The 72,089-nt window shown below is 36.9% G+C and overlaps 2 long non-coding RNA genes across 3 annotated transcripts; one reads left to right on the top strand and one right to left on the bottom strand.

The window, feature by feature from the left end:
• Positions 1–13,228: 13,228 nt before the first annotated feature.
• LOC136320435 (uncharacterized) lies at positions 13,229–43,499 on the top strand. 2 transcript variants are annotated; one of them, XR_010728338.1, is made up of 4 exons: positions 13,229–13,352; positions 30,224–30,326; positions 39,497–39,806; positions 43,383–43,499. It is a non-coding gene; the product is annotated as an uncharacterized lncRNA (long non-coding RNA). The 2 variants fall into 2 exon arrangements; XR_010728339.1 differs by lacking the exon at positions 13,229–13,352 and adding an exon at positions 13,410–13,492.
• On the bottom strand, positions 25,039–65,383 carry LOC136320434 (uncharacterized). The gene is made up of 5 exons (XR_010728337.1): positions 65,226–65,383; positions 52,969–53,050; positions 31,043–31,151; positions 30,803–30,902; positions 25,039–25,659 (listed from the first exon to the last, which is right to left on the bottom strand). It is a non-coding gene; the product is annotated as an uncharacterized lncRNA (long non-coding RNA).
• Between the last annotated feature and the right edge of the window lie 6,706 nt (positions 65,384–72,089).

Genomic DNA, 72,089 nt, shown 5'->3' with positions numbered 1-72,089 from the left:
AAAATTGAATTTCCTTGAGAAAACATTAATATAAAGTAGAGGAAAAACATAAGTACCCTAAGGCTTTTACAGCCAGTGGTCAAATAACAAGATTATTTGAACTGAAAGGCAATACAGTTTTTGTGGTACAGTGATTGAAAAGATACCCTCCCTACCATTATCATTAGAATTGGAGAAGAGACAAACGTCATTTTGGTAAAGTCTCCTCTAATTTTTAACTTTAAAATTTAGTTAAATATACTCAGGAAGTGAGCTTAGGATAATATCAACACCTTCAGTTAATTTGGGAAATTCAAGGAGAAAAAAGATTAATCAAACCATAATTGACTTTTAACCTTTTCCATTCTGTGCATGGGTTTTATAATAGTACTTAGGTTTAGAATTACTTGCAGCTATTGGTAATTCATTGCCTTTTTTCCCAAGTAGGACTCATTATTGACTCCAGGACTTGAATTGTATGGAACAATGTACAAATATTAATTATTCTTACTTGAGAAGAATGACAAATGTTACAGAAACAGATGAACAATTATAGATGATAACAATTGTTCTTTATTTTATAATAAAAAACATAACAATAGTAACTTATAGGAGTACTACATATGAATAATAACAGATTTGGGTTGAATACAATTTAGTACTATTTGTGTATTACAGTTTTTGTAAATTTGTAAATTTCTCTCCCCCCCCCCCAGTAAGCATGTGTCTGGTTTTTAAACATCAGACAAATTGTTTCTAATTTTTAAATAAAAAGCATTTGACTTGGTATGCCATATAAACTATATTGGTTTTTTTTTTTTAAATCTTATATATTCTAGGAGGTACAATTATTCAGTTACCTACATTGTGCTTTATACTACATAAGTGTGCTTAAACAAGGGATGGAGTAGATGAGAAGGGGACAAGAGGAGGGTATCCCAAAGGGATGTTTTCATTTATACAATGAAATAGAAAACTTATGGCATTACTATCACAAAAAGAAGAATAAATGATGAAACAGTAGCATGAAGATGGACACCATCTGGGAGCTTGCTGAAAAGGCAGAATCTCAGATACCACCACCGCAGACCTAATGAATCAGAATGATTCTTATGTATATTTAAGTTTGAGTAGCTCTAGTTGAGTTACGCCTTTTCTACATTGTTTACCAGCGCTTTCTACATCTATGAAATCATGTTAGTTTAAAGCCTAATAGCCTAGTATTTGATAAAGGGCTTTTTTTAATACTATAAAAACACAGGATGGGCCTGACCTGTGATGGTGCAGTGGATAAAGCGTCGACCTGGAAATGCTGAGGTCGCCGGTTCGAAACCCTGGGCTTGCCTGATCAAGGCACATATGGGAATTGATGCTTCCAGCTCCTCCCCCACTTCTCTCTCTGTGTCTCTCCTCTCTCTCTCTCTCTGTCTCTCCCTCTCCTCTCTAAAAAATGAATAAAAAAAACACAGGATGTTTATGCAATTTAAGCAATTTTTGGATAAAAGAGAAAGATGTATGTAGCACCAGCGCCTCTATTTCCCCTAAAATTGAACCATAGGGGTGGTCCACATGTACATAAGCCAATGTCTTCAGTTACACAGAACAAAGAAATTTAAATTTGTTGGATCTTGGATTTAGTAGCTTGTTACAGGTTATGGGCATAAAAGTCATCATACAATTTTGAATGGATCTTAGGGGGGAATGCCAGTTTTGATTGACATTTGTCTCCCAAGAATGAATACACTTCTCTGTCAGTGGGAAAGGGCATACCCCTGAAATCTGGCAGCTTTGGCCGAAAAAAATTTGTGTAGCAAGATTGTTTGTTGAGACTGCATAAGGTTACTCTGCTAGTAATTTGTTATAAACCCATGATAGAAAAGACAAGCTTTAAAGTAAACCTTTAAATTATGCTTCTATAAGTTTGAGAATTATGCATTTTATTACCATTGCCTGAGGACACTTGAAGAACTGTTGATATGTTTAAAAGGTATAATAGTCACTAAATGCAGTAACACAGAGAATGTATTAACCTAAATATTCTAGACGCATTAGCAGATTGAATTTATGTCAGTGTGAATTAGGCAGCTAACAAGTTGAAATTTATTGATGTAATTTGTGATTACATCAAATAGTTTTAATTAATTAAATGACAAATTTATCCTCCCAAATCCCATCTCATTGGTAGTGTGTGTGATGTGAATAAAGAATAGGAGACAAATGCAAGTATCAGGGTGTTGGTCTTAGTAGTGCAATTGGAGCAATTTTCTCAAAAATCTGGTTTAATTCTCTTCAAAGGAATATCTATTCTCTTTTACAACCTTTCCACCTGCCTAATATTCTAAACTTAATGAAATAAAATGGCAGTAATTTTTGCAAACAGTATTTTCTAATACAAATACTTCCCAGCCAAAACTCATCTTTAACTAAACTACTTGGTTTTATTACTTGACACAGTGAGAAAAAATGCACACCATGGAATCATGGGACATCTCAGTAAGAAGGTTGTTATGGACTGAATGTGCTGCACTCTTAAATTCATATGTTGAAGTCCTAATTCCCAATGTTATGGTAATTGGAGGTAGAACCTTTTGGGAAGTAATTAGGGTAAGGCAATGTCATGAAAGTGGGATCTTTATGAAATTATTGCCTTTATAAGAAGAGATACCAGAGAGCTGCTTTCTGCTCTATACTATCTTAAGACATAGTAAGAAGACAGCCAACTGCAAGTCAAGAAGAGGGTCCTCACCAGAAATTGATCCTAATCTTACACTTTTATCCTCTAGAACAAGGGTAGTCAACCTTTTCATACCTACTGCCCACTTTTGTATCTCTGTCAGTAGTAAAATTTTCTGACCGCCCACCGGTTCCACCGTAATGGTGATTTATAAAGTAGGGAAGTAACTTTACTTTATAAAATTTAAAAAGCAGAGTTATAGCAAGTTAAAGCATATAATAATAATTACCAACTTTATGTTGGATTTTTGCTAAGTTTGACAGAATAAATCTTTGTAAAACAACTTACTATAGTTAAATTTATCTTTCTATTTATACTTTGGTTGCTCCGCTACCGCCCACCATGAAAGCTGGAATGCCCACTAGTGGGCGGTAGGGACCAGGTTGACTACCACTGCTCTAGAACCATAAAACATAAAAAAATAACTTTCTTCTGTTTAAGTCACCCCGTCTATGATATTTTGTTATGGCAGCCTGAGCAGAATAGGGTATTGGGAATAATCTGTTACAGCATTTGGTTGGGTGATTTGAGGGAAGATCTAAAAATACAGGCATTCGCTCTAAACAGAAAGTAGAGACAACCCCATAATTGAATATCTTAATAAGTAGGTAAGGCAGACAAGAGAATAAATAAAGCTTTAATTGGTAAAGAAACATTAATCATTCATATTAGCCAGGAAAGAAGGATGTTAGGTATTCTGTGGGTGGCCCAGTGACCTTGATTGTGTTTATGCTTAGATAAAATTATAAAATGACCTTGTTTGGTCTCACATGGTCATGGTCTGAGACTGGCCTAATCTGATGTTGGTATTGTGTGAGATTATTTATGTCCAACAGGGGAACACATGACTGAGCTGTGAGCACAAGGCCAGCTTCTTTACAGCAGTGACGCCCGGCTGGAGGTGCCAGATCAGTTCCCTGATTCTCATTCCTGGTTTCTTCTTTTTTACTAACTAGAAAGATATTTTGGAAGAATGCCTTCTTCCAATAATAATAATAAAAAATTATTGTAATAAAAGATTTTTGATTTATAGTCTTTAATTCATTCAATAAACAAACATTAAATGGGTAATAAGAACATATTTATAGAATTTTAAAGAAAGCTTAATTAGCACCTAAATCTGTGACTCATTGGGTACTGGCATCCTCTCTGGCATCCTTGCCTAGGAGTTGCCCAGCCTAATCTGGAATAATTCCAATTGAAAAGAACAACAACACTTACCTACCCAAGACAGTTCATTTTGTATGTCAATCAATTGAGCTTACTATCTGATTCCTTGTATCTTGTATCCATTGGCTGTTCTTGTATGCCTTGAAGCAATAGAGAACAAAACTAATATTCGTAAGAAAGGTATTCTAATCAAAGAAAAAAAAACTCATACAAATTAGTTCAAAGAAAAAAAAAAAGAAATGTGAAAGGCTCCAAGAAGCCATCTCAAAGACATAGTGAAAAGAAAATCTCCATCACACTGAGGCAAGTTATGCCTCTTTCTTACATTTTCAGAGTCATATCATCCCTCTTTTCTATTTCTCTGACATCTTTTCTGTTTCTTCCTTGCCCACCATCTTTCTCTGTTTCTCCCTTTACCAAGAACTTCAACCAGCAGAACATGTTGGTTTATCATGGTACCAGCTCCAGAAAAAACTGATATCCTATATTCATAAGATGTTTTATTTTAAGGGCTTATGAACATGGAAGTGACACAGTCGTGGACTAATTCAAATTTTGAGGGGAGGAAATCTGCTTGGATGAGTTCAGCCTATTACTTTCCTTCTGCTAGGTCAGATGTTCAATCTCATGGAATTATTCTATTCCTTACATACTTGTAGTCAAGAGCCAACATTGTATTTATTATAGAATCTTGATCCAGGCAAAATAGTTATTTGAAAATATACCAGATCAGGAGAAAGTCTATAAAAATACAATTCATGGAAAAGGAAATGTAAACAATTCTTAGACATAGGAAAGAACTTACTCATTATATATATATTATATATATACTCATTATATAGATATTATATATACTCATTATATATATATGATATATACTCATTATATATATTACTCATTTTATATATGTATGTTACAAGTATTTTATATACAAGTATATATAATATATACATATATTTTTATATATAAGTCTATATGTCTATATAATACAAGTATTATATGTTTTATATAAGAATTAAATCATAAAAATTTTATATATAAATATATATTTGTATATAAAATGAGTAAGGTTTTTCATATATACATATACATATGGATGTGTGTGTGTGTATATATATAAATATATATCTACAATATAATGCCATTTTTCACCTGTAGGATTAAGAATTAAATGTTAGATATATCAGATAATACATTGTGTTAGTGAGTCTGTGAGGAAATGGACCTCTTTTTACATTTCTAGTGGGAATATTTATTAGTACATCGTCTATGGAGATTAATTTGGCAAAATGTATTCAATTTTTATCAATAAGTACTGAACCAATACATTAAGACACACTCATAGAATAATAAACTATGTAAAAATAATAAAGAAATACTTCATGTACTGAAATAAAAAATACATATATATGATGTATTGATAAATTTAAAAAATCCTACTGTGAAACAGTATGTATGGTATGCTACAATGTATATAAATATAAGGGGTGGACAAATAACTTTATCTATTACATCACAGTTTCTGGAAAGATATATAAGTACTAAATATTAGTAAAGAAAAAGATTAGGAGATAAGAATAAGCAGGAACCTTTTTACTTCTTTTGTACTTTTTCTATTTTGTACCATAAGAATACATCACCTATTCAAAAATTAAATGGAAATTAATTTTAGAATGGGATAAATCAAATTTCTTGTCACTATATATATTTACAGCTGTTCTAATCTGCATTTCCCCATATTCCTCCAATTATAATACAGAACAACAAAAGAACAGGACCACATTCTAAGCATAACAAGAAGACAAAAACATCCAAACTTCAAATTATATCTATAGTTTAAATTGTCTAGTGAGCTGTCTCTCATGCCCGCTTATAAGTCTGTGCTAATCAGTACAGTGAAAAGGGAGTAAAAGAGTGCTGGCAATGGGTTAAAACCACTACCACACAGAAAAAGTTTATTTCTAGGTTGAACATATGAGAAAAGTGTGCTGATTGAACAGAACACTGACTATAGGAGGAGATTTAAAAGTCACACAACTCCAGGTGGCAGTCTTTGAAAGACAGTGCTTCTGGGAAGAAGACAAAAAGGGAAAGAGAGGTACCTTTGAAGATTGTGTGATGAAGTATAAGAAAAGAAAGAAGAAAATACTACGGTTCGGCAATCCAAAAATAACTCAAAACTGGAAGACACTCAATCTCTCTTCTTACCTCAACCCTAACTCCCCACGTAATCCATTAAACAACCTAGTCTCTGCTACACTAACAGAAGAGGGCACTATTGAACTAAAAATTTTGTAAGCCACCACAATGCCACAAAATGAAAAGGACAAAAGTGAATAAATCTATACAAGGCTCATATAAAATAACAAAATCAAATAAAAATATCTCACTTGATGACAATTGTCACTAGAGAACCTCATGAAGCAGAAGAAAAATGTAATAAAAAACTCCAAATCAAGTTTAGAATTTTATTTTATTTTTTAAAGACTTTATTTATTCATTTTAGAGAGGAGGGAGGGGGAGAGAGAGAGAGAGAGAGAGAGAGAGAGAGAGAGAGAGAGAAGGGAGGAGCAGGAAGCATCAACTCCCATATGTGCCTTGACCAGGCAAGCCCAGGGTTTTGAACCAGCGACCTCAGCATAAGTTTAGAATTTTAAATAAACATTTGCAGATATGGAAATATTAAAAACAAATACAGACAAGAAATGGTAAAAATCAAGAGATTTACTAAACTCAAGAAAGAATGAAGAAAAAGAAAATAATAACTATGGCAACCAAATTACAAATACTCAAAAGAAAACAGACACAAGTAAAATATTATGATGCATTGACATGGGAAAATAGAAAAGATAATGTAAAGTGACACAAAGAAGTAAAAAGGACTGGAGAGAAAGTGGTTGAAATGGAAGACAGGCAAAGAAGAGAAAACATGCATTAATTGGAGTCCTTGAGGCAGAAAAAGAAAACAATGGGACAGAACTGATATTTAAAACTATAATCCAAGAACAGATTCCAGAATCAAATGAAGAGATTGAAAGCATTCTGGGGGTACCTGAGATAATGGTCCTAGAATGGCCAGCTTTGACACATATCCTAGTAAACTCTTTGATTTCAAGATCTAGAAAAAAATGTTCTCAAGGCCTCCCAGCAAAGATATCCAATGATATACAAGAGGAAAAAATGAACTAGAGTCAGACTTCTTCAAAACAACTTATAAAATAATAGAGCAATGAAGGACAATGTAAAAGCAAAACAAAACAAAAAACCAGGAAAATATTTTGTATCCAGCTCTTAAGACAATGGAAATGCATAATCTACTGGAGGATGGGTTTATCTAAATAAAGAGATGACTGAGAAAATTTCTACAATGTGGTTTATAGTAAACATTTAACATTTTTAAATGTGTCTTAAATTTTCTTTTTATTTCATGGATTTTAGAGAGAGAGAGTGGAAGGTGGAGAGAAAGAAACACTGACCAAGGATCAACCTTGTAACCTTGGCCTAACAAGGTTAGACTTTAACAAACTGACCTACCCAACCAGGGCCAAACATTTAATACATTCTATTGTAGATCTAAGACTAAAACAAATGTGGGTACAAAGGTGTATGTATAATTTAAAATATTACATGTTTTGACAATGTAAAAATTATGTGAATAAAAAAATAAAGGATAAAGAAGTAAAACTATATAAGGAAGAAGAATAAGCTCTTCATAGTATAGTCTGTAGGAGTTGAAGGAACCATTAAAAACTGACAGATCAGATGGTAACAGACAACTGAAAAACAGAAATAATATTTGCTCTATATAGAGAGATAAAGGGCTAATATCTCTAATAGATAAAGAATTCTTAAAAGCTGAGAGCAAAGAAACACCAAAGGCCTGATAGAAAAATAAAAGATATGAACCATTTGCAAAAAGAAAAAAAAATATGTAAAAATCACCCAAATGAGGTTGAAAAGTCATTCAACCTCATTTATAAAAGGTGAAATATAAATTGATATTGCACAGATAGACTATTTTCATCTTTTAGATGGCAAAATTAAAAAGTATGACAACACATTTGATAAGGAGGTTGTGTGCAACCTCCTACACATTGCTAGTGGGACAACCTCAAACATGAATATTGGTACAAGCTTTGGAGAAGGAAATTTGGCAGCATTTAACAAAAAGTACTTTTGCATTTACCTTTCAACCCCCCCAACACTTTCTAGTAATTTATCCTGAAGGTATACAAACAATTCTAAAATGTATATGCACAAGGTTATTCATGCCAGCATTCTCCGTAATGACAAAATATTGGAAACAATTTAATGCCCCTGCTCGGGAGAGAGATTGAACAGATTACGGTACTTCCATCCAATGGAGTTCTATGTGGCTATAAAAAAGAATGAGGGAGATCTTTAAACTGACATAGAATGATTTGGGTATACATGATTTTCAAAAAATCAGAACAGAAAAGAGTGTCTGGCATTTATTAACTTTTCTTTAAGAAAAATAAAAAGTAATAGAAATATAAAAATATTGCTTATTTGTGCAAAACAAAAGACAGGAAACATAAACATAAACCCCAAATTGAGAGAGTTACTACCAGAGGTGCTTGGGAGTGGTGCAGGAATAAAAGAGATACAGGAATGGGGTACGATGTGTGGGTTGGGGGTGAGACAGTTCTCTAATTAGACCAATTTATTTTCATTCTGAATTTTATACCGAGATGATTTATTTTCTAAAATTAATGAAAGAATAAAATCAGCAAGGTTGGGAGAAAACAAAAATGAAACCAACAGAAGCAAATGAGCCTATTTGTATTCCAAATGAATAACAACTACACTGAGTATGAGGGAGGTGAACTAATTTAAGGAACTTCTGAGCACTGTATTTTGATTATATACCTTCAGGTTACATACCCCCCCCAAAAAAATGTAAACAAATATTGACTATAGTTAGTAGGTTTGTTTTCCACAGGGGTGTAGCTTAGCAATTCTGAAATATACAGCTCACAAAAATTAAGGTGTTATTTCAAAATAAATATGAGTCAACAAAATATTCCCTAATTTTTGTGAGAAGTGTATTTGTTGTATATCCTCATACTGAGGAAATAAGAAAATATATTGTAGATTGTGAAAGCCAGTTTCCTATTTGTTAGAGAAGCAAGTTATAGATATGTTAAGGAAGAATGAAGATGAGTACGAAGCCTTTGATGTTACGCAAGAAGTGGAGGTGTCAGTATGAATTCGTGGCTTTAAAAATATAATAATAGATATTGAAATAAGTATAGATACATATGTATTTATATATTTCCCATCTCTGTTTGCTGAGATGACCTTGACTAATGCACTCTAACAAAAAGAAGCATCTCTAGCACCTGGATAATGTTTTCCAAATATCATTCTTAACTAAAAAGAACCAGGACTCCTCAGAAAAATGACTAATTCCAGAGCTAGTGTAGCAAAAGTTCAAGCTGAGATTAGAACATCCTTTTTGTGTGTGTGCCAGTAAGCAAGGAAGTGCCAAAATAGGGATGGAAACAGCAAAAAGGACCAGGAATTCATATGAAGGGTTCCCACTAGCCAAATCTTGGACAATTGAGCATCAAAAGAAGTGATAGATTGAAACCCATGAGTTTTTACTTATATAAATACATAAATGAATATATAAATGAAAGGGGAGTAAAGGAACAGTTGCCAACAGTAAAATATCAAATGGTACATTTAGAAGAATGATGGAATTGAAAAAAATTTGAATCATCACCATAGTAGTAAATCAATCTTTCTCCTTCCTTCCTTCCTTCCTTCCTTCCTTCCTTCCTTCCTTCCTTCCTTCCTTCCTTCCTTCCTTCCTCTTCCTTCCTTCCTTCTTTCCTTCCTTCCTTCCTTCCTTCCTTCCTTCCTCTCTCTCTCTCTCTCTCTCTCTCTCTCTCTCTCTCTCTTTCTTTCTTTTTTTCCTTTAATTAAGTGAGAGGCAGGAAGGAAGATAGACAGACTCTGCATATGCTTGGACCTGAATCCAACTGGCAAGCCCCCTACCAGGCAATACCAGTCTTGGCTGCTGCTCTGCTGCTCAGCAACTGAGCTATTTTAGCACCTGAGATGAAGCCATGGAGTCATTCTCAGTGTCAAGGGCCAACTATGCTCAAACTATTCAAGCCCATGGCTGCAGAAGGAAAAGGGGGGAGGGGTGAGAGGAGGGGTGGAGAAGCAGATAGTCACATCTCCTGTGTGACCAGAAATTGAACCCGGAACTTCCACACACCAGGCCGCTCTACAGTTGAGCCACTTGCCAGGGCCATAAATGTTTTAATTAAGAATCATCAATAAAAACAGTGGTCCAAAATATCCTAGTGAAAAATTTAATTTTTACATAATGTCAAAGTATTTCTCCAGAAAACATTTGTTAATTACAAAAAGAAAACTTAGCAACTTTATGAGGGACAAACCAGATACTTCCATAATCAAGTTAACATTGTCAGTAATGGGACAAATATCAGGTGCTTCCTGATATGATGTACCTAGAAGACACAACATCTCTTCTGTGTTATTCCTGCCAAAAAGAGAAAAGTGAATCTAATCTTGAAGAAATATCTGAGGAACGTAAATTGAGGAATATTCTACAAAATATCAAAGTCATTGAAGACTGAGAAACTGTTCTGGAATAAAGCAGACCTGACTACTACTAAATCCAGTGTGTGATCTTGGATTGGAACTCAAAGCAGGAAAAAAATTTTTCTGTAGAAGACATCAGTGAGACAGTTGGTAATATTTGAATGTCTATAGATTAGATAATATTATTGTATCAATGTAAGTTTCTTAATTTTTATTTATTTTTTTTGTATTTTTCTGAAGCTGGAAAAGGGAAGAGACAGTCAGACAGACTCCCGCATGCGCCCGACCGGGATCCACCCGGCACGACCATCAGGGGCGACGCTCTGCCCACCAGGGGGCAATGTTCTGCCCCTCCGGGGCATCTCTTTGCTGTGACCAGAGCCACTCTAGCGCCTGGGTCAGAGGCCAAGGAGCTGTCCCCAGCGCCGGGGCCATCTTTGTTCCAATGGAGCCTTGGCTGCGGGAGGGGAAGAGAGAGACAGAGAGGAAGGGCGGGGGTGGAGAAGCAAATGGGCGCTTCTCCTATGTGCCCTGGCCGGGAATCGAACCCAGGTTCCCCGCACACCAGGCCGACCAGCCAGGGCCTAAGTTTCTTAGTTTTGATAACTGACCTAATTATGTCTGAAAAGTGCTTAATTTTGTGATGTACACATTGACATATTTAGGGGTAAAGAGGCAATATTTCTGCTGGGAGGGAGATGAGGGGAAAATGATAAAACAAATATGATAAAATTTTTACATTTGAGGGAAATGGGTAAAGAACATGTAAGAATTCTTAGTAATAGTTTTGTAATTTTTCTGTAAGTGTAAAATTACTTCTAAGTAAAATGTTAACATACAAAATAGTACCATATGCTTTCAAAATCAGTATTAAAATATGTTGTAGGGATTTGAAATTTTGCTAAAGCCGAAGGTAAATATATTTCTCCAGGTGTTTTAAAACTCTGAGTTGTTCATGCATTTGTTTATTCTTTCAAATATTTACTAAATGCCACTGGTGCTCAGTTGAAGGCGCCGAGCTTATAGTTATAATCGAGACAGACATGTCCGTTTATGCTGATGGAGCTTATATTTGTGAAGGCATAGTGTGTCATGGGGGACAAAAATAATATAAAAGGAAACACGTGTCATGGTTTCTTATGAATATTTTTATGAAGGAAATAAAATAAGGTGATGTGAAAGTGGCAGTCCCAGAGGTGACGATGTGGAGTTGCTTGGGAAAGACCTTTCTGAGAAAGTAACACCTGAATAATGAGAACGAGCCAAGACTTGAAGAGCTAAGGGAACACCTCGTGAAGACAGGTCTGGGATTTATAACAGATGTAAAAGTAGACACTGTATTTATTAGCAGTCATTTGGCCTACAAAAATAATACATAGCTCAATGCCAACTAGAAAATTATTTCATAAGTTACTGAAACATGAGAGTCCTGGAATATCATTGGAATGACAATGAAGACACATGGGAACTGTCCTTTTGAGTCCTTTGTAGCTAGGTTTCATATTATGCAAACTGCTGAAATTCTCTGAGTCTCAACTTTATCTGTAACAAAGGGCTGTGAGTAGATAATCTCCAATGCCTCTCACACAGTCAATATTTATAATTTTATAATCTTTATAAAATCTCAATATTTATAGTCTTATAATATAACGGCATAAGTATACATGTAGATAAATTCAAACTCAATAATAAAGAATAAATGATGTTTTGCAATCTTCCATTGTTATCTATGAGCATTCTCTGGGCTAGACGATATTTTGATTTTTTAATAAGAAATAAAAGGTATTTCCAGAGCACCTAGAAATAGAAAGTGGTCAAAAGATTTTACAAACTCTTAATACTCAAACAGTACTTCAAACCTCAACAAAACACCTCCCTTTTCACTCCTAATGGATGACTTTATATCTTATTTAACTGAAGAAACTATAAGTAATTAGATATGAATTCCTATCTACTCCCTACAGCAAATATACCAACCTATTCAAATAGGCCAATATTCCCTGTGTAAAGTCCTGTTGCAGTGGATAAATAGATCCTGCCTCTACCTACTCTCTTAGCAACTTTCAAATATACAATGCAGTATTATTAACTATAGTCACCATGGTGTACATTGCATCCTCGGAGTATATTTATCTTATAACTGGCAGTTTGTAGCTTTTGAACTACCTTTCCCCACCTCTGGTAACCACCAAGGTGTACTCTGTTTCTGAGTGTGGTTTTTGTAAAGATTCCCCTATAACTGAGATAAAACAGTATTTGTCTTTGACTTGTTTCATGTGCACAATGCCTTCAAGGTTCATCCTTGAAGATTTTCTTCTTTTTATGGCTAGATAATATTTATGTGTATGTGTGTGTATAAAATTCATTTCCTTTTCTTTATCCATTCATCTGCTGACAGACACTTGGGTTGTTTCCGTGTCTTGGCTATTTTGTTAATGCCATCAAGAACATGGTGTGCAGATACCTTTTTGAGATAGTGATTTTGTTTTCTTTGGATATATACCTAGAATTGCTGGGTTGATAGTAAGTATCTTAAAGGCAAACACCATATGTTAGTTTTCTTGGTATTACCACTGTACAGCACAATCAACAAATATTTAATTAATTAGACTGAATTAATCCACAAGCCTCTGTTAGGAGTTAACCTATCTCCTCACTCCCCCCCACCCACACACACACTAATATAACACATTACGCATAAGGAGAGGAGGTATTCTGGTATTATTAAACTCTCATTATATACTTGGGCTTTTCTCCTGAGATATGTGTCTGTGTAACCTTAGAGCTGACTCAGCGTATTGCTTCATTGGAGAATTCGGGAGCCAGCAGGAATCCCCCCTCAGCAGCTGGCTCCCCCAGCCTGTGGCAGGTAATGAAGTGCCTGACAGAATGCAAATGAAACTGTATGGGCGTGGCTATCTTTTCAGAGCCAGTGGAGGCTGAGAGTCTAGAATGTGGTCCATTGATCCTAATTTCAAATGCATGTTAATGTGCTGATTCACGTCAAAGGTAAGTTTACTTTTATAAATAGTCCTTCTCTTCCCAGTAAATAGGCTTGAAGAGATGACTCTCTGACAGGAATGAGACTTCAGGACGGGGGCACTCCTAAATGAAGGGGCCTATTTAGTTAATTATGGGGCCAACTTGTGAATGTGCTGCTAGAGGCTAGAAATGAATACTACCCCTTGTGCTAAAGGACCAGTAGGTGATGTTGTCAGCCAACTTCAGCCCTGTCTGTGAAGAGCCCACACTTTCCTGGATAATCAGCCCAACTGTTAGGTCTATTTAATAATTAGAGAAGCCACATATTGGTCAGAGCTAACAAGAAGAAGTAGAGAGCAAGGGAGAAAGCCATTTTTTTTATTCCTTTCATCAAGGAATGCTCGTGAGTATATGTGTGTTCTGGGTTGGAAGTCAAACTCATGTTCTGAGGAATGAGAGCATTATACTCCAGAGTATGCAAACTTAACTTACTGTTCATTCTAGCTCTGTGGTTTGTTAAAAAAAAAATTTTAATAATACAAACCAAAATTTTTACAGAACTTGACATTTCCTATAGAAATCAATGCAAGGAATGACCCTGTTTGATGAAGACATAGTCATGTCTTCATTCATTACCTTTTACTTAATACTTACTAGGTACTAATAGAATTCCACTATTCCTATACCCAGTTCCCAAATTCTGTTTGTTGTGCTTCCTAAGGTCAAAACATGGGCCAGGGAGGGGGTGGGGAGGAAGGAAGTAAAGAGGGACAAATAGTGATGAAAAATGATTTGACTTTGGGTGATCAGCACACAACACAATCAACAATTCAAATGCTGTAGAGATGTTCACCTGAAACCTATGTGCTCTTATTGATCAAAGTCACCCCATTAAATTTAATTTCTAAATAAAAAATATAAAATCAAAATACAGTATGAAATAATGAAATAACCTTCCTTTTGTATTCCATACTTAACAAGCCTTAACAGGAAATAAAAATGTGGGCTTTAAAAAAAATAGGTCAAAATACCTGCTGGTTACACATGTATGTGATCTCAGAATTTTTATATGTAGCTTTATATGTACTTTCTAAGGGTGATAGGAAGAAAGAAATGTGTTCATATATGTTAGGTATTTAGATCAGTGCCTAGCAGCCAGTAGGTAATAAAAATAAACCAATTATCTCCTGAATCTGTCTTATCTTATTTCTTTTGCTCCTTTAATCTAAGATTTTGTTAAATTTTTTCTGGATTACAATTCTCTTCACAAATTTCCTAACCTTTACTATTTCTTTATGCTACATAGTTACCAGAGTAAATTTTTTTGAAATGTAAATATGACCATGTCAGTCCTCTATTTATATTCAAACTCCCCATCATGGTACACAAGACATCCTCCTTTCCAACCTTAATCTTCTTTCTACTTCTCCCATTATGTTCTTCCACAGTACTGGAAGGCTCTCAATAATCTTATTACGGAAAACTCTCTGGTGCTTCTATGATTTTGTCTAATATATTCTTTCTCTTCTTTTCTACCTGGTTAGCATCCTTCAGACTCCTACTCAAGATTTTCTTTCTATTGATAGCCTTCTGTAATTTCCTTTCATCTGTGACTGAGCTAATTGCTTCCTCCTCTGTATTTATTCTATTTGCTAGCTATAATTCTATTATTACATGTATCTTACTATATTGTGACTTCACATGGGAATGTGATAGTTATTTCAAGGAAGTACCCAAGAAGGTACAGTACAGTCTGCCAGGTGAAGGGAAGTACTATTTGCTTAAGAAAGCAGACATCTGAAATTAGAGAGCCAACCAGTTAGACAATAGTTATTGGGCACTCGTTTACACTGAAATAGCTTTGGTTCTGAAATAAGGTCTCTCTGAATGAGGAAATTTGGGAATTTTTTTAATACTTCTTAATATTTGAAAAACAAATATGATTTCAAGTGCCTATTGTGAACTACAGAATTAGAAAAAGCCAGTGCAAACGTTGGAGCAGAATCTGTTGTTGATTTAGAATATTCACGACAGATTTCTGTGTACCCCAAGTCCATTTTCCCTTTTGCTGAGTATGTATAATTTGAGTCCTAGAAGATGAGTGGGAAGGATGACAGAAAAAATATTTAAAGAAATCATGGAGGAGCCCTGGCCGGTTGGCTCAGCGGTAGAGCGTCGGCCTAGCGTGCGGAGGACCCAGGTTCGATTCCCGGCCAGGGCACACAGGAGAAGCGCCCATTTGCTTCTCCACCCCTCCGCCGCGCTTTCCTCTCTGTCTCTCTCTTCCCCTCCCGCAGCCGAGGCTCCATTGGAGCAAAGATGGCCCGGGCGCTGGGGATGGCTCTGTGGCCTCTGCCTCAGGTGCTAGAGTGGCTCTGGTCGCAACATGGCGACGCCTAGGATGGGCAGAGCATCCCCCCCTGGGGGGCATAGCACCGCCCCTGGTGGGCGGGCCGGGTGGATCCCGGTCGGGCGCATGCGGGAGTCTGTCTGACTGTCTCTCCCTGTTTCCAGCTTCAGAAAAATGAAAAAAAAAAAAAAAAAAAAAAAAAGAAATCATGGAGGAAATCTTTCCAAATTTGATACAAACTGTAAATCCACAGAAACAAATTCAAAAAAATCCAAGTAGAAAAAAACCAGAATATTATCATCGAATTGCTTAAAGCCAGAGATAAAGAGAAAATCTTAAAAACAGCCAAAGGAAAAGAGACACATTATATACTAAGGAATACAGATGAAAATAACAGCAGATTTCACATGGGAAACAATGCAAGCCAGAAATCAGTGGAGCAACATCAAAAGTATCTTGAGAAAACATCAGACCAATATCTCTCATTAACATAAATGCAAATTTTTTAAAGTTTTAACAAATGGAACCCAACAATATATTGAAAAGTTAATACATTATAATCAAGAGAAGTTGATTTCAAAATGCAAGATTTCAGAAAATCAGGAAATATAATTTATGATATTAACATTTTAAACAGCTCATTAGAACATTAAAAAATTTTAAATCAACTGACCTTTGCTGGCACAGTGAATAAAGTGTTGACCTGGAATGCTGAGGTCACCAGTTCAAAACCCAGGCTTGCTTGGTCAAAGCACATATGAGAAGCAACTACTACAAGTTGCTGCTTCCTGCTCCTACTACCTCCACCTCTTTCTCTCTCTCTCTCCTCTTTCTAAAATCAATAAATAAAATCTTTAAAATTAAATTAAAAATCATATGATCATCTAAATAAATGCAGAAAATGCATTTTACAAGTTCCAACATCCATTCCTGGTAAAATTAATAGGCCCTTTTTCTGTAAACACACAGTATAATTTCTTAATTGAAGGGGCTGAGTGAATGAATGAAAATTGAGTGAAATATTGATGAATACATTGAGAACAGAGACCTTTATCTGTGAAGTTTATGAATCACATGGAAAAGAAAACTGCTCATTATTTCACATTAGAATGCTTGTAGTATACAGAAACCTTTTTTTAAGGCATTTCAACATCTTTTACACAGTTAAAACCTATTCAGGTTGTTTTTATGTGCCACCGAGTCAGCACTGACTCCTGGCAGCCCTATGAATGAGAGGCGTCCACAATGTCCTGTCCTTGACAGCCCTGCTCAGCTCCTGTGAACTCATGCTTATAGCTTCTTATTGAAGGCAGATGTATGTGAAAGAAGTAGTTATATTTTTTAAAAAAAATAATTTATTTTTTTATTTAGAAATCAAATATAATGGAGTGACATTGATCAACAAGAGTACATAAGTTTCAGGTGAATATCTCCACAACACCTGAACTGTTGATTGTATTGAATGCTCATCACTCAAAGCCAAATCACCTTCTGTCACTGTTTATTTGTCCCTCTTTACTCCCTTCCCCCCCACAAATTAATTATATTTCATCAGAATTTTCATAACTCAGTGGAAGCTTATTTAATTTTAGCAGTGGAGAGCTTATTAGAATTCAAAGTAAAATCTTTGTTCTTCAAATACGTGCACCATTATAAGATAAAGAACTACTGTATTATTTGAGATACACTGCTATGCTGTGAAAACAGATGAACATTGAAGTCTCAGTGGTTTAACACAATACAGTTTTATTTCTCATTCACGTATGTGTCTAGCACTGATTGGCAAAGGAACTCTGATCCACATAGTCACTCAGAGTCCCAAGCTAACAGACACTAGCCTCTCAGTGTCTCCATACTTCCTACATCAGATAAAGTGAGGGAATGGAGAATTCGTGCCCTCCCTTGTTTGTTCTCTCTTTGAAGTGGTAAAGTGTAAAAGAAGATTCCCCATCTAATTGCAATCGTACAGGGAAATATGGGAAGAACATGGAAATTAAGTGAGCTGTAATTATTTCTCCCACAGTTGTAACAGAATCTAGACTCGCCCAAGATTTTAAGAGATATAAAAAGTTATGTAAGTCAAGGAATTTACTTTTAAGTTTCAACATTCTTGGAATGTGGTAGGAGGTCCTCTGAATATTTAAGTGACTTTAGATGAATCCTGTTTCTAGAAGTACATCTATCTATCTCATGAATGTTGCTGGGAGACAATTCTCCTTGGATTTCTTATGTTTCTGCACATCTTGCAAGTAGAAGAACTAACTTCTTTTGTTCTAGATCAGTGGTCCCCAACCTTTTTTGGGCCATGGACCGGTTTAATGTCAGAAAATATTTTCACGGACCAGCCTTTAGGGTGGGACGGATAAATGTATCACGTGACCGAGACAAGTGTCAAGAGTGAGTCTTAGACGAATGTAACAGAGGGAATCTGGTCATTTTTAAAAAATAAAACATCGTTCAGACTTAAATATAAATAAAACGGAAATAATGTAAGTTATTTATTCTTTCTCTGCGGACTGGTACCAAATGGCCCACGGACTGGTACCAGTCCACAGCCCGAGGGTTGGGTACCACTATTCTAGACTATCTCTCCCAAAGGTGTTTGTGTAGTGAATAGCCTTGGAAAGATGTGTCATACTCTGGTGCAAAGGGCAGGCGGGTATGTGTACTTTCCAATATGAAAGACTTGGGTTCCCGAATGGTCAGGGTTCCATTCTCTATTGCAGTCCATGGACATACACCTGGGGCTATTTGTGTTGCCTTTGTGGGATTTGAGGGAAAGGAAACTGTTGCAAAAATGCTGGCCTTCTGGCTACTGCCAATTTTGTGATTAATATTCTGTCCTTGTTCTCTGTCTAGGGGTTTTATTTTCTTCCACCAGCATCTGTGAGACTGATGGGTGAACTTATCACCTTATAAGAAGGGTAAAATTTCAGACAGTTCATGATTCTTGACAAATGTATATGATAAACACATCTAATATATAAACAAAACTGGTTGATAAGAACTCTAAAGTTTCATTCATTTAACAAATATCAGTCATGTGCTCAGTAGGTCTGAGCTATGGTATCAAGTATTAGAGAATATAAAGATGAAAGGACATGGCCTCTGTCCTCAGGTCACTTATAGTCTAGTTGCAAAACATATAGAGAAACAACAATTACAGTACAGTATCAGAACCAGACCTTAAGGAGTAAGAGTAGCCTAATCCCCTGGAGAGTCTTTACACTGAGGAGATATTATTTTAATTGAAATATGAGGTGAATACAAATTCACCAGATAGTCAATGTGAGGATAAGACTTCTGGGCAGAGAAAAAATCCTGAATAAAAAAACCCTGAGATATGGCCTGTTTGGGGAACTACAAGTTGATCAGCATGACAGAAGTTTTACGTGCAAGAAGGCAGAGGAGAATGGGGAAAGAGTGACTTGAGAGGCAAGTAGTAAGTACACTGTGAAGGTTTCTATACGCCGCACAGAGGACTGTGGTTTTATTCTGTAGGTTTTATTCATGCAGGACTATTTAGGTGAACTTAAAAAATCATAATAATAAAATTTATGGTTATAAGACTCTCAAGAGGATTTTGAAAAGCAAATCTTACTTTTCTTAGAACAATAACTTTGCTCACCTTCCTTTTTGTATAAGGTCATTCTTTTATTGATGTTGAGAATTATTTTTTTCTTCTCATTAAGTGAATTCTCTGTAATATTGTATATTGCTCCTAAGTGAATATTTAAGCCAGTATTGAAATTGAAGCTAGCTAGCCAAGCTACAACAGAACTTTATTCTCAAAAGGGAGTTGTGTTTGTTAGACCTAATGCTAGTGAGAAAAGTTGTGAGGTTTCATTAAGCTATAATTACATTAATTCTTTTTTCAAAAGAGGTATGGTCTTTACTATTTATATGATAATTTTTTCTCTTCGGAAGACTGACTTTTTAAATTTAATTTTTGTATACTTTTCTAATAAAATATATTTGGATTCCTTCCAATAATATTTCTGAAAAGACTTAAATTGAAATAACAGTTGGCAGCCCATGTGAAAAGTAAGTGTGTCATCTGTGTATGTTACGTAGGTTAAATTTAACTTGGTGGTTCAAAAAAAATGTTTACATATTCCTTCAAGATGTGGTGGGTACCTTTCTCCTGTAGAATAGGGTTTTCCTTGTAGTGAGGTAGAGCCGGGTGCTGGAAACCCAGGGAATACGTGTGTGAAAACATTCCTGGTATTTGCTCAGGCATTGCCAAGTATGTTGAAGAGTGAGACACTGTCTTTTGCTGTTATTGGAATTTACAAATGCAAGGCAGGTGTCATAGCTGCTAACCTTTTGACTCTTTCTGTTACTCTGGAAATACTATTAAGTAAAGGAAAAATCTATGAACAAGTAGGACAAGGCATATCTTCCAAAATTAAACTGTTGGTAGCCATGTTGGAATCACAGAGATGATGTCATAGTATAGTAATCTCTTATACTGAATATGAAATACTCTACTGATTCTCAAATGATGATTCAGACGAGGTCAGGTACATTTAGGATGGTATGGCCGTAGACTCAAATGATGATTCAAACTGGAACTTTGCTTACCCCTAATTAGAAAACTGTTTACCTATTGTGATTTTAAAAGTGCTACAAAGAACTTCCTGCCAAGCAATATATATATAGTTATATATATAGCAATATATATAATATATATATTATAGTTTAGCTATTTATTGGTATATATAGGTATACAACTCATTCTACAATTAGCGATGAAGTTTAAAGTACAAATACCCCTAGGTAAAACATTTTATACTTAATATGCCCCTAGAGGAGGCATTATGGCATTATATATTTAATACATTGGGCTGTAAATTCATTATAAAAGCAAGTTTTCTTGATAGAGATTGGCAAGAAGGATAAATCACATGACTACCAGACCCGTGAAGCGGGAGAGGATTTGGAAGATGTGATAAAGAATAGCTGGATGTTCCAAAGACAAATAAAATGATATTAGCTAATGTTTCTTGAGTGTCTTTTATATTCCAGGAATTTCTAAGCTCTTTAGATGGGTTATCATCTTTACCCCACCCCAACAACCCTTTGGGGTAGGTACTGTTCTTACCTTCTATCTGAAAGAGATGGCAGCTGAAACCCAGAGAGATTAAGTCACTTTCCCTAAGTTCCATTATTTGTAAGTTGTTGAGATTTCAATCCAAACAGTCTGACACTAATGCCTGAATTCTTAACCACCATCCTCTACTTCATTTATATCAAATTTTTTTTGCATGTATATCATGCCTTAGAACTCAGTGCATGGCCTGGAATAGTTGGCCCAGCATCTATAGTCAATTTACCGAAGGAGTTGTAATGTTAATAACGATGTATATACTATAGGTATATAAAATAATGTAATATGATACAAAGTTCTTCTGCTCCTTCACCAAACTCCTTAGTTCTCCTTCCTTTATCACTGTAAAAATAAAATAAGAATTCATGTTTAAAATAAGAATAAATGTTTGAATGAATAAATAACTTCAGCATCAAGGTGGTGGTTTATGTCCTGAGTATAAGACATTGCCAACATGATCATTAAATTCTTATTTCCCAGAGAGGCACAGTACCTTAAACTAGCAATCATACATTTCTCATTGAGAGAACAATGGAGAGAAACTTGGTGGAAAAGTCTTCAGATTTGTTAGAGAGGACATTCCAGAGTAGGAGAGATATTCCTCTATTCAGTTTTGTCTTATTTTCCCTTTTATTGAGGTCAAAACAAGATTGGGTTATTAAAGTGAATGCTCAGTTTTTGTAGTCCTGAAATTTCCCTTTCTTTGCCATAAAAACTATTTTTCTCTCACCTAGGATTGAACTTACCTTCTACCTTGCCCTCTTTCTAGCCAAAAAAGTGAGGAAAAAGTGCTTATATATTGAAATGTTTAAGAGCCCAAGCTTAAAAGTCAACCTTAATTTAGACTTCTGAGTCGACCATTTGCTAAAAGCATGACCTTGGGCAGGTTACCAATGACTTGGGACCTTATTTTCCTTTTCTATAAGATAGATATATCAAATGGGAACACCTGTAGCCCTATGTGACAAAACTCCCGACTGTCACTGGGCTGATTCCCACCCATCAAGAAGTCCAATGGTAAGCAGCAGCTGATTTGGGAGCAGGCACGTGGCAATTACATCCAGCTTTCCCGCCATTCTCTAAGCACTTGCTCTGTTCTTTCACTTCAGGGTAAGGAGTTTGTGGCCATGACTCCAGACATTTCATTGTATTTAAGGCAGGAGAAAGATGGAAGTGGTGATACTCACTGCTCTTTTTCTCGTGTCTTTTGTGATTAGAAAAGCTGAATCTTCTCTTGGAACCCAGATCTCTATGTCCGCCTCATTGATCGGAATTGTGTCTGTCATATGACCACCCCTACCCAAGGTGTTTGGGAAAGCAAGCAGTTAGTTCTTCCGATGGGAGTTCAAAAGTTGGTAAATCAAATATTTATGTTACAAAGGAGAATATTAAAATCTACCTCAGAGGTTAGATAAATATTAAATTAGATACTATTATAAAAATGCTAATTCTGTACCTATTAAATAAGAAGTACTTAATAAAAGGCAGCTATAATTATCACTGTCATTTCTTATGTTGTTATTACCATTACCAAGAAAGGTAAGAAAACCCTGTGTAGACCCTCATGTAGATAAAATCCAAAGTCACAGATCCCCTTCTCTTTCATTTTCTGTTCAGTCTCATCTCTGGCTGTTTTTTCAGACTCGATACAGGAACGACTGACTGCTTTAGTGGAAACCAACTGCTTGGAGTTCTTCCCCATCCCAACCATTCCGCATCCCCTTTGCTCATATCTATCCTGATCCCTACAGTGCCCTTTCTGTTCTTAGTGACATATCCAGCTCTGACCCATCCTTTAAAACCTGCTTAGGCTTTACTCTCTGGCAACTCCCAGCCCCTTCCCAGGAGGGATCAGTGCCCCTCTTCACTGCTCCCCAGTACCCTGATTACATCACTATGGTAGGTTTTACAAGAGTGTATAGGAATTTTCTCTTTACTTGATGGCCTCCTGTGGTAAGGCTCTGAATTTCTTGAGGTCAAGACCAGCTCTCTTCTCATCTTGGTGTTCCCTAAATAGTTGACAGTCAGGACATGTTTGTTAAACACAACTGAGGAGTCATGTGTGTCTTCTCTAATTTTTATTGCCCTCCACCCAAGCTCTCCATAAACATCTCTCTCATCTCTTCTTTTTCCTTCCCTCTCTCAGGGGGTAATGGTCATCTTTTCAAGAAATAATAACTGGATCATGATTTATTTCTTGGTGTTTGGAAAGTAAACATTTCCTTGGATAGCTTAAGCTCCTGTGATTCTGACTGCCAGCAGCAAGGAGTTAAAAATGGAACTACGTAAACGAGCAGGAGAAAGAATCTCTGTGCTTTGGGTTTTCTGATAGTTCAATTGCCATGGAAACATCCTTCCCTCAGTGTTAGCTCGTTAAGGTTCTTTTTTTTTTTTTCCTTAAATAATTTGGATGACAGCCATGGTCCACAGTAAAGTACTTCATGGAAAAGATCATACTTGACATCCCCTTTTTTTATGCTAAACTGCACCAAGCAGGAAAGCAGCAGTTTTCAACATAACACATTCCATTTAAGATTGAACTATTGTAGCAAGTAGTTCATTTGATTTTTTTAAAGAAGTCTTATTTCTGGAGTATGCATATGAAGTCAGAACAGGAATACATTTTCTGTATCAAAACCATTCTAACAGATCTTATTTATTCTGTGCAATTAGATTACAATCTGAATTCATATTTACATCAGATACAAGGATCCCATCTTGTAAAGAGGAAGAACTGGCTTTCCATGCTATTGGCCGGGGAAGTTGAATCCTCTGTCCCCTAGGAATAGATGAGGTCAATTAGAGATCCAATAAACCTTTCTGCAGATAACTGAAGTTCTGTGTTCATTCCTCTTATTGTCAGTAGAGTCACTGGAGAGTGTCAGAAGTTCTCGCTTGATTTTGATCAGGACAGGCTGGCCACCATGGATTTTTTCAAATTGAAAACTTTATTTCTATAGAGAAATATCTTGAATATTGTGGATTGTACTTGAATTTCCTACCAAAGGATGAGAAGAATTTGTTCCTCTCATTATGTGAGATGGAGATTAGTAAAGACTCAATTACAAATGATTAAAACATGGCTATTTGACATTGAAGAAATTTAACCTGTCCTGGACACACCTACAAATTTGATTACATAGGCATCTCCTTTCATATTTTCCATAGGTTGAATAATTAGAGTCCAGTCATTTCTTTATTAAAAATTGTTCCTCCTCACCTGTGGTGGCCCAGTGGATAAAGTGTCGATCTGGAATGCTGAAGTCACCAGTTCAAAAGCCTGGGCTTGCCTGGTCAAGACACATATGAGAGTTGATGATTCCTGCTCCTCCTCCTCCTCTTTCTCTCTACCCAACCCCCTTAAAATGAATAAATAAAATCTTTAAAAAAATAAAAATTGTTCCTTGGAAGGATATGAAAGTCATTCAACAAACTGAAACCCAAATGATTGCTAATGGCTAAAGAAGTTTTACTTGAAAAAGAATCAACATCTTTAGTTTAAACTGAAGTAAAATTTGTACATGAGAGAAGTGCCTACAGTCTCCCTTAGCTGATAAGTATGCCTCCAAATTTGTAATATTTAAGATTTATCCATAATTCTCAAAAAATGGGATTCTCATGTGAATATGGCAGCTTATTTGGGCAATAATCCTTCTTTAGGCAAGAGATGATTAAGAAAAAGGAGCTCATAGAGTTGATGAGAACAACTTTGACTGACTATTTTGGCAAATGAACCTATGGAGACATCTTATAATGAGTAGCCTAGAAAGGGTGTTCAGAGCTGAAATTCAATACCGGAGAGAAAACACAGCCCATCTCTGAAGGATCAGAAGGTCACAGAGTTGAAACAATTTTCCATGCTTTTAGGCCTGGAAAAAACAAATCTTATGAAACAGAAAGAAAGATCTTATTAAAACATCTCTGCATTTATGTTATTAGAAGCTTTTCTGCTGACCTCTGTTGTCACATATTAGCTAGTATTTGGAACGTGTTTCAAATTAGTAGAAAAGGAGTAACAATTAATTACTCAATCAATTTAATACCATTTGCTAAAACACTGATTTTTTCCAGCTTTATTGAGATATAATTGTCATACTACATAAAAACATTGATTTAACTTTTCAAAACAAGTGTTATTCCTTCATCATTCAGAAAACCATTGATTTTGTGCTTACTGTATGGGCCAGGTACTCTGCTAAGTGTTAAGAAACAAACATGAATAAGATTTACTGAGCTCATACTCCAGAAGAAGAAATTCAGGGGTAGGGCAATAGTGGGTTTTACAGTTGTGAGTACACAAAACAGTTTATTCATGTATTATTTTCTAATTACTGTATTATTTTCTATACAAACAACTTTTGCTGTACAAAAAACTCTTATGGAAAAAAGTCATTCTTTTTCCATACAAACAACTTTTGCCAATCCCTGTAGAAAATAATTATAATAAGATACAGTGAGGAAGCCTTGCCCAGAAGACTAAAGGTTGAGTTTTATTTCACACAGAAGAATCAGTTTAGCCAGACCAGGCAATGGTGCAGTGGATAGAGCATCAGACTGGGACACAGAGGACCCATGTTAGAAACTCCGAGGTCACCAGCTTGAGCGCGGGGTCACTGGCTTGAATGTGGAATCATAGACATGACCCCATTGTCGCTTGCTTGAGCCCAAAGGTCGCTGGCTTGAAGTCCAAGGTCATTGGCTTGAGCAAAGAGTCACTGGCTTTACGGCAACCCCCTGGTCAAGGCACATATGAGAAAGCAATTAATGAACAACTAAGGTGCCCAACAAAGAATTAATGCTTCTCATCTCTCTCCCTTCCTGCCTGTCTTTCCCTCTCTCTGTCTGTATCTCTCTTGCTAAGGAAGAAGAAGAAGAAGAAGAAGAAGAAGAAGAAGAAGAAGAAGAAGAAGAAGAAGAAGAAGAAGAAGAAGAAGAAGAAGAAGAAAAAGAAGAAGAAGAAGAGGAGGAGGAGGAGGAGGAGGAGGAGGAGGAGGAGGGGGAGGAGGAGGGGGGAAGGAAGAGAAATAATTTCTTTGGAAGTTTATCTTATTTACAGAAAATAGTCAATAATCACTTATAGATGCTTGTGATATTGAAACACTGGTTGAAATTTGTTATTTTTTTCTTATACTTTCAGGCTTAAAATTAAAAGTGCTTTGGGGATATGAAATGTCTATAAAAGTGCTTTATAATTTGTAAAGCATGATGCAGATATATGGCATAATCAGCATATGCAAGCATTATTTATTCCACGTTTGAACAAAACAATGCTAACCTGATTTTGGCAGACTTTGCCATTTTTTCCAGAGATGGACAACAGGGACCAAACTTAATAGACACATTCAGGCAAGAATTATGTAATTTTAAATATAAACATGTTTCTGGGAATACCCTGCTTTCTAAGCTATTTTTTTCTGACACAATAACCAGTGTGTTTTTTCTTTTCCTCAGCAAGGAAACTACTGCACCTCATCAATATCCAGTTTTTAATAAGATAGACAATTAAACAGAAATTTTGATTCTCAAGTTATATAATCTTATTTATCATCTCAGAACTTTATGCTTTTAAATAAAGGTTTTCTTTTAAGATAATGATTTTTAAGAGGTTTTACCCTTATTTCACTTTTCAAAGTAATTTGTGAAGTCATCTTTTTGAAAGTTTTTATTTAAAAATACATTTCACATATTTCTAGTGGTACAAAAATATAAATACATTATAGAATATTTGAAACATAGATAAGCCAAAATAAAAAAGAAAATTTGAACCATCTATATTTCCATCTTCTATAAATTATAACTTTTAACATTTAAATTTCTCATCTGCTTTTTAAGAAAAGGTCATTTTTAAATAGGATTATATTATCATTTTGTTTTGAAATAATTTCATTCAAAAATGTTGTGTGAATCTCTTTCCATGAATAAAATGTACCCATCTAATTAACTATTTATTGTTGGACACATGTTGTATATTTTTTTCCTGTTTAAAAATAAATTAGCACTATGAGGAACATGCTTATAGCTAAATCTTCATTTCCATCCAAAATGACTTCCTGAAACTGACTTACTAAAAGTAAAATTGGCTAACCAAAGAGGATACACATTCACCACCTCAGCATGTGTTCCTGATTTCCAAAACTCTTGCTAAATTTAATGTTATTTTAAAATTGTTTTTCAATTTATAAAGTAAAAAATGTTATTTAACTTTTAAAATCATTTTCTTTTATTACTAATGGGGTTACACTTATATTTTCCTTTTATTTCTTTCATCAGTTGCCTATTAGCATCTTTACCCATGTTTCTACTGATATTCTCTTTTTTCTTTATTTATAGGAAGATTTTACATTGATACGTAAAGACACATGTAGCCCTATGTTCATTGCAGCACTGTTCACAGTGGCCAAGACATGGAAACAACCAAAAAACCCTTCAATAGAAGACTGGATAAAGAAGATGTGGCACATATACACTATGGAATACTACTCAGCCATAAGAAATGATGACATCAGATCATTTACAGCAAAATGGTGGGATCTTGATAACATCATACGGAGTGAAATAAGTAAATCAGAAAAAAACAAGAACTACATGATTCCATACATTGGTGGAATATAAAAACGAGACTAAGAGACATGGACAAGAGAGTGGTGGTTACCAGGGGTGGGGGGAGGGAGGACGCAGGAGGGAGGGAGGGAGAGAGTTAGGGGGAGGGGGAGGGGCACAGAGAAAACTAGACAGAGGGTGACGGAGGACAATCTGACTCTGGGTGAGGGGTATGCAACATAATTTAATGACAAGATAACCTAGACATGTTTTCTTTGAATATATGTACCCTGAAATATTAATGTCATCCCATTAACATTAATAAAAATTTATTAAAAAAAAAAAAGATTTTAGATGTAAAAGCTAGTATACATATACAAAATACACATAATATACAAAGAATACATAGTTTGCAAAGTATACCTGCATTATAACTACTTTTCCTAATTTTATTTACCTTTTTATAATATTTGTTAATGATTAATATTAAATTAATTTTAAATAATTATTTTAATCTTATTTTACTATTATCAAATACTTTTTTGATCCTTTAAACAGGTAGATTTCATATTAAAGGAAATGACAAAAAGGAATTTAATACTAATATTGAGAATAAGATCAATATTGTAGTTGGGCAATGTAACTGGGGATTTTTAAAATTAGGTGGTAATGAAGTATTGAGAGAGCTGCTTGTAGGGCTAAGAAGATGTTTTTGAATTAATTAATTTTATTGTATTAATATGTTACAACATGGATTAAACCTATTCTGTAGGATGAAGACTCACAGAAGCTTTACTATTTAAAAGAAACTATTATGATTACTTTTGCTAAGAATCTAGACATATGCTTCTTGTTTTAGATTTATGGGAGATCCTGATCATGTGGTCTTGCTGTGTGGGTTCCAGATTGGGACCTCTCTTGGGTTCTGTTATTCTTGGCAGTAATATTTGCATCTGCTTTTATTGTCTTTCTTTCTCAAACAGTGCCATTTACAGTTATATGAGGCTGAGTATAGGTGGTGAGGCTTCGTTGTTCCTTCTCTGTTACGGCCCAACTTATCAAATGACATCAAGTTTTCCCCTTCATGCTCCCAGCAAAGAGCGCCACTGTCTTTCTACCTTGGCAGGTATACACTCTAAACTTGTTGTCTTTAAATCACAACATTCATAGTTACACACTCACTTTTTAGAATCAGATTTTCTTTTTTTCTTTTTTTTTTATTAAATTTAATGCAGTGACATTGATAAATCAGGGTACATATGTTGAGAGAAAATATCTCTAGATTATTTTGACATTTGATTGTGCTGTATACCCCTCCCCCAAAGTTAAATTGTCTTCTGTCATCTTCTATCTGGTTTTCTTTGTGTCCCTCCCCTCCCCTAACCCCTCTCTCCTTCTTCACCCCCTCCCCCCTCCCCCAACCTCCCACCCCTGTTGCCATCACATTCTTGTTCATGTCTCTGAGTCTCATTTTTATGTCTCTTCTATGTATGGATTCATCTTAGTTTTTTTTTTTTTCTGATTTACTTATTTCACTCCGTATAATGTTGTCAAGGTCCATCCATGTTATTGTAAATGATCCGATGTCATCATTTCTTATGGCTGAGTAGTATTCCATAGTATATATGTACCAAAGCTTTTTAATCCACTCGTCCTCTGACGGACACTTGGGCTGTTTCCAGATCTTCACTATTGTGAACAATGCTGCCACAAACATGCGGGTGCATTTCTCCTTTTTGAGCCATTCTATGGTGTCCTTGGGGTATATTCCTAAAAGTGGGATAGCTGGGTCAAAAGGCAGTTTGATTTTCAGATTTTTGAGGAATCTCCATACTGTTTTCCACAGTGGCTGCACCAGTCTGCATTCCCACCAGCAGTGCAGGAGGGTTCCCTTTTCTCCACATCCTCGCCAGCACTTATTCTGTGTTGTTTTGTTGATAAGCGCCATTCTGACTGGTGTGAGGTGATATCTCATTGTGGCTTTAATTTGCATTTCTCTAATGATTAGTGATGTTGAGCATTTTTTCATATGCCTATTGGCCATCTGTATGTCCTCTTTGGAGAAGTGTCTATTCATAGAATCAGATTTTCTTTATATGATAGTTACAGAACATCTGCTGATAACTTCCTTCGTGCACCTAATCTAATATTAGCTTCCCTTTTCCAAGAGTAGTACCAGCTGAACCCACCCTGGCTTTATCATTTACGTACTTCACATATTTGTTCATCATATATTTGTTGAGCTCAGCTGGCCCATCACCACCTCCCTTAACGAACATAGCCACACAAAACAAGTAGCAGTGTTTTGATAATATGTTAGAAGTGTTCACCTCAAGGCTTCAGCTAATCATTTCTATGTCTAATTATATGGCAGTCTTCTTCATCATTTCAGTCAATAGAATGAAGCAAATTCCTTTATCTAAAATGAACTGAGCAATGTGATAACTGACAATAAATATAAAAGGAGCACTAAAGGTTGAACTAATTGTGAAAAGCTCCACAAAGTAGAGCAATTTTGAGATACACTTTGGGGTACTTTGTATCTTTTGTTCACAGTTCTCCCTGCCTTCCTTCCCCTTGCCATTAATCCTGCCCTCCTCTATGGCAAGATTCTACTTACATGTCTCATTGATGTTGGGCTTGGTCATGTGACTTGCTTTTGCTATGAAATGTGTGCAGAAGTGATTGAGTGCTACTTCTGAACTAGACCTTAAGCGAAGTCATGTGTTTCTTTTTATTCTTTTGTGCTTCTGCCCAGTTCACTGAAGGCCCCTGATGGAAGTATCTAGGACAGACATGAGCCACCTGGCAACCTGAAGACAAACCTACCTGAGCCCATCAGACAACTGATCAACCAACTTGTGAGTAAGAAATATAAATATCTGTTGATATAATCCATTGCATTTGGAGGTTCTCTGTTACTTGGCATTATTGCAGCAATAGCTGACTAATGCATATTGTGAGAAATGGTTAGGTTATGAACTGCTAGACTCTTCCTTTCTGTTTCCAATGTTGCTGCCTCAGTGCATGTTTCCATCTTGCCTCCTTGTATAGTTTTTAAAGCTTCCTATTTTTTCACATCTGTATTAGTTAGGGTAACCCAGTAGCTATTAAAAATTTGTCCAATATTTATAGTGTTTCAAACACAACACAAGTATTCTTCTTGCTCACATTATTACACTAGTATAAATGGGTAGATGAAGATCCCCCTTCCACACGGTCATTCAGGGGCCAAAACTGATGGAGGCTTTTCTGTTTTCTACACAAATCTTTCAACATGGCCCATGGGCCATCTCTATTCCATCCAGCTAGAAAGGATATTTTTAATAGACTATACCTTGTGGAGCTGTCCATCATTTCTGCCACATACTGTTGGGTTGGATTCAATCATATGGTGACATCTAGATGCAAAAAAAGCCTTGAAAATGTAAGTTTAGCTGTAGGGACAGGAAAAAAAGTTTGAGAACATTGATTATAATGAGCAGTTTATAATCTCTGCTACACCATCACTTGTTTAGCATGCTTTAATCTAGAGGTACTAGTCTTAAAAAGTCTTAAAAATCCAGTGTGATGTTACCTGTCTGCTTGAAATTTATGGTCCTGGTTGCCTACAGTCCAACATCATTTAGCATACATACGTATGTGATTTCCATATAGACAGTTTCTGTTTTCATGACGCACCAACCCTGAAAAATAGGTAAACCCAGCACTTCTTTGATTTCTTCAGTAAATAATCCTCCTCCCCCCTCCCCCAGTATTAACAAGCAATGTAGAAGAGACCTATAATTTCCTTGGTGAGGCAAAGGTCACATACCGTATGTCAAACAGCTCAATAAATCCTTCTTCACAATTTCTATTTTCTTCCAGTATTTTTCAGCTGTATGAGCATTCATTAGCTTTTTATCTAACCCTTCCAGCATGAAGGCCCTAAATCTTTCCAGTTCCTCTCTTTTGTACTTATAACTCTCTCTACCCATTCCCTTTCTTATGTATGTTGTATTGGAGCAGATATATCCAAAATGCATAGCCACACCACCTCATCCAACAGAACAATAAAGACCCTTTTATTGCTGATTCCACCCTCCTCAGAAAGCAGTGAGGGGTCATAAATTGTGTTTTTCCCCTGATACAAGTTATATCCAAGATGTTTTTGGCTGGTTTGTTTCTACTTTTAAAATGCTATCTCTAGTGTGTCTCTTTCTGTTCCTCAACTTCAGTCATGTACTGTAATCATGCTGACTTCTCACTATGCCTCAAACACCTTTTGTTCTTTTTCTATCTCTGGGGCCTTTGTAGAGACTACAGCCTCTACCCAGAAGCCTCCTCCCCGCCCCTGCCATCCCGCCTCTGCTTATCAAGATCCCATAAAGGTCTTTAAGGACAAGCTCAGATATCTCCTTCATTGTAGAGTCTTACCTACCCTTATTCAAATGCTCCATCTTCACAGAATTTATTCTCCTTTTGTACTCTTGTAGAATTCTGCACACACGTCTGTTCCTAGTATAGAAAATTCTTAGGGTAGCACCTAACATGCAGCTTGAATCAGTTTCTCGGTAAATGTTGGTTGAGGCAAGAAAAACAGCCCCAAGAGTTGAAAAGCTGGCCCAGAGATGGGAGGCTCTCAGTTCATGACCAAAGGCTTAGTTAACTAGTCCGGAACGCAGAGTGCTCCCAGGAGGGAAGTCTTCAGGATAACTTTAATTCTTTCCCCCAAAGTGCTATCATTAAAGGAAAGAAACATTGTTGGAGCTATTTTAATATGCTAGTTTCCAACATGTTCTTAAATTACACTTTCTGTGGAGAGAACGTTGAAGGGAAGAGGAGATGGAGTGAAAGGAGAATACTGAGCCAAAAGCTAGAGCATTCCAGAAATGTTAGGAGACTTAAAATGTGTAACTTTTCCCCTCACTTCCTGGGTTTGCATGTATTTAATACAGCTTGATCTATTAGACTCATCTCGGCTTTCCCTGTGAATGCTGTCCCTTTCAGGCCAAATTATCTGTCCAATGTAGCAGATAGAAATAGTCATACATCCCTATCAATTCAATGAATAATTGTGAATTAATTAAATAATCTGGAACAAAGTTTTCTAATGCAATTAGACAGTAACAAACAACACCATGAATCCTGGCATAAAAGAACACTTTGAATGTGTAGTCATTAACTCAGATTTCTTTCTTATCGCATTGACCTTGATACTGAAGCTGACCAGGGATAGGTGAATAAAATAATATCTTCATCAGACCCTACAGAGCAATTAAGACACATCCTTCAGAGAGTAGGCAATAGAGACATGAACCAGGTGTTAAAAAAACAAAAACCCTTTATCTTACACTAACTGGAATAGAAATTGTCAATATTACTAAGGTAGATCATGCTGTTACATACAAATAAATCTCCAAATCTCAATGGTTTATCACCAAAGTGTAGTTTTTCCTCATCTTGGACAGTTTACCTCTAAATGATGATTGAGGGGTAATGGTTCCCTGGTTTCCTTTCGGTTGTTTCTTCCATCCTATGACTCTGCAAAATTCAAAATAGGTCTCCCAAGACTACCCAGGAGGATGTCTCCATCCCACACAGTAAGAAAAGAAAAAGATCAAAGAGAATCTTGTGTGAAGGTTTTTATGGACCAGGTCTGGAAAATTGTTATTAATTATTCTTTAAATGTTTGGTAGAATTCACCAGCGAAGCCATCTGGGCCTGGGCATTTCTCTGTGGTAGATTTTTAAAATGTTAATTCAGTCCCGTTAATTGTTCTAGATGTATTTAGAATTTTCTTTTTCTTCTAGAGTGAATTTTAGTAGTTTATGTATTTCTAGGAATTTTCCCACTTTACCTAAGTCATCTAATTGGTTGGCATATATAATAATTGTTAACAGTGGTTCTTTTTGATCATCTTTTTCTTTTTTTCTGCAGAGTTAGTGGTAATGTCTCCTCTTTGATACCTGATTTTATAATTTTATTCTTTTTTCTTCTTGGTCAGTTTAGCTAAAGATTTTTCCATTTTATTTTCTCTTTCCAAAAAATTCAACTTTTGATTTTGTTGATTTTCTCTACTGTTTTTCTGTTGTGTATTTCATTTATTTACTCTAATCTTTATTATTTCCTTTCTTCCTTTTGTTTTAAGTTTAGTTTGCTCTCATTTTACCAGTGTCTTGGTTGAGAATATATGCTATATGACAATTTATATCTTCTTTTAAATATATACATTTACCAATAAAAGTTTCCCTGCAAGCATTGTTTAGCTACATCTCCTGAATTTTGGTATATCTTATCATTTTCATTTATTTCAAAGTACTTTTAAATTTCTATTGCAATTTCTTCTTTTATCTATTTGTTATTTAGGAATATGTTGTTTAATTTGCACATATTTGTAAACTTCTGAATTTCTTTCTGCTTCTCATTTCTAATTTTACCCTTCTATGGTTAGAGAAAATATGTTTTATGATTTCAACCATTTTAATTCTTTTAAAATGTATTGAGGCATATTTTGTGGGGTAGTATATGTTATACCCTTGAGAATGTTCCACATGTACTCAAGAATGTTTATTCTACTGCTGTTTGGTAGAATATTCTATGGATACCTATTAATTTTAGTTGTTCAAATCTTCTATTTTCTTGTTGGTTATCTATCTAGTTGTTCTATCTCTTATTGATCATTGAATATTGAAATACCCAACTATTGTTGAATTTTCTGCTCTTTCCTTCAATTTTGTTTATTTTTGCTTCATATATTTTAGGAATCCATTGTGCAGATATGATGCATATTGGATTATATGTTTATAATTATTATCTAATCCTGAAATAATTGATTTCCTTTATTGTTACAAAATATTCCCCTCTCTAGAGCAACATTTTTTTTAAAGACAGAGAGAGTCACAGAGAGGGATAGACAGGGACAGACAGACAGGAACGGAGAGATGAGAAGCATCAATCATTAGTTTTTCGTTATGCATTTCAACACCTTAATTGTTCATTGATTGCTTTCTCATATGTGCCTTGACCATGGGCCTTCAGCAGACCAAGTAACCCCTTGCTCGAGCCAGCAACCTTGGGTGAGCTTTTGCTCAAACCAGATGAGCCTGTGCTCAAGCTGGTGACGTTGGGGTCTCAAACCTGGGTCTTCCGCATCCCAGTCTGACTGTCATACACATCTTAACTTATCAAATCTACTTCAAAGTTATACTAACTTAATTCCAATGGGGTGTAGAAACATTGCTTGTATCTAGATCTATTATTCCCCTTTTCCTTTTTTGTGCCATTATTATAATACATATTATATCTATATATGTTACAAACCCTATAATCTTTTCCTATGATTATTACTTTGTCTAAATATGTCCATTAGAGAAGCTAAAAAAGGAAAAGAGAGTATATATTTATAGAGTTTGTTATGTTAACTTTTTTATTTACCATTTGTGTTTTTCTTCATTTGTTCCTATGAATTCACATTACCATTTGGTGTCATTTACTTACTCTAACAGCTTTGTTTCTATCTACTCCTCTCTGTTGTTATTGTTAAAAATTACACTGGCCCTGGCCAGTTGGTTCAGTGGTAGAGTGTCGGCCTGGCGTGCGAAAGTCCCGGGTTTGATTCCCGGCCAGGGCACATAGGAGAAGCACCCATCTGCTTCTCCACCCCTTCCCCTCTCCTTCCTCTCTGTCTCTCTCTTCCCCTCCTGCAGCCAAGGCTCCATCGGAGCAAAGATGGCCCGGGCGCTGAGGATGGCTCCATGGCCTCTGCCTCAGGCACTAGAGTGGCTCTGGTCACAACAGAGCGACACCGCAGATGGGCAGAGCATCACCCCCTGGTGGGCGTGCCGGGTGGATCCTCTTCGGGCACATGTGGGAGTCTGTCTGACTGCCTCCCTGTTTCCAGCTTCAGAAAAATACAAAAAAAAAAAACCCAAAAAACAAAAAAATTACACTTTATGTTATAGACTCAACAGTATGCATATTAGTATACAAAGTTTCTTTTTAAATTAGTTATAAAGGGGAAACTATGCATTCATACTTTCTTTTATAATTACAACATTACCTTTACTGGCACTCTTTGTTTTTCTATATAACATTAAATTATCATCTGGGGTTACTTTCTTTTAGCCTGAAGAACTTCCTTCAGTATTTCTTGTAGAATGAGTCTGCTAACATCAAATTATCTGTTTTTATTTTATCTAGGAGTGCCTTTATTTTGCTTTCTTTTTTGAATGATCATTTCACTTGATGTAAAATTCTTGGTTGACCTTTTTTCTGCACATTTAATATCCCACTGCTTTCTGTCCTCTGTGGTTTCTGATGTTAGCTGTCATTCTTACTGAGATTCCCTTTTCATGCCAGAACAGCCAATTGGCCTACCAAAATGACAGCTCTGCCTCTTCTTTACTTTATAATGACAATAATTAGATATTGCATGAGTACTCAGTAAAGAACTACAACTTATTGAATACTTACTACATGCAATAAAATACAAGGCTCTCTAATTCAATTGTCATAATAGTCTTGTGAGGTATCCCCATTTTATATGTAAGGAGACTACAGCAAACAGAGGACAATTTCAGTGTCCCCAGCTAATAAGTTGAGAGCTGGGATTTGAAATCTGCTCTTTAGGAGTCTAAAGCCTGTACTGTTAACACTACAATATGTTGCCTTTCTGACAATTAATTTCATAGACCAATGACCAAAGGATATTGATGGTAATTTGATTTAATTGGTCTTTAATTAATACCTAATTTTATTTTATATTTTGATAGGCATTGTGGGCAACATAAAAGAATATACCAAAAATAACTTTTTGCTTTTGGTCAAGTTTATAATGTAATTTAACAAAAAGAAATTAAGTAATATTGTAAGACAGTACAGAATTAAGTCCTGGAATAATATTTATGAATTATAAATGCTGTTATAAGTCATAAATCAGGAATAAATTAATAAAGACATGGACGGCTTTGTGGAGGTTTTAAAGGTCATCCAGATGGATGTTTTAGTTAAGACTTCTACCATTAGTAAGCACATTTGGGTGAGAATGAATATAGTATGATTAAGGACAGGAGAGAGTCCTGTGTAGAGCAGAGGGAAAGTGGAATTAGAGAAAATAGTGAGTAGTCAGGAAAGACTTCAGTTCTCAAACATCTGCTTAATGTGTCTGAACTCAGTTTTTCAAGCATAGTAAAAATACTGAAGAGTATTATAAACTACTGATTTTTCAGAAAAAAAAACAACTGACCGAAACTAAGTCTATCGGGGGTATGTAGAAAGGCAGAAGTCAAAAATAGTGGTTTATTTCTTTGGGCCAGAGATGCCAGCCAAGGGTGAATGGTATGCATTCCCCAGCGAGGGAAGTGCTATGGAAACCTCGAGAGCAGCACTTGCCACAGACAGCCTTTCTGCTTCCACTTAGGAGTTAGAAATACCCTGCTTCTGGCCACTTTCTAGATCTATGACATTAACCTGTGCAAGCCATAATGAGGTGATAGAGAGGTTACAGATGCGTGTGCTCAAGGATTTTACCCCTTTTAGACAAGCAGTTTGTTTAGTGCGTTTTGGCATGGCCCTTTGTAAGAGCCAGCCGCTCCTAGCACTTAGAGCATTTTGGAGAAGAGGGGCCATGCAAATGGAACTGATGCTATTTACGACTACTTTGGTTTTCTTCTAAGTGTCTGGAATGTCTGCTCAGAGATTACCAACTTGAGGGCTCCAAGGCATGCCCAAGAGACCTTGCCACAAATGGCCATTCTATCAACACCCAGTTGTAAAAACAGAACAGGATTCAATGACTATTAGGAGAGCTAGTGCTATTTATAGCCCATAAAAAAGGTGGCCCGGGTCATCAGTATTCCACTAGCCTTGGTAAATTCGTCGGGGCATGTGGTTTTCCTCAATTGTTGATGAAATGTCTCTTTCGGTGACACTCACCAGTAAAGGATAAAGTTCAAACTCTTAAACTTGTATTCAGTGTCCTCCTCCACCCTTCTTTTGATTTCTTTTTCTTACTTACCTACAAGAATCCCTGCTCTGATCAATCAGCCCTTTTCACTGTTGCCCAAACAATGTTTTCACTTTCTCACCGGTAGGTTTTCATTCCCCCTACCTAGACTATCTCCCCTACTTCTCATCCTTACCTCTTCTACCCCACTATTTAAATCCCGCCTATGTTGTAAGAGGTAGTATAAATTCTGATCCTCCATGAGGACAGCTTCATAGAGATTGTGGGTAGCCTCCTGTTTATTCCTGTGGTTAGTGTTCTCAATATAGATTCTGGTTGACACTTTAAAAAAATGTTTTTAGATTTGAAACTCCTAAAGGTCAGAAACTGACTTCATAATTCTGCACACAGCTGAGAGCCCTGTGTAGTTAGGAACTGACAACTCAATGCTATAAGGATACTGATTTTTTATGACGATGAATAAAGGAATGCAATAGGGGAAAATAGTTGCTCATTTATGCCTAGAAGTTTATTAAAAAAATTCATGTTGATCCAGGCTCCACCAAAGGATTTGGATAATTGTATAGAGTTTATGGCTACTGTTAGGGTGCCCATCACAGCTCGCTGGTGTGGTGGTGGGAAGGTGAAGCTAGTTAGGCTGGCTGGCTGAGATTCTCAAAATAAACTCTCTTCTTTGTAATTGTATTGTGTGTTCACCACGCCAAAATTAAGTCTCCTTCCATCACCAATTATTCCCCTTTACCTTCTTTTACCTCCCCACCCTCAGGCAGTCACCATACTGTTATCTGTCTCTATGAGTTTTTCTTTTGGGGGGCTTAATCCCTTCACTTTTCTCACTCAGCTCCCCAACCCCACTCCCCTCTGACAGCTGTCAGTGTCTTCTCTTTATCTATGAGTCTGTTTCTATTTTGTTTGTTATGTTATTTTGTTTGTTAGATTCCACATATCAGTGAAATCTTATGGTATTTTTCTTTCTCTGACTGGCTTATTTCACTTAGCATAATACTCTCTAAGTCCATTCATGCTGTCACAAAGAGTAAGATTTCCTTTTTCTTATTTTTTTTTTTTATGGCTGAGTTGCATTCCATTTTGTAAATGTATTACAGGATTTTTTTAGATTGATTTATTATTATTATTATTAATTTTAATGGGGTGACATTGATAAATCAGGGTACATATGTTCAGAGAAAACATCTCCAGGTTATTTTGACATTTGATTATATTGCATACCCATCACCCAAAGTCCAATTGTCTTCCATCAGCTCTACAGCTTTTTTTATACACTAATCTACTGATGGGCACTTGGGCTGCTTCCAAATCTTGACTATTGTAAATAATGCTGCAGTGAACGTCGGGGTGTGTATATTATTTGGAATTAATGTTTCAGATTTCTCTGGATATATCTGCAGAAGTGGAATCTCTGGGTCATCAGGCAGTTCCATTTAAAAATTTTTGAGGTAACTCCATACTTTTTCCTACACAAGTGGTACCAATATGCATTCCTACCAACAGTGCAAGACGGTTCTTTTTCTCCACACCCTCGCCAACACTTGTTCTTTGTTGCTTTATTGACGATAGCTGTTTTGACAGGTGTGAAGTGACATCTCATTGTCGTTTTACTTTTTGCATTTTTCTGAAGAAGTAGTCTAGGTTAAGCCAGCTGATAGAGATTCTCAAAGTAAACTTTCATGATCTTTCCTCTGGTCATAAAAAATGAGCTCCAAATAAAGTTCACTTTTCTGCAAGTGCCTAGTCTTTCTGCAAAGCTGAGGAGAGCTAGCAATGAGTTTCTATTTTTCTGCCTGACATTGTAGTTTCTGCTGGATATTATACTCTATATCAACCTGTGCCAGCATCATGGTTGCTATGATACTACTTTTCTTGGTGACCCAGGTTCCCTTCAGCAGGAGTAGCAGTTGCTCCCACTGTCACCAAGAGTGATAAGCAAGAGTTGTATTTACTGGCATAAGCCCAGTAAAAACTAGAAACTTTCATTAGTCATTGTTTGAATCATCAGTGATGACTTACATGTATATTCAACCTTCCCTTATGCTTATCTTGTTCCCTGTCGTACCCCATTTTTAGGTTTACCCAACAGTTTCAGCTACAATGACTGAATTACGCTATACACAAAAAGAAGTGAGTTGCTACCACTTTTAGGAACGCTTCTGGGTGAACCAGCCTTGGCATATGTCTTCTGCCACCTGACATTCTAACTGGTTAAAAGGAGATACTGCCTCTGAGATTGGAATGCTTTCACTCTGTTCCCTGGGGCCCATACAGAGAATAGAGCCAGTGCCTTACGAACAAAACGTCATGTATCTAGAAGACCTGAAGTTCGATCTAAAGTCAGATGCCACATGGTCTTATGCTTTGTCAACTATTATGCTTAAAGGTAGATATAATCCTTTTTGTTCTTTTTATTTTTATTTTTTTGCCTTTTGTTCTTTCTTGTGGTAATATGCTGTAAGAAAAGTAGAAATACACACACCATTTACAGCTATCCCACCAGGATGTTTGCTACTTACTTTTGTAAAAGGGTCATCAGATAGTCACCACCAACTCACCATGTCTTTGAAGCATCAGGCATGGGAATAGGAAAGCACTTGAAGAGGTTATACTATACCTAAATACTTGTAGCCTTCTGGGGTATTTTCCCAATTGTAAAAATGTTAGAGAAAATATGAAGAAAATGTGCACCATTTGCTTAGAGAAAGAATGCTTTATATTCTATGCCAATGTCTCTTTCTTCTTCTACTTTCTTACTTTTTTTTCTTTTCTTTTCTTTTTTAGTATTAGGAATTAAAAATATTTGGTGCAGCCTTAGGTAGATTAAGATCCAGTGACAAAATATAATTGTGAATTTGTCTAGCTTCTAATCTGTTTTAACTTTTTTTTTTTTTTTTTTTTTTTTTTACCTACATGACACTTGGCTTCTGGGCAAAGAACCTCACTTGATTAGTGTTGACTAAATCATCATACAGGTCCTCCTGGGGGATCTTCTGTTGAGTAAAATTATTTTCTTTGCTGGATCCTTCCCAGTCTGGTGTCTGTAAAACATTCTGAATTTTTTGGTTGTTATCAAAACAGTCTCCTAAGCCCACGGTCTGGGTTCTGATTTGGATTGGAGAGTTGCAGTTTCATAAGGATCAAATGAATGTGCATTTCTGGAAGGCAGGAACATTTTTTGTGGTCACGGCAAATGCCACTGGACATCACCAGTTTTAGACTTAAGGGGCATCTGAGAAGAATGTGTTATTTTTCCATATTTTAGTTTCTTTTTGAAGCTAAGTTCCTTGAGTCAGGGGCATGCTCTCGTACTGGAAGGATTCTTTTGTTTAGTGTGATTATAGATATACTTGGTCAGACTTCAGCCCTTACTATTTGGGAGCTCCCTGATTTAAATGTGTATAATGAATCTGGCCTGTGTAATTACTGAAAATAAGAAATTGAATGCAGATGTATTACAGTCTCTGCTTAGATTCAGGCACTACTCTCAAGGTTAAGAAGGGGACAAGGGAGGCTATGCAATTTACTAAAAATTAGACTGCATCTTTTTTTCTGTTTCTGGTTTAATGAATCTCAGGACTTTCTTGAAAGAGATATATGGAAATTGTGGGTAAAAGCATGGGTGATTTAATGGTGGAATAAGAAGAGAAAATGGGAATAAATGGGGATATAGATTAATTTGGTGACAAATCAAGAAACTTTGGTAGGAGATATACATTTCTAAGAAATTCTTTTTATATGCTTTATTTTGAAATAATTTCAAACTTGGAAAAGCATTACAATAGCTGTACATACAAAAAAAATTCTACATTCCCTCACCCAACTTCTCTAAATGTTAACATTTAACCATATTTGTTCTTTCTCTTTACCCTTAACTCTTCAATGAGTATTTTTCAAAACATAAGAACTTTCTCCTACTTAACTAAATGTAGACATCTGAATAAATCACTAGTCATACAGCACCACTAATCAATCCACAGACCCTACTTATGTTTCAGCTGAACCAGTTGTGTCTCCTTTTGCTTTCTGATCTAACAACCAATTCAGATCAAGAGTTACATTTAGTTGTCATATCTCTTTAGGCTCTTCAACCTGGAATAATTGCAAGATCTGGTTTTTATGACCTTGAGTTTTAAAATATTAAGGCCTTCTATTCTGAAGAGTGCTCCTCAAGATGGGCCCATCTGATGTTCCCTTTGGACCAGTGTCAGGTCGTGCTTTCTTGTCAGGAATACTATAGAAGTGATGCTGTGCTCTTCTCAATGCATGACATTGGGGCTGTGTACAATGTCTATCCATTCCTCTGCTAGTGAGGCTAATCTGGAGCACCAGTTTCGTTATTGATAATTCCTCAGGTATTTGGGGGTGGTAGAAAGTATTCCAAGATTATGCTAACATTCTTTTCTGCAGCAAAGCTTAGCACCCAATGAGGAGTCTATTCTGAAAATACTACCACTATGACTGTTGCCAAATCTTTATTGGTTGTCATAGTAGAAAAAAATTTTCCCTTATGTTAGATTGCATCCTCCAGAGAAGCAGAACTTCTAAGGACTGAATATTTGTGTCTCCCTAAAATTCATATCTTGGAAACTTAACCCCCCATGAGATAATATTTGGAAGTGGAGCTTTAGGGAAGTAATTAAAGTTATAATAAGTAATAAGGATGAGGCCCCCAGAATAGGATCAGTGGATTTATAAAAAGAGGGAGGAGACATGGGATCTCTCTCTTTCTTTCTCTCTCTCTCCCTCTCTGCACATATCAAGAAAGGTCATGGGAGGACATTACCAGGAAGAGAGCTCTAACTACTTACTATGATAGTTTTAAACATGTCTGCAAATTCTTTTCTACCCTCCTCATCAAGAGGTGGAATATAATTTCTCTTCTCATGAATAAGAGCTAGCCTTGATGATTATACTATTTAACAAATATAAAATAGAAATTACACTACAAAATACTCAAGGCCAGATCATATGAGGTGATATGGCTTCTATCTGTTTTTCTCTTGGGATGCTTTCTCATGGAACCCAACCACCATGCTCTGAGGAAACCCAGGCCACATGGAAAGTGCATGCGTAGGTGCTCTGGCCAACAACCAACTGAGGTCTCAGCCAAAGGCCAGCATTAACTGCCAGACATGTGAGATAATTCTAGTCCCAGCCATCATCTAACTACAACCATACAAGATACTGACTAGCTGAGCTAGACTCATGAGAGATAATACCATGAAACAATTGTGGTTGTTTTATGTTACTGAGTTTTGAAGTATTTTTACACAATAGTAAATAACCAGAACATTTCTCTAATGATTGTTTCTATTCATTTGTCCAGAATCTGATCTCAACACAGATTTGCCACCTATATTTTAATATAGTAAATTACTTAATTCTTGTAACAGCTCTATCAAGTAGACATCAAAATCCCCAATTTTTATTGTTATAGTGGAAACTTGGGGATTGACGTCTTAGACTATGTTAAGGTTATGCTACAATTCAGATTGGGGTTTTTTTCCCCCTTTTTTCAAGATCTAAAACTTTGATTTCTCCAAAGATACTTCCAATCATTTCCTTTGACTTTTGTGCAGCATTAGAAATTTCTTAAAGAAATATCCTTTTTTTCTAGTTTCCATAACATTATAATGGCCTATTTTCCCATTAACTTTTCCAACAATTTCTTCTCTGCCTTGTTGGCTCTTCTCTCTCTCCAACTCCCCAAGGTGACTTTCCAAGGAGCAATCTGACAATTTTCTTTACAGCCTTTCTCAGATGTCTTACTCTCTCACTACAATGATCAGGTCTAAGCAGATGAATTTCCTTATCTGTATATATAGCCTTGATGTTTTTCTGTATATGTATTTGTCAGCTATTAATTTCCTCTAAAAAGCCTCAACGTCATCACAAAATAGAGTTGCACCAGAACCATACTTTCAACTTTATTATCAAAAATAATCTCATGTTTGGACAGATGACGTCAGAGTAATGGCGGAGTAGGAAGCGATACCGATAAATCTCCCCCAAAACTCAACAAGATCTTCAACCAGAAACAGAAAAACCTATACTTGGAGCCTCCAGATGCTTCACAATACACCCGAAGGTATGGTCGAGTGAAAAATTGGCTAAATATATAACCAAATCCTGAAGGAAAAAGGGAGTAAGAAATGCTCTGCCTTCCTCACTAACCTAAACAGGGCGGCTTTCTCTGGTAACTGTGAATATAGAAACTGAGGTGGGCAAAGGGGGTGAATACATCCAGGCCGGGCACAAATGGCTGAACCAGGCTATGGCACGGAGATCCTAGCAGAGGAAAAACTGATCCTGTGGCAAGCCGGGCAATACAAGCTAACACTCGCGCGAAACCCAAACAAAGAAAGACAAGCGGGGCAGCCATTTTACCCGTTCTCCTGGTCGGTGCGCAGTTAGTGGGCGAGAGATCTCTTCCTAAGCCCCAGAAGTGGGTGTCCATGTTGCCCCACAGAGAGGCAGGGTCAGAGGCCTTTCTGTGGGCCGAAAGCAGAATCTCTGGGCAGCCCCAGCGCCCTGGGAAAGCCACGCACAGGAGGGAGCGAGAACTAATTCCAACGGTGGAAATTTTCCGTGCTGGTGAGGGTTTCACTCAGGGAAACGCGGCCGGCCTCATATCCTGGTGTGCACGCGCAGATAGGTAGTGAGCGATTCCTCCGAGTGCCTCGGCAGTGCGCGCCCGTGTTATCGCACAGAGGGGCAGAGTCAGGGGCCTTTGTGTGGGCAAAACGGAATCTCGGGCCGCCCCAGCGCCTTGCAAAAGCTGTGCACGGGGATGGAGCGAGAGTGAATTCCAGCGCTGCAAATTTCCATGCGGTTGAGGGTTTCACTCAGAGCGTGAGACTACTGGCCGGATATCCTGGTCTGCGCGCGCAGATAGTGAACAAGAGTTTCCTCCAAGCGCCCCGGAAGTGGGTGCCCGCCTGTGTTACCGGACAGAGTGGCAGAGCCAGAGGTCTTTGAGTGGACGGAAAGCCCGCCTGATTATGATAGCAGCTCTGACTGACTGAGCCTTACCCAGAGCCCTGTGCTGAGTGGGAATAGAGTAGGGAGTTGCCAGCTCTTTGAACCTCTTACTATCCAGGCAGGGGCAGCAACAACCCCATAGCTGGATTATCAGGCTACTAATTGAGGAAGGAAAGACTAGGAGAAAGGCTCCAGGAACACGGACTCTCTCACTGTCGGAGCCTATGAATGCTAATGAGCCTTGACTGCCAACGAGACTAAAGCACAATATATGACATTGCCATAGAGACTTATCAACTACAAACCTCTACCTGAGCGTGCCAAAGGGGCAGAACCTGGGGTACAGAGTCACCGACCAGAAGAGGGAGAGAAAAGAAAAAACAAGAAGATAACCTCTCAAAATCAAGAATACTCTGCAGACTTTATAACCTATCCCATTTTATTATATTTGTTCATTTGTTTCTCTTATCTTCATTCTTGATACTTTTTTTCCTCCTCCAATTTGGCCGATTAACTCTCTGCCGGTCTTACTCTCTCCTCTCCTTGAACTACACTACCCATAAGTGTTACATCTCCCATTATCTTTTTTCTCCTCTTCCTTTCTCTCTATGAGGGTTGCACTCCAAAACCCTTAACTCTCTCTCTCTCTCTCCTTTCTTTTTTCTTCTTTTAGTGGTTCCCTCTTTTTTTCTCTCTCTCTTTCTTTTCTCCCTCTATATTAGTTTATCCTTTCTCCTTTACATCTCCTCTCATTCAAACCTCAATAACAAACAAATTATCTTATCTGGGACTCAAACTTATGTTTGTGGCATTTTGGTATTTTTTTACTTCACCTTTTTAACTCACTAGCAGTGTTCCCATCCCTGGCTCTCCATTTTATCTAGTTCTTGTTCCACTAAATACAATAGTATTTTTTTAATTTGTCCCCCCATTTTTCTGTTCTCCTCTTATTCCTCTCATCATAACTCTTAGACAACCAACACCTAAAAGCAAATAATTTTATTCTTGACCCAAATTTTTTCCTTATTTGCTTTTTGTGGGTCCATACCGCCCCCCCCCCTTTTTTTTTCTTTTTTTCTTTTTTTTGCCACTTTATTACTTTTCCCCAATTCAGGACCTCCATCACAGGCATTGTTTGTTATAATTCACAGTTCACCACAGATTTTCTCAAGAAAAAGGGGAGAGGAGAGGAAAAAAGGAGAGGAGGAATAATTTCCTTTTTTAAAAAATTATTATTTTATTTTTCTTTATTTCATTATTAATTTTTTTGAAAAAAACCAACTCTTTTTGATTTTTTATTTTTTTAACTTTTTATTCTTTATTAAATCTCATTAATACTATCAACAAAACCACCCTCAGATGCCATTAAGGAAGAGAAAATCGAATATCATGGATACAAAAGAAAGAGAGGTAACACAGCTAGATGAGGAAAAATCTATGGAGAAAAAATTTAATATATTGGAAACCTTGGAGCTAAATGACAGAGAATTGAAGATAGAAATCCTAAAAATCCTCTGAGATATACAAGAAAACACAGAAAGGCAATTTAGGGAGCTCAGAAAACAACTCAATGAACACAAAGAATATATGTCCAAGGAAATTGAAACTATAAAAACAAATCAAACAGAGATGAAAAACTCAATTCACGAGCTGAAAAACAAAGTAACAAGCTTAGCTAATAGAACAGGTCAGATAGAAGAGAGGATTAGTGAAATAGAAGACAAGCAACTTGAGGCACAACAGAGAGAAGAAGAAAGAGACTCAAAAATTAAAAAAAATGAGATAGCCCTACAAGAATTATCTGACTCCATCAAAAAGAATAACATAAGAATAATAGGTATATCAGAGGGAGAAGAGAGAGAAAATGGAATGGAGAACATACTCAAACAAATAATAGATGAGAACTTCCCAAGCCTGTGGAAAAAACTAAAGCCTCAAATTCAAGAAGCAAACAGAACACCGAGTTTTCTTAACCCCAACAAACCTACTCCAAGGCATATCATAATGAAATTGACACAAACCAACAGCAAAGAAAAAATTCTCAAGGCAGCCAGGGAAAAGAAGAATACAACATATAAAGGAAGGCCCATTAGATTATCATCAGATTTCTCAGCAGAAACTCTACAAGCTAGAAGAGAGTGGACCCCAATATTTAAAGTCCTGAAAGAGAGAAACTTTCAGCCACGAATACTATACCCATCAAAGCTATCCTTCAAATACGAAGGAGAAATAAAAACATTCACAGATACAGAAAAGATGAGGGAATTTATCATCAGAAAACCCCCACTCCAGGAATTACTAAAGGGGGTTCTCCAATCAGATACAAAGAACAAAAAAAAAACAGAGCCACAAGTAAAAGCTCCAAGAAGAACACAATAAAACCAAATTTAAACTGTGACAACAACAAAAAGAAAGAGGGGGAGAAGATGGAGATTAACAGTAGCAAAGGACGATGGAGTGCAAAAGTACTCACAAAATAGTTTGCTACAATGAACAGGGTAGGGACCCTTTTCATTACTCAAAGGTAACCACCATTGAAAAAACCACCACAGAAGCACATGAGATAAAAAAGATAGCAACAGAGGAAAGATGTATGGAATACAACCAAATAAAAACAAAAGATAGAAAAACGAAAGAGAAGGATCAAACAAGACACAAAACTAACAGAAAGCAAGATATAAAATGGCAATAGGGAACTCACAAGTATCAATAATTACACTAAATGTAAACGAATTAAACTCACCAATAAAAAGGCACAGAGTAGCAGAATGGATTAAAAAAGAAAATCCAACTATATGCTGCCTACAGGAAACTCATCTAAGTAACAAGGATAAAAACAAATTCAAAGTGAAAGGCTGGAAAACAATACTCCAAGCAAATAACATCCAAAAAAAAGCAGGTGTAGCAATACTCATATCGGATAATGCTGACTACAAGACAGGAAAAGTACTCAGAGATAAAAACGGCCATTTCATAATGGCTAAGGGGACACTGAATCAAGAAGACATAACAATTCTTAATATATATGCACCAAACCAAGGAGCACCAAAATATATAAGACAGCTACTTATTGACCTTAAAACAAAAACTGACAAAAATACAATCATACTTGGAGACCTCAATACACCGCTGACGGCTCTAGATCGGTCATCCAAACAGAGAATCAACAAAGACATAGTGGCCTTAAACAAAACACTAGAGCACCTGGATATGATAGACATCTACAGGACATTTCATCCCAAAGTGACTGAGTATACATTTTTCTCCAGTGTACATGGATCATTCTCAAGAATTGACCATATGTTGGGCCACAAAAACAACATCAGCAAATTCAGAAAAATTGAAGTTGTACCAAGCATATTTTCTGATCATAAAGCCTTGAAACTAGAATTCAACTGCAAAAAAGAGGAAAAAAATCCCACAAAAATGTGGAAACTAAACAACATACTTTTAAAAAATGAATGGGTCAAAGAAGAAATAAGTGCAGAGATCAAAAGATATATACAGACTAATGAAAATGACAATACGACATATCAGAATCTATGGGATGCAGCAAAAGCAGTGATAAGAGAGAAGTTCATATCACTTCAGGCATATATGAACAAACAAGAGAGAGCCCAAGTGAACCACTTAACTTCCCACCTTAAGGAACTAGAAAAAGAAGAACAAAGACAACCCAAAACCAGCCGAAGAAAGGAGATAATAAAAATCAGAGCAGAAATAAATGAATTAGAGAACAGAAAAACTATAGAAAAAATTAATAGAAAAAGGAGCTAGTTCTTTGAAAAGATCAACAAAATTGACAAACCCTTGGCAAGACTTACCAAGGAAAAAAGAGAAAGAACTCATATAAACAAAATCCAAAATGAAAGAGGAGAAATCACCACGGACACCGTAGATACACAAAGAATTATTGTAGAATACTATGAAAAACTTTATGCCACTAAATTCAACAACCTAGAAGAAATGGATAAATTCCTAGAACAATACAACCTTCCTAGACTGAGTCAAGAAGAAGCAGAAAGCCTAAACAGACCTATCAGTAGAGAAGAAATAGAAAAAACCATTAAAAACCTCCCCAAAAATAAAAGTCCAGGCCCTGACGGCTATACCAGTGAATTTTATCAAACATTCAAAGAAGACTTGGTTCCTAGTCTACTCAAAGTCTTCCAAAAAATTGAAGAAGAAGCAATACTTCCAAACACATTTTATGAGGCCAACATAACCCTCATACCAAAACCAGGCAAGGATGGCACAAAAAAAGAAAACTACAGACCAATATCTCTAATGAATACAGATGCTAAAATACTAAACAAAATACTAGCAAATCGAATACAACAACATATTAAAAAAATAATACATCATGATCAAGTGGGATTCATCCCAGAATCTCAAGGATGGTTCAACATACGCAAAACGGTTAACGTAATACACCATATCAACAAAACAAAGAACAAAAACCACATGATCTTATCAATAGACGCAGAAAAGGCTTTCGATAAAATACAACACAATTTTATGTTTAAGACTCTCAACAAAATGGGTATAGAAGGAAAATATCTCAACATGATAAAGGCCATATATGATAAACCATCAGCTAACATCATATTAAATGGCACTAAACTGAAGGCTTTCCCCCTTAAATCAGGAACAAGACAGGGTTGTCCACTCTCTCCACTCTTATTTAATGTGGTACTAGAGGTTCTAGCCAGAGCAATCAGACAAGACAAAGAAATAAAAGGCATCCATATCGGAAAAGAAGAAGTAAAGGTATCACTTTTTGCAGATGATATGATCCTATACATCGAAAACCCCAAAGAATCCACAAAAAGACTACTAGAAACAATAAGCCAATACAGTAAGGTCGCAGGATACAAAATTAACATACAGAAGTCAATAGCCTTTCTATATGCCAACAATGAAACAACTGAGAAGGAACTCAAAAGAATAATCCCCTTCACGATTGCAACAAAAAAAATAAAATACTTAGGAATAAACATAACAAAGAATGTAAAGGACTTATATAATGAAAACTATAAACCATTGTTAAGGGAAATCAAAAAAGATATAATGAGATGGAAGAATATACCTTGTTCTTGGCTAGGAAGAATAAATATAATCAAGATGGCTATATTACCCAAAGCAATATACAAATTCAATGCAATTCCCATCAAACTTCCAATGACGTTTTTTAAAGAAATAGAGCAAAAAATCATCAGATTTATATGGAACTATAAAAAACCCCGAATAGCCAAAGCAATCCTAAAGAAAAAGAATGAAGCTGGGGGCATTACAATATCTGACTTCAAACTATATTATAGGGCCACAACAATCAAAACAGCATGGTATTGGCAGAAAAATAGACACTCAGATCAATGGAACAGAATAGAAAGTCCAGAAATAAAACCACATATATATAGTCAAATAATTTTTGATAAAGGGGCCAACAACACACAATGGAGAAAAGAAAACCTCTTCAATAAATGGTGCTGGGAAAACTGGAAAGCCACATGCAAAAGAATGAAACTGGACTACAGTCTCTCCCCCTGTACAAAAATTAACTCAAAATGGATCAAAGATCTAAACATAAGACCTGAAACAATTAAGTACATAGAAGAAGACATAGGTACTCAACTCATGGACCTGGGTTTTAAAGAGCATTTTATGAATTTGACTCCAATGGCAAGAGAAGTGAAGGCAAAAATTAATGAATGGGACTACATCAGACTAAGAAGTTTTTGCTCAGCAAGAGAAACTGATAACAAAATAAACAGAAAGCCAACTAAATGGGAAATGATATTTTCAAACAACAGCTCAGATAAGGGCCTAATATCCAAAATATACAAAGAACTCATAAAACTCAACAACAAACAAACAAACAATCCCATAAAAAAATGGGAAGAGGATATGAACAGACACTTCTCCCAGGAAGAAATACAAATGGCCAACAGATATATGAAAAGATGCTCATCTTCTTTAGCTATTAGAGAAATGCAAATCAAAACAGCAATGAGATACCACCTCACACCTGTTCGATTAGCTATTATTAGCAAGACAGGTAATAGCAAATGTTGGAGAGGCTGTGGAGAAAAAGGAACCCTCATACACTGTTGGTGGGAATGTAAAGTAGTACAACCATTATGGAAGAAAGTATGGTGATTCCTCAAAAAACTGAAAATAGAACTACCTTATGACCCAGCAATCCCTCTACTGGGTATATACCCCAAAAACTCAGAAACATTGATACGTAAAGACACATGCAGCCCCATGTTTATTGCAGCATTGTTCACAGTGGCCAGAACATGGAAACAACCAAAAAGCCCGTCAATAGATGACTGGATAAAGAAGATGTGGCACATATACACTATGGAATACTACTCAGCCATAAGAAATGATGACATCGGAACATTTACAGCAAAATGGTGGGATCTTGATAACATGATACGAAGCGAAATAAGTAAATCAGAAAAAACCAGGAACTGCATTATTCCATATGTAGGTGGGACATAAAAGTGAAACTAAGAGACATTGATAAGAGTGTGGTGGTTACGGGGGGGAGGGGGGAATGGGAGAGGGAAAGGGGGAGGGGGAGGGGCACAAAGAAAACAAGATAGAAGGTGACAGAGGACAATCTGACTTTGGGTGATGGGTATGCATCATAATTGAACAACAAGATACCCTGGACTTGTTATCTTTGAATATATGTATCCTGATTTATTGATGTCACCCCATTAAAAAAATAAAATTATTTAAAAAAAAAATAAATAAATAATCTCATGTTTGGATTTACTTCATCCAGTGTTTGCATCATTATTCTCTTAATGTAACTAAAATTTAAACCTCAGAGTTCCTCGATTAATCCCTTTTCTTTTTCTTCTTTTGTAGTGAGTCACGAAGCCCTTCTGATTTTTATTGTCCTTTCTGTTTTATTTGACAAAACCTCTACCTTAGCAATTGCCTCATAACCAGTTTCTGGTCTTCTAACCTCTTCCTTCCCTAAGCTGTCCTGTTTATTACTACGAGCTCTTATTTCTAAAATGTTGTCATAGAAAATCCTGATTGAAAACTTCAAAAAATATCCTATTATTTAGGAAATAACAATTTTCCATAATATGAACACAAACTGTCTTCCAATTTGTCTCATCTTCACCTTTCAAATGTAATCTCAGCATCAGTCAGATGAGTCTCCTTGGTCTCTTAAATATTTCATGTATATGCTTACCTCTTCAATTGCTTTCCTTTGCTTTTTCTGGAGTTCATCTCTCTCTCCCTCTCTTTCTCTCTCTTATTCCAAACCTCCAGAAATTCTTATCAGTCCAATTGGTGATGAAAAGACTATGAAAAAAATCAAGCGGTACTAAAGAGAGTCATGTACTTGTGTAGGAGGGTATATTACTTTACATTCAGTGGTCAGGGGATTCTGTCATAGAGTGACATTTGATCAGAGATCTGGAAAAAGTGTTTAGAGATATCTGAGAGAAGATAACTCTAAGCAGAGGGAATAGAAACTATAAAGACCCTTAAGCAGAATGTACTTGGTATGGTCAAGAAACTAGGAGGACCCCAGAGCTAGAGTGAAATGAGCCAGGACAGGGTTACGAACTGAGGTCAGGGAGGTTGGAGTGTAGATCTTCATGAGTGTTGTTCTAAAGACTGTTGACTCTGTGTAAGACAGAAAACCATTGGACTGGAAGATTTGAACATCATATCATCTGATTTATGTGTTAAATTAAAACTTTGATTATCATGGTACCCTTCTCTGGAAAAGCCAGAAATATGGAAATTCTTTATAAAATCAGTAAAAATCCCCTTCCTTTTAAAAGGACCCATTTGACCTGCTAATTATTTAACTACGAACTATCGAATTCAAATCATAGCATGCTCATATTTGGAGATTTCAAAATTTTATATACTCGTTTCTGAATTTTGTCCTGCTTTTCTTTTGCCTTTTGCTTTGATTTTACTGTTTTGTAACATAACTTTTATTGTGCAGAGTAATTCATATACATAGCTCAAAAGACAAATGTGGCTGAATGTTTATTTTAAAAATTATGTTCCTTTTCTCTTTCTTTCCTAACTGACTTCTGCTCTCCAGTGGTAGCCATTTTAAACTTTCTAATTTATTTTTATGTATTCTTAAATAATGCGTTTACACGGACATTTCTGGATTGTTTTCTCGGTTTTAGATATTATCTGTTTATTTCCTACTGAAGAATACAGCTCCGTCATGTTCTCTCCTACCAACCACGTGTGTGTTCTCATTTTCTCTCCACCTTCTTTCTCATATACTTTTTGAATGGGTCAATGTTTATATTTTTATAGTCATGCATGTTGAACATGCTGTATACTATGATTATTTGTCTTGCTTAAATAATTTTTCTTTTTTTGGGGAGTGATATTCTCTAAAGTGCAAAGTACCATTTGCTAATATAAAAGTGATAATAGGAATTGAATTAATGGAAGTGAAATCAACATATTTTAGTCCTGGTCCATTGTAATAGTACAAGGCACCAAGAGAATACACAAGAAGTATATGATCTGATCTCTTTTTTCAAGAAGCTTACCAAACTTGTAAGGGTGTCCACACTTATTCATGTCAGAGAGTTCAAGACTTCATCAGAAACACAAGAAACACTAGAAATGGACCTGAAAAAAAAGGGTTATTTAATTAAGTGGAATAGATAAGATAGGTGCTTCTGAGAAGAATGGGAACTTCTGAGTCAAGACATGACTTTGTTTAACATAAAACAGCTTTCAAAATAAAGTACATTTGCAACACTAACAATTTCATACCCATTTTTTCCATTTTATGTAATTTTGGGGGTGGTGATTTTGGAGATTGCAGCAATAATCATTTCAAAGAAATACTAGAAACTTTTAGAGTGACGTCACGGAAATGGCGCCGTGAGAAGCGCGTCTGACAGCTCTCCCCTAAATCACAACAAATTTATCAACTAGAAACAGAAAAATTTATCCTCGGAGCATTCTGGAGTTCCACACAAACTGAAAGCAAAAGGACTGTTATCACTTGAATCTGAGAGACGAGGGTGTGGAGGAAGCTACCGCAGCGACGCTCATTCAAGCCACCAGGGAGTGCGCCTGCGGTGAGTCAGCCCATATACTTGGGAACCGCAAGCCGCCGGGAGCTGCCGCGAACCCCCGCGAACCGCCACCGCGAGCTGCCGGGAGCCCCCGCGAACCGCCACCGCGAGCGGCCGCCACGAGCCGCGGCGCGCGCGCCCGGTCCGGTTGAGCACCGCTGACGTTCCCAGCGGCCCGCACACTGCAAGTGGGGGTCGCCGGCCACCTGTGCCCGGAGACCCCATTCGCGCGCGTGCCTTGGGCATTCCACGTGCCCAGGGCGCCCTACTGGCCCGCACACCCAGGGGGCTCCATTATCCTGCGCCTGGTGCGGTCCAGCCGCCAGCGGCGGGGCGAGCGGGAGAGGCTTGAGAGATTCTCTCTGTGGGCGGGGCACCTCACCCAGCCATTCAAGCTAACAATCAAGCGTTGGGGGAGGGGCGCATGCAGGCAGCCTAAAATACCTTCGGAAACACAGCTGCGACCCAATCACTGAAATTAGCTTAACCCATGAAATCTGCGCACCCTCGGTTCTAATTGATAAGATCTCTCTCAGTTCAGGATCCAAGACAAGAGGCGTGATATTTTTTAGTGCCTCTCACTAAAGGGGCGGGGGCAACTTCTGATTGATAGAGCCTCCATATTCAGGGATAAACGCTAACAAGAAGGACTTGGCAGATAATAAGGTCTATACTACACTAGTCGTAAGCAGAGACTAGTGCCTCTTCTTCCCTGCAAAAACAGGCTACAAAGTGTGGAAAGCCTGGGTTGAAAGGCCCAACTAAATGATAGGCGCTGAACAGTCACCTTGACAACAATTGACTCCCACCCCCGCCTGATTACACTGGAGGCCCTGACTCTCAGAGCCTTTCCCAAAGCCTTGCACTGAGTGGGGATAGAGTGGGGATTTCCCAGCTCTTTGAGCCTCTTACTCCCCAGGCAGAAGCAGTTGCAGCCTTATAGCTGGATCACCAGGCTGCTAATTCAGAAAGGGGGGACTAGGAGAGAGAATCCAGGAAAGCAAACTCTCTCATCGTTGGACCCTGCAAACACCAACAAGCCTTTACTTCCAGCAAGACTAAAGCCAATTATATGACATTGCCATAGAATCCCATCAACTGCAAATCCCTACCTAAGTGTGACACAGGGGCAGAGCCTGGGGTACAGAGTCACCGACTAGGAAGAGGGAGAGAAAAGAAAAAGGAAGAAGTTAACCTCTCAAAATCAAGAAAAACCCACAGACTTTACAACTTGATCCACTAATTTTTTTTTGTTTGTTGTTGTTGTTGTTTGTTTCTTCTATCTTTTTGCCTTTATTTCCTCCACCTCGGTCCTTCTATTCTCTGCCCATCTTATGCTTCCCCTTTCTTGAACTACACTACCCATGAGTGTTGCATTTTATTTTTCTTCTTCATCCTCACCCTCCTTTAAGGTTATACACCAAAACACTTAACTCTCACTCTCTCCTCTTTTGTTTTTTTTTTGTCTTGCTTTATTTTGTTTTTTTCTCCTCCTATTTTATTTCTTCCTTCGTTTTTCTCTTTTTCTTATTTTTTCCTTTCTATTCGTTTTTTCTTTTCTCATTTTACTTTCCTCCCATATAATCCTCAATCACGAACAAATTAGTTAATTTGGGACTCAAGGCTTTTTTTTGGCTTTATTTCTCTTTTTTGCTTTTGTTTTTATTTTTTTTCCTCTTGTTTGTTTATTTTTGTTGCATTTTGGGTCCTCCCAACCCAAGGTCTCCATTGTATTTAGTCTTCGCTCCACTTAATACAACAGATTTTTACTTATTATTTTTATTTTTTCTTCTTTATTATTCTTTTTTGGTCCTTTTTTCTGATTCCCTCTTATCCCTCTCATTATATCTCTTAGTTGACCATCACTTACAAGCAAATCATCTTATGCTTGTCTAAGATTTTCTTCCTTTTTTTTTTTTTTTTTTTTTGCATTTAGTAGGTCCCTACTCCCTTTTTTTTGCCCCTTGAACTCTTCACCCCAAATCAGGCCCTCCATTATAGGCACGATATTTCCCTGAGGAGGGGAGAGGAGGGAAAGAGAAGAGAGAAAAAAAGGGGGAAATAATAAATTATTACTGTTTTTTTTTGTGGGGTGTTTTACCCTTTTTTTTTTTTCATTTTACTCTTTATTAATTCTAATTAGTGCTATCAATAAGACCACCCTCAGATGCCGATAAGAAAGAGGAAATCGAATATTATGGATACAAAAGAAAGAGAGGTAACACAAATAGATGTGGAAAAATCTATGGAGAAAAGACTTAACATATTGGAAGCCTTGGAGCTAAATGACAGAGAATTTAAAATAGAAATCTTAAAAATACTCAGAGATATACAAGAAAACACAGAAAGGCAATATAGGGAGATCAGAAAACAACTCAATGAACACAAAGAATATATTACCAAGGAAATTGAAACTATAAAAACAAATCAAACAGAAATGAAAAACTCAATTCACGAGCTGAAAAACGAGGTAACAAGCTTAGCTAACAGAACAGCCCAGACTGAAGATAGGATTAGTGAAATAGAAGACAAACAACTTGAGGCACAACAGAGAGAAGAAGAAAGAGACTCAAAAATAATAAAAAATGAGAAAGCCCTACAGGAATTGTCTGACTCCATCAGAAAGAATAACATAAGAATAATAGGTATATCAGAGAGAGAAGAGAAAGAAAATGGAATGGAGAATATACTCAAACAAATAATAGACGAGAACTTCCCAAGCCTGTGGAAGGAACTAAAGCCTCAAATTCAAGAAGCAAACAGAACACCAAGTTTTCTTAACCCCAACAAACCCACTCCAAGGCACATCATAATAAAGATGACACAAACCAATGACAAAGAAAAAATTCTCAAGGCAGCCAGGGAAAAGAAGAGTACAACATATAAAGGAAGGCCTATTAGATTATCATCAGATTTCTCAGCAGAAACTCTACAAGCTAGAAGAGAGTGGACCCCAATATTTAAAGCCCTGAAAGAGAGGAACTTTCAGCCAAGAATACTATACCCATCAAAGCTATCCTTCAAGTATGAAGGAGATATAAAAACATTCACAAATACAGAAAAGATGAGAGAATTTATCAACAGAAAGCCCCCACTCCAGGAAATACTAAGGGGGGTTTTCCAACCAGATTCAAAGAACAAAAGAAAACAACACCACAAGTAACAGCTCCACCAAAAACACAATAAAACCAAACTTAAACTGTGACAACAAAGGAAAAAAAGGGGGGAGAGGATGGAGATTAACAGTAGCAAAGGATGATGAAGTGCAGAAATACTTATAAGATAGGGTACTACAATGAATATGGTAGGTACCCTTTTCATTACTTAATGGTAACCACCCTTAAAAAAACCACCACAAAAACACTTGACTTAAAAAAGGTAGCAACAGAGGAAAGAAGTATGGAACACAAACAAACAAAAACAAATGATAGAAAAACAAAAGAGAAGAATCAAACTAGATACAAAACTAACAGAAAGCAATTTATAAAATGGCAGTAGGGAACCCACAAGTGTCAATAATTACACTAAATGTAAATGGATTAAACTTACCAATAAAAAGACACAGAGTAGCAGAATGGATTAAAAAAGAAAATCCAACTATATGCTGCCTACAAGAAACACATCTAAGCAACAAGGATAAAAACAAATTCAAAGTGAAAGGCTGGAAAACAATACTCCAAGCAAACAACACCCAAAAAAAAGCAGGTGTAGCAATACTCATATCTAATAATGCTGACTACAAGACAGAAAAAGTACTCAGAGACAAAAATGGTCATTTCATAATGATTAAGGGGAAGTGGAATCAAGAAGACATAACAATCCTTAATATATATGCACCAAACCAAGGAGCACCAAAATATATAAGACAGCTACTTATTGACCTTAAAACAAAAACTAACAAAAATACAATCATACTTGGAGACCTCAATACACCGCTGACAGCTCTAGATCGGTCATCCAAACAGAGAATCAATAAAGATATAGTGGCCTTAAACGAAATACTAGAACACCTGGATATGATAGACATCTACAGGACACTTCATCCCAAAGCGACAGAGTATACATTTTTCTCTAGTGTACATGGAACATTCTCAAGAATTGACCATATGTTGGGCCACAAAGACAATATCAGCAAATTTAGAAAAATTGAAATTGTACCAAGCATATTTTCTGATCATAAAGCCTTGAAACTAGAATTCAACTGCAAAAAAGAGGGGGAAAAACCCACAAAAATGTGGAAACTAAACAACATACTTCTAAAAAATGAATGGGTCAAAGAAGAAATAAGTGCAGAAATCAAAAGATATATACAGACAAATGAAAATGAAAATACGACATATCAGAATCTCTGGGATGCAGCAAAAGCAGTAATAAGAGGAAAGTTCATATCACTTCAGGCCTATATGAACAAACAAGAGAGAGCCCAAGTAAACCACTTAACTTCACACCTTAAGGAACTAGAAAAAGAAGAACAAAGACAACCCAAAACCAGCCAAAGAAAGGAGATAATAAAAATCAGAGCAGAAATAAATGAAATAGAGAACAGAAAAACTATAGAAAAAATCAATAAAACAAGGAGCTGGTTCTTTGAAAAGATCAACAAAATTGACAAACCCTTGGCAAGACTCACCAAGGAAAAAAGACACAGGACTCAAATAAATAAAATCCAAAATGAAAGAGGAGAGATCACCACAGACATCATAGAAATACAAAGAATTATTGTAGAATACTATGAAAAATTATATGCCACCAAATACAACAATCTAGAAGAAATGGATAAATTCCTAGAACAGTACAACCTTCCTAGACTGAGTCATGAAGAAGCAGAAAGCCTAAACAGACCTATCAGTAGAGAAGAAATAGAAAAAACCATTAAAAATCTCCCCAAAAATAAAAGTCCAGGCCCAGACGGTTATACTAGTGAATTCTATCAAACATTCAAAGAAGACTTGGTTCCTATTCTACTCAAAGTCTTCCAAAAAATTGAAGAAGAAGCAATACTTCCAAACACATTTTATGAGGCCAACATAACCCTCATACCAAAACCTGGCAAGGATGGCACAAAGAAAGAAAACTACAGACCAATATCTCTAATGAATACAGATGCTAAAATACTAAACAAAATACTGGCAAACCGAATACAACAACATATTAAAAAAATAATACATCATGATCAAGTGGGATTCATCCCAGAATCTCAAGGATGGTTCAACATACGCAAAACGGTTAACGTAATACACCATATCAACAAAACAAAGAACAAAAACCACATGATCTTATCAATAGATGCAGAAAAGGCTTTTGATAAAATACAACACAATTTTATGTTTAAGACTCTCAACAAAATGGGTATAGAAGGAAAATATCTCAACATGATAAAGGCCATATATGATAAACCATTAGCCAACATCCTATTAAACGGCATAAAACTGAGGACTTTCTACCTTAAATCAGGAACAAGACAGGGTTGTCCACTCTCTCCACTCTTATTCAACGTGGTGCTAGAAGTTCTGGCCAGAGCAATCAGACAAGACAAAGAAATAAAAGGCATCCATATCGGAAAAGAAGAAGTAAAGCTATCACTTTTTGCTGATGATATGATCCTATACATCGAAAACCCGAAGGACTCCACAAAAAGATTATTAGAAACAATAAACCAATACAGTAAGGTCGCAGGATACAAAATTAACATACAAAAGTCCATAGCCTTTCTATATGCCAACAATGAAATATTAGAAAACGAACTCAAAAAAATAATCCCCTTCACGATTGCAACAAAAAAAATAAAATACCTAGGAATAAACATAACAAAGAACGTAAAGGACCTATATAATGAAAATTACAAAGCATTGTTAAGGGAAATCGAAAAAGATACAATGAGATGGAAAAATATTCCTTGTTCTTGGATAGGAAGAATAAATGTAATCAAAATGGCCATATTACCCAAAGCAATATACAAATTTAATGCAATTCCCATCAAAATCCCTATGAGATTTTTTAAAGAAATGGAACAAAAAATCATCAGATTTATATGGAACTATAAAAAACCCCGAATAGCCAAAACAATCCTAAGGAAAAAGAATGAAGCTGGGGGCATTACAATACCTGACTTTAAACTATATTATAGGGCCACGATAATCAAAACAGCATGGTATTTGCAAAAAAATAGACACTCAGACCAATGGAACAGAATAGAAAGCCCAGAAATAAAACCACATATATATGGTCAAATAATCTTTGATAAAGGGGCCAACAACACACAATGGAGAAAAGAAAGCCTCTTCAACAAATGGTGTTGGGAAAACTGGAAAGCCACATGCAAAAGAATGAAACTCGACTACAGCCTGTCCCCGTGTACTAAAATTAATTCAAAATGGATCAAAGACCTAAATATAAGACCTGAAACAATAAAGTACATAGAAGAAGACATAGGTACTAAAATCATGGACCTGGGTTTTAAAGAACATTTTATGAACTTGACTCCAATGGCAAGAGAAGTGAAGGCAAAGATAAATGAATGGGACTACATCAGAATTAAAAGTTTTTGCTCAGCAAGAGAAACTGATATCAAAATAAACAGACAGCCAACTATATGGGAACTGATATTTTCAAACGACAGCTCAGATAAGGGCCTAATATCCAAAATTTACAAAGAACTCATAAAACTCAACAACAAACAAACAAGCAATCCAATAAAAAAATGGGAAGAGGACATGAGCAGACACTTCTCCCAGGAAGAGATACAAATGGCCAACAGATATATGAAAAGATGCTCAGCTTCATTAGTTATTAGAGAAATGCAAATCAAAACTACAATGAGATACCACCTCACTCCTGTTAGATTAGCTATTATCAACAAGACGGGTAATAGCAAATGTTGGAGAGGCTGTGGAGAAAAAGGAACCCTCATTCACTGTTGGTGGGACTGTAAAGTAGTACAACCATTATGGAGGAAAGTATGGTGGTTCCTCAAAAAACTGCAAATAGAACTACCTTATGACCCAGCAATCCCTCTACTGGGTATATACCCCAAAACCTCAGAAACATTGATACGTGAAGACACATGTAGCCCCATGTTCATTGCAGCACTGTTCACAGTGGCCAAGACATGGAAACAACCAAAAAGCCCTTCAATAGAAGACTGGATAAAGAAGATGTGGCACATATACACTATGGAATACTACTCAGCCATAAGAAATGATGACATCAGATCATTTACAGCAAAATGGTGGGATCTTGATAACATTATAAGGAGTGAAATAAGTAAATCAGAAAAAAACAAGAACTACATGATTCCATACATTGGTGGAACATAAAAATGAGACTAAGAGACATGGACAAGAGTGTGGTGGTTACCAAGGGTGGGGGGGGGGGAGGACATGGGAGGGAGGGAGGGAGAGAGTTAGGGGGAGGGGGAGGGGCACAGAGAACTAGATAGAGGGTGACGGAGGACAATCTGACTTTGGGCGAGGGGTTTGCAACATAATTTGATGACAAAATAACCTAGACATGTTTTCTTTGAATATATGAACCCTGATTTATTAATGTCATCCCATTACCATTAATAAAAATTTATTAAAAAAAAAAAAAAAAAAGAAATACTAATAACTTTAAGTATTTACTGTCATTTTAGAAACAGGTATCATGGCCTGTTGGTTTTTCTTCCCACAGATTCTTTGAGTCTTTCTGTTTCAGCTGCCTGATTTGAAGTGGAGACCAGCCTCTGTGTCTGGCAAAGCGAGGCTTAATTGGATTAGCAAATTCAAGTCTAGGATTTTAAATACCCAATTTGTGCACATTTTTGGCATTCTAAACCCATTGGAGGCATTTTGGAATGCTTAAAAGTCTCCAAAGGGTCCAAACTACCCAATCTACCCACTTGAGCAAAAATTTCAACCTAAGGAAGCTACATTTTAATTTTAAAATGTTTTCCAGTTTCTCAGTATGCCACTGCAGGTTAGCCCTTTCTTTGTGAGCCTAAGTGCATCAGAGTATATATACACCGCCTATTCTTTTCCATCACCCTGGACTTCCAGGGTTTTCATTTACCCATTTATCATTTCCCCCATATCAGTGCTGCTGACTATAATTACTGTATTCTTTTTTTTTTAATTTTTTTTATTCATTCATTTTAAAGAGGAGAGGAAGAGACAGAGAGAGAGAGAGGAGAGACAGAGAGAGAGAAGGGGGGAGGAGCTGGAAGCATCAACTCCTATATGTGCCTTGACCGGGCAAGCCCAGGGTTTCAAACTGGCAACCTCAGCATTTCCAGGTCGACGCTTTATCCACTGCGCCACCACAGGTCAGGCCTAATTACTGTATTCTGACATTTAAGTTCTCATCCCAATTTGGTCCTCAGGGAGGTGACAGAATGTTAATGCTCCTTTCTTCTCTCCTGCCTTCACCTTTAGAATCCTGGGAGTTTAGTTGGCTTGCTTTTATGGTGTTTAAGTGCTGATGGCCTTTGATTCTTCTTTTATGTTTAATTCAAATCTTCCTCTGTGTAAGGTATTTTTCCCCGCCGAGGAGGAAGGAAGAGGCTAGAGCCACAAAGTGTGGAATAGCAGACGGCTTTATTGGGTACAGAGCGCACACCCTGCCCGGCAAGGTTCCCTGGCCCCGAGGAAAGATGGAGGCCAGAGAAGTTGCAAAGATTAAACCACGTGGAGATATTTAAAGGGTCCCTCTAGGGAAGTGGAGCTACTATGACGTGGTAAAGTTTCACTGGCTGGCAGACGATCGCTTCTTTCCAAATGGTTCCTGGGAAGCTTCTTTTGGCGGGCTTGATTAAGGGCAGTCCTAGCCAAAGTGGGCGGGTCTGAGTTCCTACGTGACCATCCCTCCATCCACCGACCTTACACTCTGCCTAAGCTTTTCCTAATTATTCAAGTCTCTGTTTAACTCTACATTATCTGAATTCGTATTTTATTTACAATAGATTCAGATACTTTAGCACATAATTTTTTCCTAAAAATATATGTATTTAACATGACCAATCCCCCTAGATTAATCAAAAAAATGTTTTAAAAGGTGGCATATTACATATTGTTGGGCAAATAAGTTTGTAAAATTTGTATTTTTTGAGTTTGCTCACTTTTATTGTTACAAAATGGCGCTGGGAAGCCACATGTGTGCTTGCCCTCAGAGCAGGAAAGTTGATTGCAAATTGCAGATTGCATTCCTGTTTAGGAGGAGCTATTGTTTTGCTAATGTTTGCTGGAGGATGAATCTTTGTGGGCCCAGGTAGTTTTTGCAGAGTGCTAGAGAAGCCATGTTGGCAGGGAAAGAGAAGATGTGCAGATGGGGAACCAGAGCTGAGGGACTTTGGGAGCCCTACTGAGGTTTGTGGGGGCCTTTGATTCTGGGAGAAACCAGAGAAGATTCTCCTGGTTGTGGAACTGGAGAATGCATCAGGGCTTTGGGAGCTCTGAATGAAAAGAAAGTGTCTTCCCTGTGTATTTGCTTCTTGGCCAGTGCGAGACTTTAATAAAGGAGTGGCCCACCATTTTTGGGCTCCACTATTTCTTTACCGTCTGCCCGAATCCAATATGAACCTGCATGAGCATGGTCACGATGGCGGCGGCCTCTGGCCATACACATATAGTGTGTAACTTTGCTAATAATTCCATCCTTTATTAGACATACATAAAGTGGATCAATTAATTTTATTGCAACTGATTGTAACCTGTTACCTCAGATTGGGGTAATCTGAGTAAAAAATAACCATTCTTCAAGATATATATGTTGCCCTTTAAAAGTACATTTGGTGTTGCCTGACCTGTGGTGGCGTAGTGGATAAAGCGTCAACCTGGAAACGCTGAGGTTGCCAGTTCAAAACCCTGGGCTTGCCTGGTCAAGGCACATATGGGGAGTTGATGCTTCCTGCTCCTCCCCTCTTCTCTCTCTCTCTCTCTCTCTCTCTAATGAATAAATAAAATTAAAAAAAAAATTTTTAAAATACATTTGGTGCTTACATTTTTGAATCTGAAAAAATGTTTTCATCATAGAAGTTAGTTTTCCATCTGAGAAAAGTATTTTCATTCCAGAATTCTTGAAATTCATGGATGAAATGTTTTAAGTTGTTGAACTGTGTATCTGGTGAGTGTGTTTTGCAAAAAGAAAAGGAGCATCAAGACTATAGCCTAATCTTTGACAATTCTTTGCCCAGATCTTCCCTTGTACCTTAACTTGACTCTGAGTTGAGGACTAGATCTGAGTAGAGACTAACTAACACCTGTATCATTTTGCCTTTGCATTCTCACTCTAACACTCTCTCAGTTTTATGTTACTCTAAATTTGAAGACCAGTTTCTCTGCATTTTTTTAAACAAAAAGCAACAGATAAAAGAAGGAAAGAAAGTAGGGAGAGAAGGATAAAGGGAGAGAGGAAAGGAAGGAATTCTTTATCTGAAGTCATATTTTGTCATATCTGTAGCTATCTTAAAGATGGTTTAGGTAGAAGGGGTTAGATTTTGGAGCTTAAAGCCCTCTCTACCTTTTAATTTCTTCATTTTCCTGGAGTCACCAATAAGTATTTTATCTTGTCTTAAGTGAATCACATATATTCCTGTTCAGCCCCTGGGGGTTCAGCTTCTCAGAAATATACTTTTTAATACTGTCTTCAATAAAGTAGCCTTTTTCTTACAAATGAATTTCCCAGCCATTGTCAAGAAAATTAAAATTTTTTGAAATCCATATGCTTTAAGATTCCTTAGCGTACTTTGAATATTCTTAGAAGTAACCTGAACGCCCAGCCTTATATACTTTCATGTCAGAGTGAGACCCTTGACCTTTGGTGCCATGAAGTATCTTGTGACACTGTATACCTCCAACATTTCAAGATAAACTATCAGAAATATGGTCTTTGTGGCAAATTTTGTAACTTCAGAGACATTGCTTTGTGTTTGAAGTATCATGTACTATCACAAAAGTACCTAACCTGATTAAATATTTACTTGGGTTATGTACTGCCCTATCATTTTTTCCTACAAGAATCCTTTGAAGTTTTTATATTTCTTTCCTACTGTAAAAAAAAAAATACCATGAACTAGGTGGCTTAAAACAACTTATTTTTTCCTAGTTCTGGAGGGCAGACGTTGGAAATCAAGATACCTGCAGGCCATGCTCTTGCCAGTGGCTCTAAGGGAGACTTTTTCTTGCCTTTCCAGCTTCCAGCGACTTAGGCATTTCTTGTCTTGCAGCTGAATAATTCGTCTCTGCCTTTGCCTTCACATGGCCTGCTCTTCTTCCTGTGTGCCTCTCCGCGCTGAGTCTCTTGTGAACGTGTGTCAAACCTAATTGATCATGTCTCAAGATCCTTAACTTAATTATACATGCGAAGATTCTTTTCCAAATGAGGTCACATTCACAGGTCCTGGGGTTAGGACTTGGACACGTTTGGCCTACCATTCAGCCCATTACAGTGATTTAAGTTTTTTTTTGTTTTTTGTTTTTTAATGGATGAAGAATGCAAGGTTAAGAGAACTCACATAACTTGGACAAGGTTGATTAAACAGAATTTGAATCTGGAGTAATTACCCACCAAAATTGGTGGTATTTCTATCAGACTGTGTGTTAAGTAAAGCTTTCTGACTTGCATGTGTACCTTGAGTTGAGTCAACCATTTATCACACTGTGAACTCTGTCCTGTTTTCATACTGGCCTGTGCCATTACCTCCCTAGACCTCCGTCAGGTAAACCCACCTCCCCCAGGAAAGGCACCTGCGGGACTCCTGTGGAGAACATGCCGGTAGCAGGGATGTGAAAGCACCAACAACGAGCAGCAGGTTCCCAGCAAACTCACTCACTGCTGGAGGCGGCTCTGGCGTCATTCTCCTTCATGTCGGCATGAGCGGCAAATGGCTTAAGTCATGTATTTAGGTTATCAGCAGGACACAGTTTTCCACAGATGATTGAAACAGTGCTCTTTAAAAGCATGATTTTTATGGCATGTTTTAATATTAATGGCTGTTTATCACTAAAATTCAGAAGACACCCTTAACTTGGTACACATGACATGGTGACCTCAACCCAGATGTTCTGAGCTCCTAACCTTCCTGGAGATTCGGAGTGTAGCCTCAGCTGCCACTTTCCCTGACCTCGCAAATGGGGCATTTCATAATGACAGAGATTTTGTTTTACTCTTTGCTCCAAGAATGGCAAATTTTCATCATTTTTTTTCATATCCTAGTTTCATTATTCTCTCTAATATTGCTCTTCCCCCCAGCAATTGCACCAAAGCTTATTTTTACAGAAAATTTCATGGACTTTTTTTTTTAAATAAAAATGAACTCAGTCATGTATCCTTTCCAATGTTATCATTTTAGGCTCAGAGACAATTGCCTTTTTAAGGTTATAAGACACGTTCTCAACAGAGATGTGCTGTCCTTTGCTCTCAGATAGGTGGCTGACATTTTCCTGTCACATGTAAGCTTCCTAACAATAGACTCTAGCCTTATAACTTACAGATGGTCTTTCTCATCCTTGCAATTGTCTCTTCCCTCAGCATCAGCATAGCCCTTCAGGAATTAGTCTGTAGTATATTTGTTTGCGATTACTTATTACATGATTTCATGCCATCTTTTGACATTCTTTAGCTGAACTGTAGGCAGCAAATCTTTTCTGCTTTGAATTCCTTTCTTTATCCCCCAAGATGCCTGGTTTTTGTCTGCTCACTCTGGGAACACAGAACATTTGCTGATAATAGTGTCCAGGAAGGGCAGCACATCCTATCCACACACATGAAGGTGGCTCATTCTCATTACTTTAGTCTGGGCTCCTATTCCACAGCATTGCACGGTGCTAACGATCATGGGCTCCGGGCTCAGGCAGCCTGAGTTCAACTCTAGCTCCATTTCTGACCTTGGTCAAGTTACTTAGCCTCTGTGTACCTCAGTTTTCCAACCTGTAAAATGGAGATACCAATAGTACTTATACCATAGGATTTTTGATGACTACCGTATTTCCCCTTTTGATGATTACCATATTTCCTCATTTAAAAGATGCTCCCATATATAAAACACATATAAATTTGAAGGCCCAAAATTTGAAAAAAATGTATTATATAAAGTTATTGAACTCAAGTTTTATTCGTCATAAAATTCATACAACTCTTCATCCACGTGAAAAAGTGGGAAATGCACATAAAAAACCTATAACCACTGTATCAGACGCACCCAGTTTTTAGACCCCTAATTTTTAAAAAAACTGGTGTATCTTATACATGGGAAAATACTATACATGAGTTCATACTAAAATGAGAACTATGACTGGAATGTGATGAGTATGAAATATGTATTTATTAAGTGTGCAATTTGACCCTAGCCAGTGGCTCAGTGGTCCAGCATATAGACGTCCTGCATTTGATTTCCATTCAGGGCACAAAGGAGAAGCAACCATCTGCTTCTCCCCTACCCTCACCCCGGTCACCTTCCCCTTCCCCTTCTCTTCATCTTCTCCTCCTACAATCAGTAGATTGATTGGTTCGAGTATCGCCCTGGGCTCCAAGGATTGCTCAGTTGGTCCGAGCACAACAGCCTCCGGTGCTTAGGATAGCTTTGCTGATTCGAGTCCTTGGTCCCAGACAGGGTTGCCGGGTGGATCCCATTTGGGGTGCATGTGGGAGTCTGCCTCACTATCTCCCCTCCTCTCACCTAAAGAAAAAAAGTAAGTTTTTTCTAGGATTACTGCCACATGTTATGTTTCGGCCCCTAATCTTATTTCCTTCTAATTCACTTGCTATTATAACCAGAAAAAAACCTTCTAAAGTACAAATAGGATATTTTACTTCTCTGCTTAAATACCTAAGCAGAAAGATTTTCAGCTTCCAGCTGTCATGGAGTAAATGGTACCACGCCAGGCTTTTTGCCATAAGCATTTCTTAAACTGAACAAAACATATCAGGCAACAGTTTTTCAAGCAATGGACAGTAGCCAGTTTAAGCCTGTGACCTTTGAGGAGGGAAACTCGAAGTGAGCCGAAGATCACCAGTTCTCTGTCTCAGAACAGTTTTCCAACTAGAGCACACAGAGGTAGAGTCTAAGCAGGGTGGATAGTCCCACTGAGCTGAAGCTGCAGAGGCGGAAGTTCTGGACTACTAAAGTCGCTGCAGTGTGATGGATAGGACATCACAGAGAAGGGAGCTGTCCCAGATATCTTTGTGATGGACAACCTATGTCCGTGGCTGAGGGTGAGCTGCATACACTCAAGGAAAATTGCCAGAGGCTAATGGCTAGCAGCTGCGATTGGGTTAAGAGCTGAACAAAGATATTGGAGATTAAGCAGTACTTACAGACACTGCCAGTCTTGCCAGTGTAGAGAGGTTTCTCTACGGTCTGTTTAACACCGCTGGCATCCAACTGAGCCAACAGAAAGGCCATGTCTGAAGAGTAAAGATCATGCTATAGAGTTAGACCTACTATAAAATTGCCCTAAGAAACCATAATACCTTGGCAAAATACCTTGGGGTTTTCCATAGTTCATAACTAATAAAGTATAAAATCAAGCCCACACAAATTCTGTGAGATTAGCCAGTAATTTTTTGTTAAAAAAAAAAAGCAAAAGAGAGCAGTCTTAATTCTCTACAATTGTATTGTCCAAAATATCTAGTATACAATAAAAAAAGAAAAATATGTAATGCATAGTCAAGTAAAAAAAAAAATCAATAGAAATGGAATTGATTTTCTACAGGGTAATTCAATATGGAAATGATAGTATTTTCAATAAATGGTATTGAAACAATTGGAATGTAATCTTCATATCCAAAACAATGAACTGCAACTCTTACCTCACACCATATACAAACTTAATTCAAGATGGAGTATATACCTAAATATAAAGATTATGACTATATATCTTCTAGAAACAAACCTAGGAAAAAGGAAAAAAGCAGTACCATAACAGAATATATTGATAAATTGGGGTTCTTCAAAAATTTAAACATATGTTTTTCAAAGAAGAAACTTAATGAAATGGCAGGCTACATACTACTAAAAGAAATTATTTATAACACATATAACTAGCAAAGCTCTTGAATCAGTAATAAAGAACTCTTAGAATTCAATAATAAAATAATTAACACAACTTTTCAAAGTGGCAAATTAAATAAAGAAATTTTACAAAGGATAAAATACAAATGGCTAGTAACCATATAAAAAGATGTTAACATCACAAGTCATCAAGGAAATACAAATTTAAATTATAATGAAATATACTTCAGACCTATAGAATGACTAAAATTTTAAAAAGTAGTAATATAAAATATTGACAAGAACACTGAGAAAGAAATAAGAACTCTCCTACTTCATGGTGAGCTAAAAGATGGCATGACAACTTTTGGGAACAGTTTGCTAATTTCTTATAAAGTTGAGAATACTTATTATATGATCTTGCAAATCTTAAGTATTTACTCAAGAGAAATGAAAACTTACAGTGACCCAAAACTGGAAACAACCCAAAAAATGATGGACCTTAGTAAGTGACTGGATAAACGAATCATAATATATCATAATCTAATCTTTAGATGTTTCATTTTGAAGTTCAAGTTTTCTCCCACTTGAGACATTTCTCACCTGCAAGTTTTTGCATATTCTATGCCCTCCTGCCTATAATTCTTCTATTCTTATATCTTGAAGAAAGTGTTTCCTTTTAATCCCAGATTGGTTAAGTATTCTTCCTATCTGTTTTTATAGCATTCTAGAGTAATGTCCAATAGAGAATATATGGCATTTATTGTTCTTGATTGTTTACCTGTCTTTCCTTTTAAAATTGTAATATCTCTCATTATAGGAACTGTGCCTGCTTTGTTTCCCACCATACCTATCACAGCCTTGGCTTGTAGTTGGCCCTTAATAAATATTTGGTGAATGAGAAATGAATAAACCAATAAATAAGCAAATGTGCTACCATAAACCCCCTGAGATCTTCAGGTTGATTCTTACTGATTTCAAAGTTCTGCTTTCTAAGTGAAAATAATTGAAGGCTTCCTCATCTAAGTGAATAATATTTTTAATGTGACACCACACATTTTATTATAGGTATTTTCTTCTAAATTGTATTTCTCAGAAGCCACCATTTTTGTAGGCGTGGTGAGTCACAGAAAGGCAATTCTTGGCCGTGCCTTCCTGTACCATCATGTCCCCCTGCTACCCAGTCCAAACACTCCATGGTCACCGTCGTTTTGATTGTCTAAGGGATTTCTGTCTAATTTAGATTGTCTAGCAAGATATTTTTTAGTCTTCTTCCACTCTGAAAAGTATGGCATGTTATTCTATTCTTACAATGTTCCTTACCTTTTTGCAAATGCTTTTGAAAAATAGGTACTTTACATACACCAAATATATACAAACTTTATAGATGAAGTCTAACAAGATATATTTTTATTTACTCTGTCACTGTTTCCTATGTCTTTTGTCATGCTTTTCTTTCTTTTTTTTTTTTTTTTTTTTTTTTTTTTACATGTAGTTTCAAAGCTTTTAGGGAAAACTATGCTGCTATTCCTTCAATTCAAAGTATTGGAGGTATTAGAGTCCCCTTCTCAATTTGCTTAGAGTTTTGTTAGGACTTTTAAATAAACCAACTACCATATGCTCTATGACACAATAAAGGCATACAACATAGTTAAGGGGGAGAAAAACAGGGTTGAAGTCTACAACTGTATATGTTATATCTAGTTGTTAAACATTCTTCTAAGATAGGCATTAACAGTCCTACTTTACAAATAAAGATAACAGATCACCGGGCATTATTGTTTTCAAGGCCACACAACTAATAAGTGGTAAACTCAAAATCAGGCCTGTCAGACTTTTTTTTGTATTTTTCTGAAGTGAGATGCAGGGAGGCAGAGAGACAGACTCCCGCATGCGCTCCACTGGGATCCACCCAGCATGCCCACTAGGGAGCAATGCTCTGCCCATCTGGGGCATTGCTTCGTTGCAGCCAGAACAATTCTAGTGCCTGAGGTGGAGGCCATGGAGCCATCCTCAGTGCCTGGGCCAACTTTGCCAATGGAGCCTTGGCTGTGGGAGGGAAAAGAGAGACAGAGAGAAATAGAGGGGAAAGGGTGGAGAAGCTGATGAGTGCTTCTCCTGTGTTCCCTGGCTGGGGATTGAACCTGGGACTTCCACACACTAGGACGATGCTCTACCACTGAGCCAACCAGCCAGGACCAGGCCTGTCAGACTTTTAATCCTGTGTCCTTTTATATACACCACACTGCTCTCCTAAGTGAAGGGAGAAAGACAGATTTAGGAATGACTCACAGTTTTCTAGTGCGGTAGGCTGGATGGCAAGTGGTGGTGCTCATACTCTGAGATCAAGAGTGCAGGGAGAGGGGCAAGTTTGGAGGAGAAAACAATATTTAAAGACACTTGAAAAATCAGTGTTTGAGATGTTGAGATAGGGTCATTATGTCCAGCAACTACCTGGACAGGAATAGAGTTTGGAGAACAAAGTAAAGCCCTGAGTTAGAGATGAAGGTATGAACACCATCAGTACGGATGTAGTGGTTGAAACTTTGGGTGTGTATTAAATCATCCAGAGGGAGTATATATTTTGAGAAGAGACATGAATGCCCATCTTTGATCCCTTGGCCTCTCTACTCCCCTTGTTACCTCATATAAGAATTTCAGCCTGACCTGTGGTGGCGCAGTGGATAAAGCGTCGACCTGGAAATACTGAGGTCACCGGTTCGAAACCCTGGGCTTGCCTGGTCAAGGCACATATGGGAGTTGATGCTTCCAGCTCCTCCCCCCTGTCTCTCTCTCCTCTCTCTCTCCTCTCTAAAATGAATAAATAAAATAAAAATTTTTTAAAAAAAGAATTTCATGCATGCATTAAGGCTTAATTAAAGTTGGATTTATTCATTTGGAAATATGGATAAAGTTACTAAGAATCAATTATGTGTTCAGTAGTGGGCTTGATTCTATGGGGACTATAAGGAAAGAAGATAAAATTTTATCTCTCTAGGAGCCTGTATTCTGGTTGGCAAGTCAGTGTGTATTTATATACCAAGTACAAAAAGTCATAATGTATAATCTAGACTGTGGACAGAAACAGCATGTTTTATGTTTGGATATGTGCCAAGGAAACCTCCTTGCATGTCTGATAACAAATCACCCCAGATGTTCAAAAGGTACCGTATAAACATTAGGGATATAAGCTCCTCCCAGTTTGCTACTTGTGTTTCTGCTCTCTTCTTTGGAAGCTGTCAGTTAGCAAATAATAATAACTCTTCTTTCTCAATCATGTTGTGCTTTAAGATCATTTGCTTTAATGGTGAAGAATGCAGGTGGACTGGACTTGAAATTGGGAAGCTGTAGGGAGACCCATGCATGACTCAGTCCATGTCACTGGCGGTCTGGTTCACTCTTCTCTCTGCGGACCTGCTCAGTCTGCTCCTGAAGCAGCCTGATAACATATGACCACCCAGAGGAGAATATGGCTGCTCAGTGTGTTCTTGGTCTTGAGTTCTTCTTGGTTTCCTTCTTTCCTTGACATTGTGCTATTATTTTTAATCTTTTAAAGCAAACATTCAAGACTGAAATTATTTTTTCTGCATTAATGGGAGGAAACTGAAGCTGTGGAAGA

Source organism: Saccopteryx bilineata, chromosome 1, assembly GCF_036850765.1.
Source record: "Saccopteryx bilineata isolate mSacBil1 chromosome 1, mSacBil1_pri_phased_curated, whole genome shotgun sequence".
Lineage (NCBI taxonomy): Eukaryota > Metazoa > Chordata > Mammalia > Chiroptera > Emballonuridae > Saccopteryx > Saccopteryx bilineata.
Note: the sequence above shows the minus strand (reverse complement) of the source record. Positions and strands in the feature narration are given on the sequence as shown.